The sequence below is a fragment of the Bubalus kerabau genome, chromosome 14, assembly GCF_029407905.1.
Source record: "Bubalus kerabau isolate K-KA32 ecotype Philippines breed swamp buffalo chromosome 14, PCC_UOA_SB_1v2, whole genome shotgun sequence".
In the NCBI taxonomy this organism is placed as follows: domain Eukaryota; kingdom Metazoa; phylum Chordata; class Mammalia; order Artiodactyla; family Bovidae; genus Bubalus; species Bubalus kerabau.
The window spans coordinates 78,790,661-78,862,749 of NC_073637.1; the positions used below are offsets into that span (position 1 = coordinate 78,790,661).

General features: G+C 42.6%; 1 protein-coding gene across 1 annotated transcript; it reads right to left on the minus strand.

Annotated features, from left to right (window-relative positions):
* Positions 1-4,796: 4,796 nt before the first annotated feature.
* ATP6V0D2 (ATPase H+ transporting V0 subunit d2) lies at positions 4,797-58,720 on the minus strand. Its single transcript, XM_055546735.1, has 8 exons — positions 58,427-58,720; positions 45,372-45,543; positions 19,405-19,583; positions 18,129-18,208; positions 15,777-15,854; positions 8,639-8,815; positions 7,382-7,459; positions 4,797-5,725 (listed from the first exon to the last, which is right to left on the minus strand). Exons 1-8 carry the CDS (start codon positions 58,554-58,556, stop codon positions 5,564-5,566), a joined length of 1,056 nt encoding a protein of 351 aa, XP_055402710.1. The 5' UTR covers positions 58,557-58,720; the 3' UTR covers positions 4,797-5,563.
* Positions 58,721-72,089: the final 13,369 nt, after the last annotated feature.

The following is a 72,089-nucleotide window of genomic DNA, read 5'->3' on the forward strand; positions in this document are numbered from 1 at the left end:
AACAGCTGAACTATGAACTGATAATTCCCTATGATATGGTTTATGTTTATTTATTTGCACGTGTGGTTCTTGCATAACTTTCTTCTGGTCTTTCTACTGAAAGTCTTTTGGGTTCTGAAAGATTTGTTCAATACAAACCTCTCATCACAGCACCAGGGTGAATCCTTGCACACAACCATGTGATCTGGACACCCAGAGCTAGAATTGATGGTCACCCAAGCTTCCATATTTCCACATATCTTCAGAAATAGACTGAGTTAAAATATATCTAATCATGATCACTAAGGGGCTTCCCTGATAGCTCAGACAGTACAGAATCTGTCTACAATGTAGGAGACCTGGGTTCAACTCCTGGGTTGGGAAGATTCCCTGGAGAAGGGCATGGCAAAGCATGCCACTATTCTTACCTGGAGAATCCCGTGGACAGAAGAGCCTGGTAGGCCACAGCCCATGGGGTGGCAAAGAGTCAGACATGACTGAGCAGCTAACACAACCACAACAGCCAACAATCATGATCACTAAAATCTTACCTATAGATTTCCTTTCAATTTTCACTTACATTTTGGAAAAAAAGAAGTCAGCCTCATAGAAACAGAGAGTAGAAAAGTGACTAACAGGGGCAGGGAGTGGTACAAATAGGGAGAAGTTGGTAGAAAGGCCCAAACCTTTGGTTATAAGATGAATAAGGTCTTATTAATAGAATCTAATGTGTTACTTGATGACTATAGTTGGTAACACTGTATTGCATATTTGAAATTTGCTAAAGAGTAGAACTTAAATATTCTCTCACATACAAGAATAAAGGTGTTACCATGATGGGAGGACTCCTTTCACAGTGTCTGTGCCCATGCATATCAAATCATATTGTGCACTAAAATATCTTACAATTTTGTCAATTATTCTTCAAAAACCTGAAAAAAACGAAAATATGTTAATTTTAAAAATTCCTGATGTTGCAGAAATGAACTATAATATATTAGCATTTCACTCATTTTTTAAAAAAGCAGAAAATTAAAAATAAAACACTAAATCAAACCAAAAATTTAAAAACCGTGAACATCTTATCCAACAAAATATGTATCTCATCAGCATGAAGAGCTGAATACAGAATGAACTGCTTTAATTTTTCAAAACTTACCAAAGAAGAATCTGAAAATGTTTAGTTTAAAATCTAAAATTGCTGTTTGTTCAAAAAATGACAAAGGTAATAATGACTATCACCTCTGAAGAGTGAGACTCAGGGTCAGTGAGTCTGGTGCTGCCAGACCTTACTGGAAAGCAAGATGCCGCACTGTCCCCTGGAGTTGCTCGCTCCTATCTGGCCTTGGGCGTGACATTTCTGTCTTCAAACTGCACAGAAGTAGTCCCTCGGGGTCAGAGCCAAGACTCATTTGCAGGTGATATACGTAGAAAACCATACCTACCCCAACCACCTGCAAAGACGATTGGAGAGTGGATGGCTTTGGCAGGCCTGAGAAAGGACTTCAGAGTGGCCACAGACACTGTGGGACCTATCAGTGGATGACTGCTGAGTGCCACTGTTCCATTTGTACTACTGCAAAGAAGTACCCTCGGTTTAGCAGTTCAAAGCAGCAACTCTTTATTAAGCTCAAGGATACTGCAGGTCAGTAATTTAGGACAGGACTTGTCTAGGTAGTTCTCGCCTGGGATCTCTCATGCAGTCGTAGTCAGGTGTTGGGTTGAGCTTTAGTATCTGAAGACTGGCCTGGGCTAGACATGGCAGTCTAGACGCGATACTGTTGGTTGGAGTTCAACTGGGATTGTCATATTTGAATATACCTTGCTTCTTCATGTTGTCTGAGTGTCTAACCTTGGCTTCCTCACAGTATGGGAGGCTCAGGAAAGCTGGACTACTTACATGGTAGCTCAGGACTTAAAATCCAGTAAGCAAAGGGAACTAAATAACCTTGGAAGGCATACAGCACTGCATTTCTGGATTTTTCTGGTTATGAGTAAGTCACTAAAGATAGCTTATGTACAAGGAGAAGGACAAAGAGCCCCATCTCTAGGTGGAGGAGTTTTAAAGAATGTGAAGACATATGCAACCTTGCAGTAAAACCACTGCAACCAGTCTTAATGACAGCCTGCTCTATTGATAGGGAGTCTGGTACTTTGCTTCCTGAAATGGAGATCTAATAATTTCTTATGTATTTATCCATAAAACTTGCTTCCAACTTTGTCAATAAGAGATCCACACTAACTGGAATGTTGACAACATTCTTACAGATATCAGAAGTCTGCATAGAGCTACCAATGTACTTTTATAGCTTGTCAATGATCCCAGTCTTTAAATGACATTTTGTGGATCTGAACAGAAAGATAATTTTCTGGGGACAATTTCCAGTATATTGATTGACACTTGTTTCTGTGTGCATCTTCTTCATGTATTCTCTTTCCTTTTCGAAGAGAATCCCAACTTGCCTTCCCTTGGAAAAGCAGCCAGATGTTCTCATTGAGCAGTGCTCTGATCAATCATATTTCACTTAGTGATCAAGTTGGTTGTTGAAGCTGGAAATTGCAGCAGAAAGTGACTGAGGAGAAAGTGGGAAAGTGATTGATGAGAGGCCAGACAGAGTAATGAAGATGTAAAAGAGGAAAATGAGCATAGGAAATTGCTCAGGGCAGGTGGTTTGGCCCTTACGATAGTTTCTGCAGCCTATTCTCTTATTTATAAAGCTCCTACATTTTGTAACTCTGCAGCAATCCAAACCGACATAAAAACTCCCAATATCAGGTCTTGCCGCAATGCGGGAGACGTGGGTTGGATCTCTGGGTTGGGATGATCCCTTGTATTCTTGCCTGGAGAATTCCATGGACAGCAGAGCCTGGCGGGCTACAGTCCATAGGATCACAAAGAATCGGACATGACTGAATGACTAACACTTTCACTTTCACATATAGCTTCATCTTACCTGTGAGATCTGACATTACCAGCATGTTTCAAGCGGTAGGTTAAAAGTTATTACTGATGAAACCTCTCAAATCTGATAACCAAGTCTTTCTTCACTCTACAAAGTTTTATTTATCTTTCTCAATGTCTTATTAAGTTGCGGCCATACTGCGGGGAAGGGTTAATTCAACTTGTCCAATATTCAGCAAGACAGCCTTAGGCGAAATTCACCCAGATTAAGAATGGTCCTTTTTATTTGCTCTCAGCATTCCAAAAGCATTGCAACAAATAAAAGGACTGCAATTTTTTTTTCCTGCCTCAGATATTCTCCAAATTTCCTGAGAACTGCAATTGCTGATTTTGAATCCCCAAGCACCGCAAATTCTCTTGACTGAAAAACTTTCTTAAGAGATTTAACAGGTTCCTGCCCACGGATAGACTGATAAATGACTTTGGAACCTTCGAGAAGGGGGTGGGAATGAAGGGGTGGGGGTGGCCGGAAGTCTGCCTGTGGCGCGGTTCTGGGTGTAGAATCCACTGGAGTACCGTGTGCCAAGACCAACGTCAGCCGATTATAGAGGTGGAAATCTCAGAGTGATGGAATACGGCTGGGAGGTGGGTGCTTAAGGGATGACAAGGAGCCTCAGCTTCCACCACTTAGGAAACGAAATGCATTTTTGCCTCGTGATTTTTTGTGTTGCTCTCTGTACCTGATTTGCTGGCCTCGTTTCCAAAGGGTCCCCGAGGTATGACAGAGAAATCAGATTCCAGCCACACTTAAAGGCTGTAACTTCGAAGCCAAGTTTTCCCAACAGCAGAGGGTGCACCCCCTCTCTAACAGGCCACATCCTGCAGTGTGTGCCACATGAGGTGACAGGAAATTCCTTTCTCTTCTGTCCACATGATGGTTAGACTTGGTGGCTAGGGAGGGGTTCGTGAGGGCTGACGGCTTCATTACTCGCATAGAGGTGATGAGAGAGGTAACCTCAGCCTGCAGCGCTGGGGCACGTGAAGGGCCCACACGGGTCATGGAGAGGCGGGTGGGAAGGGCTTGGTCTAAGAAAGCACCAGCCTTTCTCTAAGGGGCCGCTTTGCAGCCAGCATCTTTGCCCTCGACCCTTACGGACGCCCAGTCTTACTAGTCTCCCCCGCTGCAGACTGCAGAAATGTAGCTTATGGGCATCTCCTGGCCTCCGGGCTTGGGAGGAGAAGACGGCAGCCGCAGGTAGGGGCAGGGGCGAGCCGGGGAGAATGCTTTCCACGGCAGAGGCTGCCGTGGAGCAGCTCCTGGTTCCGGCTGCTGAATCCGCGCTGGAGCCTTTACAGCGCGGCCTCCACGTGGGCACACGGCCCGGGCCCCCTGCACAGCTGAGCAGCAAGGCACCTGCCTCCCTTCTGACTCTCTGAGCCACTGTTTTTCCTCCTGCTTAAAAAATTCCTATCACTGAAATTAGGAAGTATTTTATGAGAAGTTTAATTCCCAATCCTCCCTCCCTCCCCCCCACCACCAAATGGATTTACTTCTTGGTCTTTGTGTCTTTGTACTTAATTCAGTATAGGTATACTCTGTGTATTCCTGGACTTCCCTGGTGGCTCAGACAGTAAAGCGTCTGCCTACAGTGCGGGAGACCGCGTTGGATCCCTGAGTCGGGAAGATCCGATCCCCTAGAGAAGGAAGTGGCAACCCACTCCAGGACTCTTGCCTGGAAAATCCCATGGACGGAGGAGCCTGGTGGGCTACAGTCCGTGGGGTTGCAAAGAGTTGGGCACCACTGAGTGACTTCACTTTCTGTACTCTGTAAATATTCTTACTTGAAGAACTTTCAAATATAAATATATGTTTACCTTTTAAATATAACAAAAAACCCAGATTTTTCTATTTAGGAATTTTTTTATTTTTATTTTTAAAGAAAGCACTGGAGCAGTGTTTGTTGATTTTTCTTTCTCTGGTAAACTGGAGTTTTATAGAGAATCCATATCCTGTGAACCTATGATTTATGTTTCTGAATGAATAAAATATAACAACTTTTTCTTCTCAAAGTATTAATATGAAGAAACTGTAAGAAAGAGAGGTATACCTTTTGTTTAATGAAAGTTGTGAGAAAATAATTCATAGGTGGCAGCCTTAATAAGAAATTTAACACTGGCTGCACCTGTGGACTATGATTTGGAACTGCGTAGCTTTCCCAAGCCTACCAGATCAACGTGAATCAGAAGAAAATACAGTGTTTCCCACCGTGTGTGGTCCTTGATGTCTATGTACTACTCTGGATTTTTGTGGACATGGATAAAGAATGGACAGTTAACGAGTAAAGGAGACACTCAGCTTGTGGAGAAACATGGAAAAGCAAAACACTTTTTAATAGATTTGATTTTATAAGAAGAAAACGAGAATAGGGAAAGCACCACAGGTTAATTAAAATTAATGTCTAAGGCCCAGTGAAGAATGAGATGTAACAAGATTTAAGGCTCCTGGCAAAAGATATGCTTTGTTTCAGGGTTGCTTTGCTGTGTTTCCAGTGGGTGTATGATTCATGAAGTGCAACGTCTCTTACTTTTGTGTGATCTAGATAATACAACACAACTCTTTTATTTCCCTCATAACTTCCTCTTAACATTTATGATTTTCTACATTTGAGGCCCCTCACTGGGTTATAAGATTGGAATGTAACTGTTAATTTTAGTTCGTTGTCTCTGTGAAATGCATTCAGCTATCCACACGATATTTCTCATTTCTTGTTCCTTCAGCTTGGTGTATGCATAAAACACACCATAGTGGAATTGCCTGTTAAATGCCAGCACGTTCATCTGTACCTGAGGAAGGAAAAAAAAAAAAAAACATGCACCATCAACTTATATGGAACATACTACATTAATGAAATAATATGAAGCTACAGACCAGCTAGTGCTTGTTTAGTACTTATATGTATTTAAACAGACAATTTCCAAATTGGGTCAAAGAAAGGGAAACAGCAGGAAATTTAGCAAGTCTGAAAGGAGAGTGTCACTCTGCAGAGAAAGGCAGACAACCAGCAGTTTAAGAAGTAAGTTTGGAAAATTATAAGACAAGCTCCAAATTTCAGTAACACTGCGAGCACTGATGCACCGATTCCTAGGACTTCGTCCGTGTGTGTGTGTGTGTGTGAGTAACTTGGTAGTGATATTGATTCGGGTTCTTTCATTTAGATAAGATATTTTTCCTTGGCCACAATGGTTTACAATTTTCAAGTCATTTTTAGGCTGTTGAACTCCTTTTCAGGGCAATGTCATACAGGACTCTGGAATCTGGACCAGGTGATGCTATGAGTTTCCTTAGACATATAGTTAAACTGTTAAAAGAAAATTAAAAAAAAAATTTTTTTTTTAAACTAGGGTACAGTCTGAAATGAAACAATCCCTTTATTCTTTTCCATTTAGGAAAAAGAAGAGGTACCAAGTCCCTTACTCTGTTCTGAAAACCTCCAGCAAAGCTGTCAGGAAGGGGAGGCTCCCCACTGTCAGGAGCAGGCAGGCATTTTTCCTGCCAAGGGGGCCCCTTTAACAGCGGTTTTTGCAGAAGCGCAAGAGTGTGGGCTTTTAAAGCATCCCTAATATATGAAACAACTTGCATTGTTTTCACTTCCTTCTAGAGAGCTGTTAGAAAATGTCTAGAGTAGGGCTTACAGGAAGACTCTCATACTGCTTTCTGGAGCCAGTCTGACCCTAAAGTGTGGGTAAATTTCAGGCTTCTCTCTAAAACCAGTGGTTTTAGGGAAATGAATAAAACACATTGTAAAAAATTGTCCGGATGTGGGGGGTCCGCCATCGGGCTAGCTGCCCAAAGTCCTCTTGTTGCACGTTTTAGTAGCCCATGAACTGGCTATAAGATTAAAGTACTCTTCTGCCTTTTCAGGGAAACAGAATAATCTAGACTGGATGGATTTCCACGCAAATAATTCCTAAGTGTTGTAACTGCACAGGAGTGATAAACCCTCCTTGAAGAAGGGATGGGTTAGAGGGTGTGCCCTTAACAGAGCGTGCTCCATGATGGCTGTCAACACATGATCATGAGGGCATCCTAGCTTTGTTTCTCTGGGTAATTATGGACGAGCTACCTCACTTCCATATTCTTGCCTGGAGAATCCCCTGGAGAGAGGTGGCTGGTGGACTACAGCCCATGGGGCTGCACAGAATCGGGCACGACTGAAGTGACTTAGGCACAGCACAGCTGCCTCACTCCCGGAACTTCACTATGAGCACATCTGTCTGGATGGGACAATCCCACAAGAAGCCATCATTTGTGAACCTCAGGGCCTTGACGCTCCAAGGCAGAAATACTAACTAATACCTGTCCAAGCTACGGATGTGCCTAGTCAGTTGGCCTGGTCAACTGTAAAGAAAATCCAAGGCGTTAAAAAAATACAAAAAACTAAAACCCAGAGTATGAGAAAAAGGGTGTAAATGCTAGGAGCATTTCCGTTTCCACCATACCTCACGCTCATAAAACACATCCTCCAAAGTCTTTCCCCCGCTGCTATCACTTACGGCCTCAAACAAAGGCTTGTATACCTGAAAAACAAAGGCAAGACGTTCTTTTTTAAACAAGTTTTCATGTTTTATAAGCATAAACATCGTATCTTTCCAGCAACATAAGAACTGTGCATCTGTTTTAGAAAATCTATCCAGAAGGCCTGAATGTTTTTTGTAGGCTCTTTGGTCTCTTGAGGAAATTACAAAAAAATCCAAACAAGGAGAGGAGGGATGGAATTCCATTCTGTGGGCTTATTCAGGCCTACAAGGCGGGAGGCAAAAGCAATTCCGCTCTCTGTGCACGTGGTATGAGCTAATTTCCACATTTGTCTCTTAGGGTTGGTTAGACACATTATAGAGGCTAAATGAGTGCTCGTGGGTTAATCAGTGTGGCTTCACGGTTCTTTGAGATGACAACTGATAAAATTCATATGGAATTTTAAGTGAGGAAGGGGTGAAAACCGGGGAGAAGCTCAATTTTAAGATTGCGCTCAAGAGCCTCTTGCAGTGACACAAGAGACGTTACAAAGGTTCGTGCACTGTTGGTTGGCTTCTCTTTCCCTGGGGGCAAAAATCCAGAGGCAAAGATGAGAGGGGTGTCATTCTAGTTCTGGAAAAGCTCCCTGGAGGGTGTGTGTTACTGTCTGCAAGTCAGAAGGGAAGGTGCCAGGGGATGAGGTTATACCCTTGAGCTGAGAAGCTTCAGGCTGTCCAAGAGCAGCCGGGTGCCACAGTAAGAGAGGAGGCGGCAGCCCTCTTTCCCGAATGCTGGCCACCGAGCAAAGGGTGTGGTAAACAGTATGAGCATTTCTCCCATGTCCTTCTAGGAGACACTCTGTACCTAGCACTGTTTGTCCAGTGGGCACTTGAAAGGGCAGCTGGGGCAGGCTCTTTCACATAACTCTGACATGAGCTCACATTTCCACTGCACCAGTCCCTTGGGGAATTTGCTCTATCAAGCACTTTATAAAAAAAAAAAAGGTTCAAATGACCATCCTCTGGAGATTTAAACAAGTACTTGCTTGGCAGGAATCTTAAAAAACACACTAGTTTGGGTTAGAAAGTCGATGTATTTCTTTGGGAGAAACATCATAGCAAGAAATACTGCTTTCTAGCCTATAAACATTATAACCATGTTAGATAAAGTATAAATGTGATGTGTGGATTTCTAAAGCATGCGAGAGGAAATCATGCGAGACATTCGGGATAAGCACGCACTCCGTAACTGTCTGCTACCCTCTTCATCTGCTCAAAGTCCTCGGCCTGGGCCAGCAGGCGCAGCCCCTCGGGGTGGAGCTTGCCGCAGGTCGGGTAGAGGGTCTCCCGGTCCTCTTTGCTCAACTCGGTGCCAAAGGAGTTCAGAGTGATGATAAAAGCACGCCGGTCAGCCTCAAACTGAATTTGCAAGACATGAGAGTCAATGAAATTGAACCACCTACTAAATGCTCTAGACAAATTCATTTTCAAAACGATCTGCTTTCTTTCCAATCTATGGCTAATTATAATACAGACATGTGTTATTAATGTTCCCACAGTCTCTTCCTTTCACAGAGCAACTCTGCTGGCCAGAGAAGGAGCTCACAGCCCAGGAGGCCAGAGCATCCCACTAAACTGCAGTTCCCAGGCTCTCTGTTATCAGTTACTCAAGTGTTTCTCTCGTGTAGGTCCCTAGAGTCCCAAATGCCCCTTCCATAAAGATCAAAATAAGACCAACTTGCTGGGATCGATTCAGAGATAGGATGAGATAATGTACATAGAAGGTCCTGGCAAAGTGTTTAGAACAAAAAAGTGCATGTCATACCAGTTAACATCCCTTTCTGAATGCTGAGATCAGTTCAGTTCAGTCACTCAGTCATGTCTGACTCTTTGTGACCCCATGGACTGCAGCATGCCAGGCCTCCCTGTCCATCACCAACTCCCAGAGTTTACCCAAACCCATGTCCATTGAGTCAGTGATGCCATCCAACCATTTCATCCTCTGTCGTCCCCTTCTCCTCCTGCCCTCAATCTTTCCCAGAATCAGGGTCTTTTCCAATGAGTCAGCTCTTCACATCAGGTGGCCAAAGTATTGGAATTTCAGCTTCATTGTCAGTCCTTCCAATGAACACCCAGGGCTGAGCTCCTTTAGGATGGACTGGTTGGACCTCCTTGCAGTCCAAGGGACTCTCAAGAGTCTTCTCCAACACCACAGTCCAAAAGCATCAATTCTTCTGCGCTCAGCTTTCTTTAGAGTTCAACTCTCACATCCATACGTGACTACTGGAAAAACCGTAGCCTTGACTAGCTGGACCTTTGTTGGCAAAGTAATGTCTCTGCTTTTTAATATGCTGTCTAGGTTGGTCATAACTTAAACCAGGCTACTTACCATTTGTTTGTACTTCCCTGGTATTGGTTTTCTTCTTTCAAGTCCTAGGGTAGATATTGATAAATCTAAGCCTGTCTCTAAGGATCATGGGACTTGGGACAAGTGACTTTGCTCTCCAGACCTGTTTCCTTATTTGTAAATGGTGAGGTCTGATCACATGCTCTCTCAGGAGGGGTCAGTCTACTCCCCACCTGTCTCCTCTGTGCTGAGCCCTACTAGACACTGAGCTCCCAGCCCCACGTCCCACCTCTCTGTTTCATCTGACCACCAAATCCTTCTTGAAATCGCCCTCTATTTCTTCACACTCCTGTTGGTTCTGCTTCTACCCACGCTGACCATTCCATCTCAGTCCGTCCCCCACAGGTACCTCCTCTGCCTGCCAGGGGAATCTTCCATGATGTCCTTGGGCTAAGAAGACCTTCTTCACCTACCCAAAGCAACCTGTGCTTACCGCATTATTTTAAAATCTCTGCATGCTCCTTTCATCCCACTGCACTCTAAAATCTTTGAGGGGTCATGTCTGTCTTGTTTATTTTTTGAATATCTAGTGCCTGACACAGGAAGATCTTAAACGTTTACCAACTCCAACAGAATAGTCCACAGTTCTACCACTCTAAAATTCTCTAATATTCTCTACCATGTTGCTACCCAAGGTGTGTTTCAAGGATTCGTAGCTTTGACCTCACTGGGAAGCTTGTTAGAAGTTCAGAATCTTAGACTGTAGTCCAGACCTAGTGAATTAGAATCTGCATTTGAAATAAGATCCCAAGCTTGCTCATATGCATATCACAACTGAAATGAATTGCTCTACAGTATTATTTTTTTACTAATTAACCAATAGCAAATCCAGACTTACAACAGATCTTACTGGAACTGTTTTGTTAGAACAGGTGTTTCCTATCAGTAGAGCGAGAGTTGGTTTCTCTGATTCTTTTGATTGCTCTCATGGAAATTATGGGTGCGTCAGAGGCAAGGAGAAGCCTTATATGGAAGCGAAGGCAGCTGCCTCTGGCTACTGAATATAATCAAACTTGTCAGTAATCTTAGACCTTCCGGGATAAGAAAAGAAATGCAATAGGGAGATTTCATGGCAATAAGAAACCCTGAAAATAACCAACAGGGCAGGCGGAGCAACAGTGCAGTTCATCGTCCCAGATGCTCTTCAGTGTCCTTTCTAGCACCAAAATGTTAGAATCACAAGGAGAGAAACGGGGCGGGGTGGGGAGCACTGCAGGCACCAAGGCGGAGGAAGAAGTGGCGCGGGCAGAGCGTGACATCGTGGGGCAGTGCCCGAAGCTCCAAGTCCCGGGATGCAGCTGCAGAGGCGGCAGGGACAGGTAGCTGGGAGGGAACGGGAGAGGCTTCCCAAGCCTCGCCAGAAGAGAGGACTTTGATGGACACGGCTGCTTATCTGCACACGCCACTCACTTTCCAACTTCTGGTCCTTCCCCTTTGCCTACAGAGCATACACACCATCCCATAACTCTCCAGGTTGAAATTCTACCTGCCTTTGAGGATCTCCTGAAATACAATGTTTTTCATCTGAAGCCCTTCTCTCTTCTCTCTAATTGGATACGATTTCCTTTGGCGCCTTATTATATTTTAATTTCCCTTTTATTATAAGCGTCTATCTACTGCTTTCTTCTAGCCTAGAGGCTGTGTGCGTGTTTGTGTGTGTATTCTCTTCATGAAAAGAACTATAATTTTTGAATTGTAAAGAGGCCATCCTGTCTTTGACCGTCCCTAAGCAGACACTTTGCCGTGACACCTGATTATGGAGGCGAGTAGTTGGGGTGGTACTGCTTTCCCGTAAGCCCTGTATCGCTTGCAGAGGGCAACCATCCTGTGGCACAGCGTACCTTAAACATTCTGTCTTTCCTTTCCCTGCAGATACTCAGGCATTGTAAAACCATAACTTATTTTTTGTTGCTATTGCAAAAGATAGCTATGCACTGCTGACAGATTCAAAACCCTTATCCATTGCTTATGACAGAGTTGGCTGATTAGTTTGAAAATTCTTGCCAGTTCCTTACAGGAGGAAGGGTCTCCCTGGTGGAAGCAATGGGTCGATGGCAGAGGAAGAGAGTGAAGTGAACCAGCCCCTCCTTATCGGCATGTGTCCTGGCCCAGGGAGGTGAAACAAGCATACTCTGTGCTTAGTATTTTCACGGCTTCATTAACCGTGCAGATCATCGGAAAAGCAGGAAAGAGGCCAACAGTCCACTGCAGCACATTTGCCTGGGACGTAAGTCAATTTCTTTTTTTAAATATGAAGCCACAGTCTCGTAATTAGGTCACATTTTCACCTGCAAGCCTAGGTTTATTCCCTCTTCCACTATATTCAATCTTTTGAAGTCTCTTATCAAATAAGATCAAATGAGAAAATACATGGAAGAACTTCGAAATTCTAAGTGCTCCATGGTTGTGCAAACAAAAGGGGAAGTAATTACATGACCCGGGACATTGACATAAAACTGACACACCTCCTCTGATCATATAATTAGACATGTAATAACTGCACACCAGGTGTAACTGATATTTTTACTTAAGTGTATAAAGATAGTTAAATGGATTTTTATTTTTAACATTGCTTGAAAAAAAATCCAACAAGGTAGTATCTTGGGTATCGGGAAAGGACAAAGAGAACACAGGGCATATAGTATTTTGACCAAATCCTCCTGGCGACAAGTATTCTTCTAATACCGTGCTGTCCTTTTCACATTACCAAGGATGACAAAGACGTAATTCTTATTTGCTTCTGGTTTTTAAAGCATGTGGAGTATGATCTTGCTTAAGAATTAGCACTTGGCGTCATATAGAAGAGCTGCAGGTGAATTTGATGTGGAGGTGATCAAGCACAGTAGATAAACACATAAGAACCAGAGCCAGATAACCCGTGTTCAAATCCTGACAGCTGTTTGACGTCAGGCAACTTGCTAGCCTTCTCTGTGCCTCAGTGTCCCCTCTGAAAAAGAGGTCCTAAGCTACACATCTCAATGTGCTATTTTGAAGTCCAAGTGAATTTGTATATATAAAGCACCTAGGACAGTATCTGGTATACAATAAATGTTAGCTTTAATACTGCCGTTGTATACCTCTGTAGGGTTATTATCTTTTTTCTTTTTTATTAAATGAAAGATTATTCTATAGCACTTTACGATTTTCACATTTCATAAAATCCCATAATAACCCTTCCTTTCCCCCATCCTGCCCCTCCCCCTTCACTCTCTCCACTGGTAACCATTAATTTGTTCTCTTTATCCACCAGTCTGCTTCTTTTTTGTTTTATTCACTGGTATTATTTTTTAGATTCCACATATAAGATAACATACAGTACTTTGTCTTATTTCACTTAACATGCGACTGCTGCTAAGTTGCTTCAGTCGTGTCCGACTCTGTGCGACCCCATAGATGGCAGCCCACCAGGCTCCCCTGTCCCTGGGATTCTCCAGGCAAGAATACTGGAGTGGGTTGCCATTTCCTTCTCCATCACTTAACATAATGCCCTCCAGATCCATCCAAATTGCTGCAAATGGCAAGATTTCATCCTTTTTCATGGCTGAGTAGTATTCCATTGTATATATGTACTACATCTTCTTTACCTTATCATCTGTTGATGGACATTTAGGTTGCATCCATTCCTTGGAAATTATAAATAATGCTACTATGCACACTGGCGTGTATGTATCTTTCCAAATTAGTATCTTTGCTTTTTTCAGATGTGTATCCAGGAGTGGAACTGCTGGGTCACGTGGTAGTTCTAGTTTCTTTCTTTTTTTGTGTGAGAAACCCCACACCATTTTCCACAGCGGCTGCACCAATTTATGTTCCTAACTACAGTGGCGACGATTTCCTTTTCTCCACATCCTTGCCAACATTTGTTGTTTATATTCTTTTTGGTGATAGTCATTTTGACAGATGTGAAGGTTATTAATCTTAACATAACTCTCTCCCACATATTTGGTAGGTACAAAGTACGTGAATCGTTGCTAAGCCACAGGAATTATGCCATGTAGAACCTATACTTTGTGCCATAGATAATGTGGCTTTTTATAGAGTGGCTAGTAGTTAAATTTATGAAAAGAAAGTGAGGTGCTTCAGAGGGTCACTAGGCTGCTTGTATCATGTGCTCAGCATGTCTGGAACTCACTTTCTGACAACTGGCGTGTCTTGAAAAAATATGTTTTGATGCCCACCACCTATGTAATATAGATAGAGATAAAAAATATTTTTGGAGTCCTCCAAAGAGTTCTTACCTCAAGGACTGCTTTGACTTTAAATTTTCAACAGTATCTTTAACTGTAAAAATTTAATAATTAGATATTTGAGGGGAATTACTTTTATCAGGGGGCTTCCCAGGTGGCCGTAGTGGTAAAGAACCTGAACTGCTAATACAGGAGATGTAAGAGATGTGGTTTGATTCCTGGGTCAGGAAGATTCCCTGGAGGAGGGCACGATAACCCACTCCAGTATCCTTGCCTGGAGAATTGCATGCACAGAGGAGCCTGGTGGGCTACTGTCCATGGGGTCACAGAGTTGGACACGACTGAAGCAACTATGCGCACACACACTTTTATCAAATGCAGTATCAGAACATTAGGTTAAAATATGTGCAGATGAAGCTATTTCAGCTTCTTCTCTTCTTCTTCAATGAGTAGTTCTTATCAGGCTTTTCTTGAAATTAGAAGTCATTCAAATATGTAAATATTAATATCTACCCAGTCCTGAGTGTTCATTGCAAGGACTGATGCTGAAGCTGAAACTCCAATATTTTGGCCACCTGACGCGAAGAACTGACTCATCTGAAAAGACCCTGATGGTGGGAAAGGTTGAAGGCGGGAGGAGAAGGGGATGACAGATGATGAGATGGTTGGATGGCATCACCAACTCAATGGACATGAGTTTGAGTAAACTCCAGGAGTTGGTGATGGACAGAGATGCCTGGTGTACTGGTTACAAAGAGTCAGACACTACTGAGAGACTGAACTAAACCCATCAATGAAGCCAGTATAACTGATAATCTAATGATTAAGGATATTCTTTAGACAAAACTTCTTTCCATAGAGCAAAGCAAGAGCTTTCTAAGCCCAGTAAGTTTTTTTTTGTTTGTTTTTTGGCTGTGCCACGTGGCTTCAAGGATTCTTAATTCCCCAACCAGGGACTGAACCTGTGCTCTTGGCAGTGAAAGCAAAGAATCCTTGCACTGGACCACCGGAGAATACTTTTTTTTAAGATCCAAGTGAAATAGTAAGTCAGCAAGAGAGATCCAGGTAAAACACTCAGAGCAAACTACTCCCAGAATTCCCCTCCAATCCCTTGATCTCTGGCCTGAGTCTCCCATGCGTGAGCAGATTGACATTTGCAAGCAAGAGGGCCTCTGGGCACAGATGAAAGCTGTGATGATGAAGAGGAATTAAAGGGAGTATATAACATCAGTTAGAGAGGTGGGTGCCGAAGGTGGCATCTGCCACGCTGTGTGGAGTAAGTGGGCACTCCAACTGTGAATCACCACCCCTGGTCTTTCTGCGGTGGTGCTCAAGGGTTGCTCGTGGAGGCCTTTATTTTAGGACTTATAGGAGAAGTGCCACCCGCAGTAGGTTTTGCTGACAAGTTGTGGGGGTTCCCAACAGGCCCGATGTTGGGAGGGAACTTGGTGATTGTTATGGGTACCTATAGTGCACCAGTTGTCCAAAGCATACTAAATTTTTAACGAATTGTAATCTGCTTCCTTCATACTACATCCAAGTAAATCACGATCAAACTTCTATAAGCATTATTCTTTTTTAATTCCCAAATAGCTCTTCTCTGTAGAAAACTAGGAAAATACCACTCTTATTTGAAGACATCAAATGATACACATGATAAAATATACTGCTATTTTATTTCTAGATAAAAGAACTTCTAAGAATAAAAAAAAAATGGTAGGATTATATAAATAAAAAGCATGTAAGCCCATTATTTGGCATAAAAAAGTCAAGGTCTCTTTCTTACCTCCAGAATGGGACACATGACTTCCGCTGTGACATCACCATGATTCTTACAGAATTTATAGAATGCCTCGATGTAGGACTTAAAAAAGAAGAAAGATCACAAAACAAGAAAATGAACATATTTTCCTTTTGGAAATTTCTAGATCAGCTTTTCACGACTTATTAAACTCTTTAATGAAAATTGAATCACTTCTCCCATAGGGAGATATTTTATAATATATTTGGTGCAAACTTTGACCTTGCAGCACATTGCACAGCCTAAAAAGCAAAACTCTGTAAAAGAACAAAATTGAACTTACCATAGCTTCAAATAACTTACCAAGCACTTTTTTGCATGGCTCTTGGATTATTTCATAGTTAATTCTCACTATTCTAACAAGACTATGAAACTGTCTTATGAGCTCAGCAAATAAGTCCAGAATGGGTCCTATGAAAAGTGAAAGTCCTAGCGCTCAGGAGACACATTTGGGATGGCGCTGAGCGTGGGCAATACACAGGGAAGGCAGAGTAGGCTGTAGAGTCAGGCAGTCTGTGTTTGAGTCTCAGCTCTATTACTTACTAGCTCGCTGACTTCTACCAACTAAATTTACTTTTCCATGTTTCAGTTTTCTCATCTGGGGAGCAGGGATGGCACGTAGTTTTGCTGAGTGGATTAAGTGAACTAATGCCTAGAAATGCTTAAAACAGTGGCTTCTCTTAGTTGTATCTCAGGGATGCCTCCTCGAAGCCCATAAGTCTCTTTATAAAAAGGAAACTGCTGCAATGCTGTGCCTTGGAGAGGTTTTATATGTTTCAGCATAAGAAGCTAGATAGAGGGCATATCCATTCAGTTGCTCTGTGAGAGTGTCTAAAGATGCTGCGGTTGCGTGGGTGAAAATGGACAGCCCCTTTGACTCAGCCCCCATCACACAGGGCATCTCAGAGGGCAGCAGCACGGTCCAGAGAGACGGCCACACTGCACAAGGTGGTGCCTGTGGTGTGGTGTCCACAGGTTGGCCATCCTGGACTGCTGCACACTGTCAGTAAATTAAAACTGTGTGGGTAAGTTCACTGTGAAATTCACGGACTAACAGGGCTGAGGACAGAGATGAAAACTACATAACACAGGGGTCACTGTGTGCACCGCTGCTTTGGAAATGGATTGGCGTTGTTCACCTCACTCGTCTATCTACCTATCCATCCATCCATCCATCCATCCATCCAGTTGACACCTTTTATGTGCCAGGTGTCATGTAAGAGCTAAGGATACAGAGAAGAATGGGATCATCTCAAGAATCTTGCTGGATGGGAGAACTTGCTGCTGCTGCTGCTGCTAAGTCGAGTCAGTCGTGTCTGACTCTGTGCAACCCCATAGATGGCAGCCCACCAGGCTCTCCCGTCCCTGGGATTCTCCAGGCAAGAACACTGGAGTGGGTTGCCATTTCCTTCTCCAATGCATGAAAGTGAAAAGTGAAAGTGAAGTCGATCAGTCATGTCCGACTCTTAGCAACCCCATGGACTGCAGCCTACCAGGTTCCTCCACCCATGGGATTTTCATGAACTTGACGTACGTGTATTTAACTAGAAGACAGGTCAGGACTAAAAAGAGATTTGTTCCCATTACAACTTCCCTGGTGGCTCAGATGGTTAAGCGTCTGTCTACAATGTGGGAGACCTGGGTTTGATCCCTGGGTCAGGAAGTTCCCTGGAGAAGAAAATGGCAATCCACTCCAGTACTATTGCCTGGAAAATCCCATGGACAGAGGAGCCTGGTAGGCTACAGTCCATGGGGTCGCAAAGAGTCGGACACGACTGAGCAATCTTCACCGTAATGCCTAATCTCATAATTCAGAAGTTGGCTAGCAAGAGCTAGAGCTAGCGCTAAGTCACTTTCAGTCATGTCTGACTCTTTGCAACCCCATGGACTGCAGCCTGCCAGGCTCCTCTGTTTATGGGATTCTCCAGGCAAGAATACCGGAGTGGGTTGCCATTTCCTTCTCCAGGGGATCTTCCCGACCCAGGGATTGAACACACGTCTCTTATGTCTACTGCGTTGGCAGGCAGGTTCTTTATCACTAGCACCACCTGGGAAGCCCAATACCAAACAGCTGAGCTGATTGTTGGTCAATATAGTGAAAGTATTAGTCACCCAGTCATGTCCTACTCTTTGCAACCCAGGCAAGAATAATGGAGTGGGTTGCCATTTACTTCTCCATGGGATCTTCCTGACCCAGGGATGGAACCTGGGTCTCCTGCTTTGCAGGCAAATTCTCTACCAGCTGAGCTGCTAGCAAGTAAGTAACATCTAATGAAGAACTCCGGTTACACTGTATTATGTAACAAAGAAGAACATCATATTTGGGGAAACAGTTACCTTGTATAGTTTATTACGCAGGATTTCAATATTCAGTTCATCTAGAGCATTTTCAGAAGTACAGTCTTGAAAGAACGGAGCTGAAAGCAGAAATTATCATACAAAATAAATCAAAATAGGATTTTAAATTGTAGAAAATGTTTTGTGAATGTACCACCCTCTGCTCACCCCTGACGAGGACACTGTAGAGTGATGGGCGATTGACAGCCTCAGTGAAGCTGGCAATGACGGTGATGGGGAGGGATTACCGAGGAAGCATGTGCTCCGTGCGAGCCGTCGGTAAACACTGGATACACTTGAACACATTCAGTCCTCACAACCTTGAACTACTCACTTAATGGTTTCCGTTTTTGAAGTCCCTCCCCGCATCAGCCATATTCACCATTTGCAACCTTACTATGTGACAAGTATGGAGCTGTATTAAAACTGTCCTGGTGTTTAAAACTCTTTGATAGGAAGAGAGTATTGTTTTCAGAATGAGGAAACTGGAGTGAAATGAGTTGTCCCAAGTCCCTTGGTTGGGGGCGACAGGGCCTGGTTTCATGCCTGTGGACCTGGGTTTTCAGACTCACTGTCTTTCTGCCGTGCTATGCTCCTGGAGCAACCGACACTTAATAATGATGCGATTACTTTTCTTTTTAAAGTTTGTTTTAAATGGCAACTATTATGATGAATGATCAACAGTGAAGTGCCGTTGTCTAGGTTTCCTGACAATGGAGATCTAAAATGATTCCTTCAGCATTTTAAATGCTGCAACTATTATCAGTGCCAAACTACGATGACATTAACATTTATTTTATCACTGCTTCAGGTCGTTTGACAGACACTCCTGAGCATCTCAGAAAAAAATGGCATTCCCAAACTTCTTAAAACAAAGTGTTTCCCAGACACAGCCTTATACAGACAGAAATTTAAAATGAAAAGGTAAGGAACTAATCACCTAAAACCCAGCTAGAAAATGTTTTGAAAAATTACAAGCTTTATTATTTATTTGCTGTGATCAGGAGTGAAGCCCATGGGTTTGGAGGTTGGAAGATGAGGCCTGGCCCGTCTCGGCTACCAGTGGTCTGCGTGGGATCTGGGGCGGTATCACATCACTTGTCTTGATCTGAAAAAGGAGGGAGGTGGACCAGAGGATTCTGCAATGTCCCCTCCCCTTGGAGGAATCTGTACAGTGTGACACTGTGTTCATGGAGACCACTGTGACGTGCAACTGCACTTTCTAATAGTGTGGTAACACACACAAGCAGCTGCACAATTACTTATGCACTCATACCTAGGGGTGTCTCGACCAGAATGGCATTGAAGAGGTCAGAAGGTGTCTCTGCAATATTGACTGCCTCCATCTCGGTGAAGTGGCCCAGGGGGTGGCACTTGACCAGAACGTCCTTCACAGGCTTGTTCTGCAGCGCGCCATTCATCAGGAGAATCACATTGTCGATCATGTAACTGCACCTGGAAGGAAGGGAGGAAGGAGGACTCGATCGTTAGGAAAATGACTGCATAAGGATAAGAAGCATCCCCCGGGTTAAATGAAAGCAACACACACACCGTTCGGGCACATACTTGTTCACGAAGGAAATGACATCTCCTTTTATTTTAAGCTCTGGTGTATGAGACATGTGGCTGGGGTAAAATACATGACTCCCAGAGGGAACTGTAGTTTGAAAAACCATATTCATATTCACCACATAGAAGATGACCCTACACGCTAATTGTTGTATGTGGGGCATGGGGCTGGGGGCAGAGAGCGTGGAGGTGTAAAATTGTTTGATTTCTCATGATGGACTATGGACTGACAAAGTTGAGAAACACAGAACTGAAGGGTTTCTTTCTACTTTAAAAACTGACTTTTGAAATCTGTGATGAAGCCCCATCACTGAGGATTCAAAGTTTTAAGTATTTAAAATATGACCCAGCAATCCCACTGCTGGGCATACACACTGAGGAAACCAGAACTGAAAGAGACACGTGTACCCCAATGTTCATCGCAGCACTGTTTATAATAGCCAGGACATGGAAGCAACCTAGATGTCCATCAGCAGATGAATAGATAAGAAAGCTGTGGTACATATACACAATGGAGTATTACTCAGCCATTAAAAAGAATACATTTGAATCAGTTCTAATGAGGTGGATGAAACTGAAGCCTATTATACAGAGTGAAGTAAGCCAGAAAGAAAAATACCAATACAGTATACTAATGCATATATATGGAATTTAGAAAGATGGTAACAAAAACCCTGTATACGAGACAGCAAAAGAGACACTGATGTATAGAACAGTCTTTTGGACTCTGTGGGAAAGGGAGAGGGTAGGATGATTTGGGAGAATGGCATTGAAACATGTATAATATCATATATGAAATGAGTCGCCAGTCCAGGTTCGATGCACGATACTGGATGCTTGGGGCTGGTGCACTGGGACGACCCAGAGGGATGGTACAGGGAGGGAGGAGGGAGGAGGGTTCAGGATGGGGAACACGTGTATACCTGTGGTGGATTCATGTTGATATATGGCTAAACCAATACAATATTGTAAAGTTAAAAAATAAAATTAAATTAAATAAAAAGGAATAAAATTAAAATATTCATTTTAAAATTAAAATGCTTTATTTACTAAAAATTATACTGTTCCAGTCTTTTTCTCTTATGAGATAGTGAGCTTTCTAGCCTCTTCCCCTTCCCAGAACCCCAAGTGTCCATAGATTCACACTTTATGTGATTTCTTCTTTCAATACAAAGCCCTATATTCCAAGGATGTTTCAAACAATGAGGTGGAGAAGTAAGAGAGACACAGTCGCCTCCTTTGTTGAAACGTAGCTAAGGGAGGTACTGGACAAGGATCCACTGGGGTGCCCTGAAGTGCAGCACACAGGCTGCATAGAGATTTCGGGGTGGTGCGTGGCTTCAGAGCCAGGCATTTAAACCCGTCTAGGATCAGGCTGATGAGATGGCTGGATGGCATCACTGACTCCATGGACATGAGTTTGGGTAGACTCCGGGAGTTGGTGATGGACAGGGAGGCCTGGCGTGCTGCAGTCCATGGGGTTACAGAGAGTCGGACACGAACTGAACTGGGATCAGACTTCCTAGGGAGTGACTTCAGGCTGCAACTTGCAGAATGAGTAAGAGCTGTCTAAGCAAAAGAGGCTGGGAATGGGGCGAAAGAGTGCTTCCAGGCAGAAGGGAGAACACATGGAAAGCCCCAGAGGCAGAGAGCCAGGAACAAGGACATCCTTTTGCCTGAGGCTGAGTGCTGGAGGTGGGGCCCAGACTGAACAGGCGGGGTCCTGAAGGACAAGATGAGGAAATTAGATCGAAGGCCCTGGGAGACGCTGAGTGCCTTTTAAGGACAGGGGAGAATTATGATCTACATAGACAGAATAGGCATTAAAACAGAAGAGGGAAGCACACTTTAGTAAAATGCTTTTCAAAAGTTATACTGCATTTTTATTTAATTATGATAATCACACTGTGATGATAATAGGTACTATTATTAATGAAATTTTACAGACGAGCAACTAGAGGCCCAGACAGGTAAAAAATCTCAACCCTGATGACACAGCTAACAGATGAGACAGCCGTGCGTCAAACTCCGCCTGCTCCTGGAAACTTTCTCTGAATGCTCAGGTTATGTTGTATTTGGCTGTCAAGGATGACGCATCGGTTTCTGGTTTTAACAGTTAGAAGCTGGAGCCATTTGTTGAGATGCGAGCGTTGGAGAAGAGCAGGTTATAATAGGAGCAGGTTTTGGGCAGAGTGAGCTCAGATGCCCAGGAGGAGGTTCCAGGCAGGCTCCAGACATCTGAGTCCTGAAGGTAGCGGTGGGGCAGAGACGGTCAGGGGACCGGGTGCAGCATGGGGCGGGCGGGGGCGGTTTAAAGGTAGAAGCAGGTGTTTGGGAGTGCTTGAGGTCACACCTTCAAGTGCACCTTAAGAGTTCCGCCCTGAGAACTCTGGGGAACCCCAACATTCAAAGCCCTGGATGGAACCTTAGCAGGCATGACCAGACGGGAGAAAGAAAGCCACAGGAGGGAGTTCTAGGACATTTCAGAAAGAAGTCAAAGGCCACAGGAAAATCAAGGTGAAGTGAAGTTGCTCAGTCGTGTCTGACTCTTTGCGACCCCATGGACTATAGCTCATCAGGCTCCTCTGTCCATGGGATATTCCAAGCAAGAGTACCGGAGTGGGTTGCCAGTTCTTTCTCCAGGAGATCTTCCCAACTCAGGGATTGAACCCAGGTTTCCCACATTGTAGGCAGACGCTTTACCCTCTGAACCACCAGGGAAAATCAAGGTGGACGCTAAAGCCAAGTGTTTTCAGGATGCAGCCACTAAGAGGCCCTCTAACGCCAGAGCGAACACATGTTCAGGAGGATTTGCTTGTGGAAGGGAAAGGGCAGAAGGCAGAAACCTGGCCACTGTGTGTCTAAAACGAGTGGGAAGTAAAGAGGTTTTGTTCGTTTTGTTTGTTAAAAGAGTTCACACTACAGGGCAGCGGAAGGTAACTATATGGAGACCTAGGGGCTGAAGAAACTTTGGACTTCCAGTTTTGGTGTTTTTTTCCTAAAGATGGGAGTGAAGAGAATGTGATTAAGAGCAGAAGGGAAAGAGGCAGCGAGAGGCTGAGGTGGAAGAGACGGAAGGGACAGCTAAGCAATGAGACACAGTCCTCAGGTTTGACAGCGATGGGACTCAACCACTGCACAGTTTAAGCTTGAAAATAGAACACCTTTCAGGACTTCCCCTGGTGGTCCAGTGGTTAGGAATCTGCCTTGCAATGCACAGGACGCGAGCTTCATCCCTGGTCAGAGAACCCAGATCCCACATGCGACAGGGCAACCAAGCTCCCGTGCCTCAACTAGAGTCCGTGTGCTGGAAACTAGAGTCCACGCACAGTGGGGTCCCGCCACAGCCAGAGAGGCCCATGCACCTCAACAGAAGATCCCGCAGGTCGCAACTAAGACCAGACGCAGCCAAAACGGGATAAATAAATGTGAAAAAAACGAAACCCACCTTTCACAGGATGAAAATAAGCCTGTCCGCTCAGAAGCACACTCACTGGAGTCTGGCTGCCTGGGTCATGGACTTCCTGGGCAAGAACGCATTTCCAGCAGGAAAATAGTCTCCTACATGGCACCTGAGCTTCTAAAAGTTATCCCAAGAAAAATTTTACCTAAAGAAGTTTAGAAGAAGGCACATATCCCTTCATGAAATTGTGTAACTAAAAAGTTTCTTCACCCCCCCCAAACAGCAGTGCCAAATTCAGACAGTATAGAATTGGAGAATCCTTTTTATCTCCTGAAAAGGATATTAAAATGAAAGTGCTTATTTAACTGTCCCTTTATGGCTCAGAAGCTATTACCTGAGAGGGGAATTGCCAGCACTTAATAATCTTAGCAGACTCCAGATATTTAATTGCTCCCCACAGCACCCCTGTGATGCAGGGAGCTGCCAACATTCCCGATTTGCGGAGGACTATTAGACCGATGCTGACGGGGGTGTACAGTCAGTGAGAAGTCAGCCCACAGGTCACAAAACTCAAGCCCATGCCTGTACAGTGCATGTGGGCGTGTGCATACGTGTGTGTGTGTGTGCACATGTGTGTGTGTATGCACACATGTGTGTATTGGGTGCTTTTTTTTAAAGTTAACAGAGAGGCTAGGCCCTACATTGCAAAGAGAAAGGCATACGGAGATTGAATTGCTTTATTTCAACTCATTTAAGTGGCCTTGTTTTCAAGACAGGATAATAATGGCAGTTCTCATAGTTTTGTTCGGAAAATGAAGTGAGAACTCAAGATTGGACCACAGCAGGGGAGAGGCGTCTCCTTCCTCACCTCCAGCACGCAGGCACTGGCTGCATAATGAGTCGCGGTTTGGGGTGGACGGGGATGATATGCCCAGAAGATAGCTTGTTCTCTCCAGACTATGATCCTGATAACCTTCGGGGCCATGCCTCCAGTGGTTAGGAATGAAATCTCTAATGGGTCACTTGAGTCACGTTTGAGTTTAAAGTCACCTGGGTGCTCACCTAGTTCAAACTCCTCATGTTTCAAATACTTGTGCTTATAAGTAGTAATAGAGCTGAGACCCGTGTCCCCTCAATTGGGTCAATGTTTCTCCCGCTCATGGTCTAGATAAACATTCTCATTGAGCCCCTTCCAAATGTTTTCTTCTTTTAACTCTGACATTGGCACCTGTGAAAATCACGAAGTGAAGTGAAGTCAAATTCGCTCAGTCGTGTCTGACTCCTCGTGACCCCATGGATTATACAATCCATGTAATTCTCCAGGCCTGAATACTGGAGTGGGTAGCCTTTCCCTTCTCCAGGGGATCTTCCCAACCCAGGATCAAACCCAGGTCTCCCGCATTGCTGGCAGATTCTTTACCAGCTGAGCCACAAGGGAAGCACGTGAATGAACCTAAAATTATGAGAGTAAATGACACGATTTCAAAAAATTTAGGTTTTAGAAAGACTAATTTTTAAGAATACCAACCTTTCTTGAGGTTGTCAACATGTGTCAGGCATTACATCCAATACACACATGGTTGTACTCAAGACTCCCCACCAGTCAGTGCTTAAGGACCCCTTCACACAGAGCAGTCAGGCTGTGGGGGTTCCATGCCTTGTCCAAGGTCACACTACTGGAGAGGGGCAGGGTTGGGACCCCCCTACAAGAGCCCAGCTCCATGCTGGATTCAGACAAAGCAGCTTCGCCCAGAAGATAGCTTAATCTTTCTGCCCCTCAACTTACTTAAGGATCTCGAAGCTAACTAAATTAACTTTCCTGTGATACAACTATCAAATTCTGGGCTAATATAACAGTTGCTAAATGGTCAGACACTGGAGAGAGCCATAATTTGGTGTTAGTGGAACTGTTCTATGAATAAAAATTTTAAGTACTTAAGTGTTATTGGCAGCAGCTGAGAAATGACCATCATTCCCTAAGCACTCTGGCGCGAGATAGTTAGGTAAAGAGAGAGAGCTCTTTTAAGAATATAGTTAGGAGAGGTTCAGAAGAAAGTGGTCATGTCCTTTCTGAAGACACATCTACTAAGAGGGCAGGCACAGGGAAAAGCCAGAGGATTTTACAAATCCTTTAGGCTTCTCCGGTCAGATTTTGGTCTGAGCATATCATGCACCATTTGACCCCCCTGCCCAAAGCACATTAATATTCAAGGTATATGAAAAGGAAAACATTCATCAATAGAGTGAAATAAGGGAGAAAAGAGATTTCCATAAATTTCTAGAAGCTCTCAAACAAGTAGAATTTTGTTGATGGCTTTAGAGCAACAGAAGTCTCTGATCAGAAGGTACACGTGATAGAGCAGCTGCAGAGTTGGGAAACTGCCATGAAAGGTGTCAGGCCTGGACTGGTTCAGGGACAGCAACAATTGGTTCAAGGCTGTAAGGCAAGGGGTCAGGGCAATTGACTACAATAATTTTCCAGGGGCGTGACCTCCCAGGTGGGGTAGGGCAGCAAGTCTTAAGAGTGTTGCCATGGAACCACATGAAACAATTGCTGAAAACGAGGCGCTAGCTCATTTCCTTTAAGTTGATACATAAAAACTTTTATTGCAAGCTTAAATACTGCAAAGATATTTCTGGTATATCATAGATGTCAGTATTTAAAATGAAACTGTTAAATCAGTCAAATTAAATTATTCAGTGAAGTATCTGTATACTCACTCACCTGCTATAGGCTGATTTTTGTCCTCCTAAAATTCATGTTGAATGAAATTCCAGCAGAACTATTCAAATCCTTAAAGGATGATGCCATCAAGGTTTTGCTTTCATTATGTCAGCAAATCTGGAAGACCCGGCAGTGGCCATGGACTGGAAAAGGTCAATCCTTATCCCAATTCCCAGGAAGGGTAGTACCTACGAATGTGCTAACCATCAGACAATTGCACTCATCTTCCAGGCTAGTAAGGTCATGCTTAAAATCTTGCATGCTAGGCTTCAGCATTATTTGAACCAAGAACTTCCAGATATTCAGGCTGGGTTTAGAAAAGGAAGAGGAACTAGAGATCAAACTGCCAACATTTGCTGGATCACAGAGAAAGCAAGGGAATTTCAGAAAAACACCTATCTCTGTATCATAGACTACACTAAAGCCTTTGACTGTGTGGATCATGACAAACTTGGAAAGCTCTCAGCAAGATGAGAACACCTGTATGCGGGTCAAGAAGCAACAGTTAGAACCCTGTATGGAACAACCAATTGGTTCAGGACTGAGAAAAGAGTATGACAGGGCTGTCTGCTATCACCCTGTTTGTTTAACCTATATGCTGAGCACATCATGAGAAATGCTGGGCTGGATGAGTTACAAGCTGGAATCAAGATAGGTGGGGGAAATATCAACAATCTCAGATATACAGATGATACCACTCTAATGGCAGAAAGTGAAGAGGAACTAAAGAGCCTCTTGATGAGGGTGAAGGAGGAGAGTGGAAGAGCTGGCTTAAGACTAAATATTAAAAAAACTAACATCATGGCATCTGACCCCATTTCAGCATGGCAAATAGAGGGGGAAAAGGTGGAAGTAGTGACTGATTTCCTCTTGGGCTCCAAAATCACTGTGGACAGTGACTGCAGCCGTGAAATCAGATGATTGCTTCTTGGCAGAAAAGCGATGACAAGCCTAGACAGTATGTTGAAAAGCAGAGACATCACTCTGCCGGCAAAGGTCCATATAGTCAAGGCTCTGGTCTTCCCAGTGGTCAGGTACGGTTGTGAGAGCTGGACTACAGCTAAAGAAGGCAGAGCACCAAAGAACTGATGCCTTTGAACTGTGGTGCTGGAGAAGACTCCTGAGAGTCCCTTGGACTGCAAGGAGATCCAACCAGTCAACCTCAAGGAAGGTCAACCCTGAATATTCACTGGAAAGATTGACACTGAAGCTGAAGCTTCGCAAGTTTGGTCATCTGATGCAAACAGATGACTCATTGGAAAAGTCCTTGATGCTGGGAAAGATTGAGGGCAGAAGAAGAGGTCATCAGAGGATGAGATGGCTGGACTGCATCACTGATGCAATAAGCATGAACTTGGGCAAACTGGGAGATGGTGAGGGACAGGGAGGCCAGGTATGCTGCAGTCCATGGGGTTGCAAAGAGTCAGACATGACTGGGTGACTAAACAACAAAAAATTCATGTTGAAGCCCCAGCCCCAGTGTGATGGTATGTGGACTTGGGGCCACTGAGGCTGTTAATGAGGTTCAAGTGAGGTCCCGACAGTGCAGCCTGCATGATTGGGTTAGTGCTCTTCTAAGGACGGACACCCGGCATCTTGCTCTCTCTCCTGCTGTGTGAGGACACAGTGAGGAAGAGAGCCTTCACCAGGGGACCAAATTGGATGGCACCTTAATTTTGGACTTCCATGCTTCCACAACTGTAAGAAATTAAAGTCCAATTATTCAAGTCACCAAGTCTGTGCCATTTTGTTATAGAAACTCAAGCTCACTAAGACACCACCATTGGTCAATCACAAATACATAAACAGAAAGAAATTATGTTGTTCTTTTTTTTTTCCTGGAAGTGTTATTTCTACTACAATTCGCTGATGAAATTTTTACACTAATATAGCATTTATGTCTTTATCTTGTAAGTCTTTTATGTCTCTCTATAACTCTCTATACATATAATTAAACACTAAGTTTTCATTTCCTGTGATCATAGGCTTCAGATGTTAGAAGAGATTTTATGAGTTATTATTACTGTTAGTACCATGTGGATACAACAATATGGAATAAATTTTTAAAGCTTTTTATCTTGAAATAATTATAGATTCTCTAGGAAGTTGCAAAAATCGTACAGAGAAGTCCTACGTCCTCTTCACCCAGGTTCCACCAGAGGTTACATCTTCATGGCTGTAATGTTAGCATTAGACAATTGACATTGATCCTCTGCATGTGTATAGTTTTGTGTTATTTTATCCCATGCGTAGATTGGTGCGGGCACCACCACAATCACGGTACGGAACTCCCTTGTCATCTAAAGGCCTCCAGCGTGCCACCCCTTCATTGTCCACCCTTTTCCTGTCAACCATCTCCCGCGCTGTAAAAGTCTAGCCACTCAGTTATGACTCTTTGTGACCCCGTGGACTGTAGCCTGCCAGGCTCCTCTGTCCATGGGGATTCTCCAGGTCAATAAGACTGCAGTGGGTTGCCATGCCCTCCTCCGGGGGATCTTCTCAACCCAGGGTTTGAACCCAAGTCTGTTGCATTGCAGGTGGATTCCTTACCATCTGAGCTACCTGGGAAGCCCATCTCTGAACCTCTGGCAAGTACTAATTTGTTCTGTCTATAGCTTTGCCATTTTTGTGAATAATATTTAACAAGAATTATATATATTATGTGACATTTTGAGATTGGATATTTTAATTCAGCTTAATTCCCTTGAGATACATGTAATACATACAAGTTGTTGCCTGTAAATAATGTAAATATGGACACTTGTGTGTCAGTGTTTATGTAGAAATAAATTTCAGTTTATCTGGAATAATGCTTAGAAGTGCAATTTGAGTTGTATGGTAGCATATGTTTAGTTTCTTTAGAAACTGCATAAATCTTCTCTCTTAAAAATTCTCCTTACCTTCCCTACTTCTAGTAGAACTGTCTTAACTATTTCCTCCATATACAGTAAAGACCACATCAGAAAAATATTAATTTTTGCTTCAACTGTCAACTATAATATAGAAAATCAAGAGGAGGAAGTCTGTTGTATTTACTCACGTTTTCCTCCTATTTTATTGTTCTTTTCCGGTTGTTTCCAGATTCCTTCTTTTATCATTTCCTTTCTGTTTCAATAATTTTGTTTAGCCATTCTTTAAGGGTAGGTCTATGGGCCACAAATTCTTAGTTTTCATTCTTCTGAGGCTGTTTTGAGTCACCCTTCATTCTTGAAAGATGCCTTCACTGTATACAGAATTCTGGGTTAAGATTTCTTTCCCTTTAGCATTAAACAATGTTACAACCCTTCCTTCTGAACACCACGGTTTATAATGAGAAACTCACCATTGTTCACATTGCTTTTCCCCCACGAGGATCACAGCTTTCAGGCATTTTTGTGTTTGTCTTTTGGAAGTTTGACTATGATGTATCTTGGCTTGGGTTTCATTGGGTTCCTCTTATTTGGGGCTCGTTTAGTTCTTGAATCAGTAGGTTTGTGTCTTTTGCCAAATTCTGACGGCTTCAGTCATTGTTTCCTTGAACAGTTTTTCACCCTTTCCTCTCTCCTCTCCTTTGGGACTCACTGCTGCTTTGCCTTGAGTCCCTGGTGTGATGGACGGTGGAGCCGGGGGAGTCTTAATATTAAGGGGTGTGGAGGGAAAAGTTGGAAGCTTGAAATCCAGAAGCTTAGAGAAGGGCTCTGCCCCCACACCCCCCAGTCGCCCCTGCAGACGAGTCCTGCACCTCCTGCACCTCCACCTGCAAAGCAGAAGCTGGAGGACCAACTGCCATCGCGTTCTATCAAAGGAGACTCCTGGCAGCATAGTTCACGACCACCTGTGCCAGCACGGGTACCCGGCTGAGGCGGTGTTTACCAGACTCCTCCACTGAAAAGGCCCTGCCTCCTCTTTCCATACTGTCCTCTTTGGAAGTCAAGCATAAGAGAGATGGGAAATATGGCACCCCGCCCCCTCCTTGAGGATGGAGCATCTACACAAATCATTCTGCAAGGGAGACGTGTCTCTTCTCCCTCATTTATTGTTAGCCAATCATTTATTTAGACCAGGATGGTCTTAAAAAATATTTATTTTATATTTTGGATGATAATTCAGTACAACTTCCTTTATTTCGCTGCTCAGATTGCTCCAGCTTTGGCCCCTGGAGCTCCTGCAGTCCGTTCCTGTGAGCTCGTTTCACACGCCCCAAATCACTGCGGGTTCTTTTGTTTCATTTTTCACATCCTCATATTCTGGTGTTACAAGATAGTTCAAGTTCATCTTGTATATTTCTCGCTCCAGTCCTAGAATAGCTGTTTCTGCAAGGAATGTCGGTTCCCTTTATGGGGGAATGGTTTTAGAAACCAAGATCTAACAAAAAAGCTGAAAATATACCCATTAGAGTTAGCAACTAGAGTGGTTTTGAGGGCATGGTGGGGTCGGAACTAAGACTGAGGTGGGTTGAGAAAATAAGTGAGAAGATAGGAGTAGAGACCACCCTTTTTTAAGAAGCTTGGCATCAAGGGGTGGGAAAGGGCAGAATATCATTGTTTTCACATGATTGCTGTGCAAATTAAATCAAATCACACATATGAAAATAGTTTGTAAATCATCAATTATAACAGTAAAAGGAGGCCAAGCTTCGAAACAGATAAGCCTAATTCTAAGGCCAGTTCTGTTACTTAAAAACCAGTTTAAAAAGAGCTCCATTTCCTCAGTCTCAAATGGAAACATTTATTCAACTTGAATTGCTGGCACCAGGATTAGTCACACATATGAAAACTCTCCTCTAGTAAAAGAGAGTCACATACCCTTAGAGGAAGCTAATTCCCTGTAAACTGGACCTTAGAGGAAGAAGAGGGAAAAATTAGAAGCTGTATATATAATATTTAGTGTAAAAATTTTGCAATGTTTATACTCTTTCATCAAGCCTGAGATTTCTATATCTCTATACTTTCACACTTGCTGCTGCTGCTGCTGAGTCACTTCAGTCGTGTCTGACTCTGTGTAACCCCATAGATGGCAACCACCAGGCTCCTCCGTCCATGGGATTTTCCAGGCAAGAGTACTGGAGTGGGGTGCCATTGCCTTCTCCGACTTTCACACTTGGTTCTAGTTAATAGAATCCTTTCCAAATTTACCTATTGCTCTAAGAAGACAAGGGATTAACCCCTGGTATGGCATGGAGATATGAGGCTGAGGACCTCAGTCATCTGGGAGACAGACCATCCACAGGGCATAAACCACGACACCTGTTGGGATATTGGCCCTCAGGTCTGATTTATACCTTTTACAAAATCTGTTACCAATCTGTTCTGCATCTTATAGCCCTAGAATTATGCTTGTGTGGTCATCATTTCATATGAAGTCTCCATTAAGATATCTAAACTTCAAAATGTTTAATGTTTTCTCTTTGGAAATGTAATCACTAATTTCACTAATTTCAGAACATGCTGGTTAACTCATCATAAATGATAGCTGCTTTTATGTATAAAAAAGCCTGAGCCCCTTAGTGTAGATGCAAGCTCTTCATGACTCAGACTGAACTCCCCCTCCAGGTGCGGCTGGATAGGAAATAACTTGGTGAACTTGGAGATGGGCAATAGATTCATCATCTCAAAGCACTGTGACTAAGGTCTGGCTTCATCACGGGAGGCACACCCTGATATCAAGACTGGTTCCATCTGCCTAAGCGGCTGGGTCAGCATCCTTTCATCTGCAACACGTCACACGGTGCTCTCAGCATCAACGTTCTGTTCTGGGTGAGCAGGAGTGTGATATGTTTCCGGGTCATGCTTGTACATATGGAAAACACAGGAAGAGGGACATAAAATGCACAATTCATGGAAGGTGTGGGGGGAGGACGTGTGAAATACATTCAGTTCAGTTCAGTCACTCAGTCGTGTCCGACTCTTTGCGACCCCATGAATCGCAGCACGCCAGGCCTCCCTGTCCATCACCAATTTTTGGAATTCACTCAGACTCACACCCATCGAGTCAGTGATGCCATCCAGCCATCTCATCCTCTGTCGTCCCCTTCTCCTCCTGCCCCCAATCCCTCCCAGCATCAGAGTCTTTTCCATTGAGTCAACTCTTTGCATGAGGTGGCCAAAGTACTGGAGTTTCAGCTTTAGCATCATTCCTTCCAAAGAAATCTCAGGGCTGATCTCCTTCAGAATGGACTGGTTGGATCTCCTTGCAGTCCAAGGGACTCTCAAGAGTCTTCTCCAACACCACAGTTCAAAAGCATCAATTCTTCGGTGCTCAGCCTTCTTCACAGTCCAACTCTCACATCCATACATGACCACAGGAAAAACCATAGCCTTGACTAGATGGACTTTTATTGGCAAAGTAATGTCTCTGCTTTTGAATATGCTATTTAGGTTGGTCATAACTTTCCTTCCAAGGAGTAAGCGTCTTTTAATTTCATGGCTGCAGTCACCATCTGCAGTGATTTTGGAGCCCCCCAAAATAAAGTCTGACACTGTTTCCACTGCTTCCCCATTTATTTCCCATGAAGTGATGGGACCAGATACCATGATCTTCGTTTTCTGAATGTTGAGCTTTAAGCCAACTTTTTCACTCTCCTCTTTCACTTTCATCAAGAGGCTTTTTAGTTCCTCTTCACTTTCTGCTGTAAGGGTGGTGTCATCTGCATATCTGAGGTTATTGATATTTCTCCTGGCAATCTTGATTCCAGCTTGTGCTTCTTCCAGCTCAGCATTTCTCATGATGTACTCTGCATAAAAGTTAAATAAACAGGGTGACAATATACAGCCTTGACATACTCCTTTTCCTATTTGGAACCAGTCTGTTGTTCCATGTCCAGTTCTAACTGTTGTTTCCTGACCTGCATACAGATTTCTCAAGAGGCAGGTCAGGTGGTCTGGTATTCCCATCTCTTTCAGAATTTTCTACATTTTATTGTGATCCACACAGTCAAAGGCTTTGGCATAGTCAATAAAGCAGAAATAGATGCTTTTCTGGAACTCTTTTGCTTTTTCCATGATCCAGCGGATGTTGGCAATTTGATCTCTGGTTCCTCTGCCTTTTCTAAAACCACCTTGAACATCAGGAAGTTCACAGTTCACATATTGCTGAAGCCTGGCTTGGAGAATTTTGAGCATTACTTTACTAGCATGTGAGATGAGTGCAATTGTGCGGTAGTTTGAGCATTCTTTGGCATTGCCTTTCTTTGGGATCGGAATGAAATCTGACCTTTTCCAGTCCTGTGGCCACTGCTGAGTTTTCCAAATTTGCTGGCATATTGAGCGCAGCACTTTCACAGCATCATCTTTCAGGATTTGAAATAGCTCAACCGGAATGCCATCACCTCCACTAGCTTTGTTTGTAGTGATGCTTTCTAAGGCCCACTTGACTTCACATTCCAGGATGTCTGGCTCTAGGTGAGTGATCACACCATCGTGATTATCTGAGTCATGAAGATCTTTTTTGTACAGTTCTTCTGTGTATTCTTGCCACCTCTTCTTGATATCTTCTGCTTCTGTTAGATCTATACCATTTCTGTCCTTTATCAAGCCCATCTTTGCATGAAATGTTCCCTTGGTATCTCTAATTTTCTTGAAGAGATCTCTAGTCTTTCCCATTCTGTTGTTTTTCTCTATTTCTTTGCATTGATCGCTGCACTTATTTCATTCCTCAGCAACAGCTTATCCGCCTTAAGAAGCCCGCCAGTTCTTTGCTGTGACACAGACAATGGGGCTGGGCTTCTCAGGTGGAAGAATCTGCCTGCCAGTGCAGGAGACGTAAGAGATGCGAGTTGGATCCCCTGGAGGAGGACATGGTGACCCACTCCACTATTCTTGCCTGGAGAATCCTGTGGTCAGGAGCCTGGCGGACTACAGTCCATGGGGTCACAAAGGGTTGGACACGACTGAAGCGAGTGAGCACGAAAGCAGACGATAGGGCCTCGCAGGAAGTGTTTTCCAGTGTGTCAGTTTTCAAATGAAAGCCTTTTCTTGACTGCACTGATAAACATTTCTGTGTTACCCCAGATGTACTCAGTCCAATGCTAATCCTATATATTCAGGTGGGGCAGCCCTGCGTTTAGTCTGATTTGCTAAACAGGCGGCTGAGATTTAGAATCTCCCCATTAATATTCTGTTCCTTCTTGAAACTGCACATTTGGGGTCACATTTCTTACTCCCCTGAAGTTTCCTACTTTTTAAATAGAGGAAGTGAAAATTAAAGCAATTTTTAAAAGCAATTCATTTTGCTGTCATGTGCATTTTTTTTTCCTTCTAGGAAAATAAAATATTGAAAAACTATTCTGAAGTCAGCATTGCTGGAACAGCACATTTCGAACAAGAATGTTGGTCACTATGCATTTCTCAAACCCGCGGTAGCTCTGGAATCTTTAGCACTCTTCCCTAGTACTTAAGATTCTCGACAGTCTTGGTCTAACCCATTTGTTTGGATTAAAAATTCTTCAAACTCATTTGTCCTTTTCTGTATCAGTGTCTTTGCTCCTACTCCTCTTTAGATGGAAAAAGTATCCGTCCCCCACCAGTTGCTAAATGCTGAAATCCTTCCCATCTTTTAAGGCCAATATTCAAATATTTATTTTAAGCTTTTAAAATATCTCTAGCTAGACGTGATATCTTTCTTCTGTCTCTGAAGCTCTGTATTTATATTTATCTTGGTGTGAAGTTAATTTTCAGTATGCATTGGCAGTAGCCATGGCGAACATGGGGAGGAGTTAGCTCATTCATTCACAAATATTTATTATATATCTAAGGAGCTGAGACCTGGATTCAGCATTAATTCTGTCACTATTCAACTGTGTAATTGGGTAAGTGAGTTCACATGTTCATTTCAAATGTAATTATTTACAGATAATTCCTACTTGTCTTTATTCCTTACAGTACCCTTAGAGACTGTTTATTTTTTGCGGCCTCCAAGAGGCCTGAACCATACTTGCCCAGGACAACAGCACAGTGATGATTTTTTTCAATTGATGAGAACATTTCTTCCTATGTTCAGACAAGTATGTTAACTCTGATAGTCCCTGGGTCAGAAGGATGAAGGAGATACCTGGTACTTTTTCTAGGGATTATAGCTGCTTATTCCTTGCTTTTCCTATACTTTTCTATTGAGAAGAATAACATTAGCAAAATGGCTTCAATGCTGCCTCTTCCGTAGCAGTGTATGTAATTACAGAAATTGATAGGAATACTCCAATGGGGTGATGACTCTTCTTGTCCACTGGACAGTTAAATGTGCTGTGAGTGTATGTTATAGGCCGTTCTCCATCTGGTCAAGAATAGTGACTGGTGAATTCCATGTTTATTATATTCAAAACACCAGTCACAACAGGTGTTGGAGAATCTTATTTCTTCCAATGAGGAAAGAAAAAAAAAGAAACAGCTGAGAAGATAGGGAAAGGAATAAAACATTTCTGCTGATAACTGTCAAAATCTAGAACCTGCACAGTTATGGACAAAGCAATTTCACTTCTGGAAATCCCTCATAAAGAAATGCCGGCAAGAGATAGCAAACATAATAGGTACAATGATTTCTATTGTAGTATTACTTGAAATAGCAAAGAAATAAAATAAACTATATGGACAAAAGAGGGAACAGAATACAACGTATGCTTTAAGATAAGGTAGATCTATGTGCGTTTATGGGCTTTCCAGGTGGCTCAGGGGTAAGGAATATGCCTGCAAATGCAGGAGACACGGGCTCGATCTCTGGGTCAAGAAGATCCCCTGGAGAAGGAAATGGCAACCCACTAAAGTATTCTTGACTGGTAAGTCCCACGGACAGAGGAGCCTGGTGGGTTACAGTCCGTGGGGTCACGAAAGAGTCAGATATGACTTAGCCCCTAAACAACAACATTATGCACTTCTGTAGAAAATTCTTAATATCAATAGATAACACTAAAAAAAAAAAGACAAATTGTAAACAATACATCATATAATTTATCTGTTCTAAAAAAATTAAAACCAGCTATGTATATTTTACATGTTGGTTTAGATATAAATACATGCATACATATAAACTTTTTTCATGTTGAAAAAAATTTGAAAAGGCATACATAAAATTTATGAGTGCTTCCTTCTGGGTTTGGGAAATAGGTACTGAAATAAAGACTTAACTTATGAAACCTGTTCTGTGTTGCTGAAAAGCCACCTCATAGGATTGTGGTGAGAATTAAATTTCAGGCATGAATAGTGACTGAAGGGCTTCCCAGGGGTTCAGTGGTAAAGAATCCGCCTGCCAATGCAGGAAACTTGGGTTCGACTCTTGGGTGGGGAAGATGCCCTGGAGAAGGAAGTGGCAGCACGTTCCAGTCTCCTCGCCGGAAAATCGCATGGACAGGAGCCTGGCAGCCTGTTCCATGGGCTTTCAGAGTCAGATGTGACTCAGCAGCTAGACAGCAACAAAGTGACTGTAAAACTGGGTTTGCAGAAAGCACTAAATACATTTTTTAATAACAACTATTTAAAAAAAAAATACAGGTGCTTCATTTTAAATTTTAAAAATAAAACAAACAAGATAAAATACAACTAGGGCAGTGGTTATATGAATTAGTAGGTTATGGGACAGTCTCAAGTCTTACTAAACAATTGCCGGGGAAGGAGCAGAGATTCGGAGAAAGGATTATGGGATCAATCGCGCCCCCTGGTGGTTGACTGCCGCCTAGCCAGAATGTGGATAAAACAAAGGAAACAATGCATCTACCTTGATTTCTCACTCTGGGAAGAACTGTTGTAGCATCCTAAGGTCTTTTACGCCCATGACCTTAGCGTCCTTGATCCTCAGACGCTACTTTTGCTTTTATCAGTTAAGTGGCATGGGCAATCCAGCAGCAGTACTGGTTAAGCCTATGTTTCTGCTCTCTCCGCTAGATTTTTCCCTCCTGGCCATGTATAAACACAGTCCCATCCTTCCAACCTCAGTCTCAGCATTACCTCCTTTATGCAGTCTTTTCTCACTTTCACAGGTGATAAGACCCTAATGAGTAAATTAGCTGTATTGAGCAAAAGTATGTAGATATACTGTGTGTGTGGATTTATTTATATATTATATACGTGTATATTTTTCAGTAAGCTTCCCGGATGGTGCTAGTGGTAAAGAATCCACCTGTCAATGCAGCAGACACAAGAGGCACGGGTTCCATCCTTGGGTTGGGGAGATCCCCTGGAGGAGGCCACAGCAACCCACTCCAGTATTCTTGCCTGGAGAATCCCATGGACAGAGGAGCCTGGAGGGCTTCAGTCCATGGGGTCGCAAGACTTAGCTACTAAACCATCACCATGCTTGGTTTAATTCTCTGCTGTTGGTCTCTTGAAATTGCTATTTTTTAACAAGGGCCATGTATTTTCATTTCACTGGGCCTCATGCAACACAGAACTTTCAATTAACACTTATGACTCTATATTATATGTGTGTTTTCAGTTAAACTTGCAACTCTACTGTATATAATTATTATTCTCGATGAGGAAAAGGCTTTGACTGACCAAGGAACTTTTTCAGGGCCCCACAGCTGGTGTATTGTAGACTCAGAGCCTGCCTACTGGCTGTAAGAATTTCTCATGTACATCAGCATCCCCGGAAGGCCTACCGAAAGTGTAGATTCCTAAACTGTAGTCCAGGACTTACTAAAATCTGATTTTTAGAGGCCTGGTCTTGGAATCTGCACCTTAAGTAACTCTTCCACTGGCTTAGGAACCAAGTCCGTATTCAATTCCTCTCTTAGAACCTAGCATAGGCCTTCACTCATAGCAGTCACTTAATAAAGGTCATGCTGATTAATTAGGCTTCCGTTGTGACACAGCTGGTAAAGAATCCGCCTGCAGTGTGGGAGACCTGGGTTCAGCCCCTGGCTCGGGAAGATCCCCTGGAGAAGGGAAAGGCTACCCACTCCAGGATTCTGGCCTGGAGGATTCTCAAAGAGCCGGACACCACGGAGTGACTTTTATTCACTCACTTATGCTGATTAAGTGTCATTCAGTTACCGAAACACCAAGTATTGCTTTTGTAGAACAGCACCAGTGTTTTCAATTCCAGCACTTGGAGAATTTTACACAAAGACGGTCTCATCAGCAGCTGGATTAGGGACATTTTTGCTTCCCATTGACCATTCACATAGAATCTCTGGATATAAAACCTTTAAGATGGTGCAATCTGTAAGGTTTCAGAAGATCTTTTCTGGACAAAGAATCAAAATCGCAAATACACAGTGTTGTCAACTGGATATTATTCAACCTGATATTTTTTATTGGGAATTTGATTCTTGAAATCAGAATTTAACAAATTAAATACTTTGCAGACTTGGAGGTCAGGAAGAAACAAAACACATCTAGAATGTTCATGACCAGATGGAAGCCTATATAGTCATTTAAAAATACTAGAAAAAAACTTTTAACATGAAAAAAATCCAAAATTAAATTATTTTACAGAGTGATCTTAATTCTTTTAAAATGTATGAGTATAAAAATATGTCAAATCATGGTGAGACTAAGGATAATTTATTAATTTAATGCAACTTAAATAGGCTTCTTATTCTTTTTGATTAGAAATAAAACAAAACTCTTTATCTTATTTGCAAATGCTTTCCTCCCTTAGCTTAGGATTCCAGGAATCATTGATTGCTTTCTCTCACTCGTTGCATCATAAGTCAAGATGCTAAATTCTATCAGGTCTACCTATCAAATGCATCTAACCACTGTCTTCTCCTTCCTATCTCTACTTCAATATTTTCAGTGTAAACGTTTAAAATAGCTTCCTCTACAGTTTCTCTGCTTCACGTCTCATTTCTTCAATGCATCTTTCACAATACCAGCAGAAGCATCTTCCTAAAATATGTAGCAGATCATTCCCCCTCACTTTTCAAGACAATAAGAGCTGAAAAGTAAAAACAAACAAGAAAAAGTAGCATCTTTGAAATGCTATTTGGAAAACTCAATGTCACATCGGAGAAGGAAATGGCAACTTTTGCCTGGAAAATCCCATGGACGGAGGAGCCTGGTAGGCTATAATCCATGGGGTCGCAAAGAGCCGCACATGACTGAGAGACTTCACTTTCTTTCTTTCTACAGTTACTTTTGGAGAGGGAAATGGAAACCCACTCCAGTGTTCTTGCCTGGAGAATCCCATGGACGGGGGGGCCTGGTGGGCTGCCGTCTGTGGGGTTTAAAAGAGATGGACACGACTAAGCAACTAACACACACATACACAATGTCACATCTTAGGGTCTCTGTTACTTACTAACAATAAGGACGTGGGTGTTTGAAGCATGGAGCAGTAGCACCTTTCCTGAAAAGCTTCCCTCGACTGGCTGTTGCTGATGGAGACAGGTGAAGCCTTGCGTCAGGCCAGCCTCTCATCTCATTCCCCAGTCACGCGCCTGCTCCTGCCTGGGCTCCAGCCACGCCTGAGATGACCCATCACCCCCAGGTAGACAATCTTCTCGTGTCTCACTTACGCAGTGTATTCTTTCAATCTGATGCCCACTTGAAATACTGGTTCAAATTCTACCTTCTCTGCAAAATCTTTCAAAATCAGGATTAGTCATTTCACCCTCCAGCTCCCTCCAGTTGAATGTTCAAGTCTATTACAGCTGTTGTGTAATTCTGTCAGCTTTTCACCCTTTGTGGACACATCTACCTGCTCCATTGGAATGTGAGTTCTCACTGACTCAGAGTTATGTTATTTATGTTTTGCCTAACAAGTGATGGGGTGACCAAGTTTGTGATCCAGTTTGTGGAGGACTCTGGTAAAGAATCTTCCTGCAATGCAGGAGACCCCAGTTCAATTCCTGGGTCTGGAAGATCCACTGGAGAAGGTATAGGCTACCTACTCCAGTATTCTTGCCTGGAGTATTCCATGGACTCTATGGTTCATGGGGTCGCAAAGAGTCAGACACGACTGAGCAACTTTCACTTCCTCATTTTAGCAGCAAAAGACCTGATTCAGAGAAACTTTTTAGGGCAAACCAAGCTGTACAGCCCTGTAATGTACAACACGATGCAAAACCTGTAGAGGGTTATAAAGTGTCACTGAGATACTCAAGAACTTTTGATTAGCTTTTATAAATGAATCTCTAAAGCTTTCTTCACTGTGTGGATCTTAGCCTATGATTCTTGGTTGATGTTACTGTGAAGTATTGAAGAGTATATTTCCTTGGTTATCCTACATTGAGAAAATTTATTTTTAAAGATTAATAAAATTTAAAGCTTAAAAAGTTAAATTAGTATTTTGAATATTAAAATATTTTAATCAGAGAGCTAATCTCAAAAGATAGAAGTTGAAATGCTGCTGGAAAGTGCTGAGTAGGAGGGAAGAAAAACAAAAGAATCCAAGCCTATATTATATAGTCTCTTCATTAAAATGCTATAGGATTCACTCCTTTGTTTCACAGCAGTGTGTATAATTATAGTACACAAAACCTCCAGATCTTCGTGCGATTAGGCACTTAAAAATATCCATCCAGATTTTCAAAGCAAGTTTCACATATATAGTAATTATATCACACGAATGTACAGTTCTTGTACATTCATATTATATTTATCATACCACTTTAAATATAGACTGTTTCTATTAGGGTTGGCTTAATCATTTTCATAATGATACCCCGGGAATTTCCTAGTAGGGCGGGAAGTAAGCCTACTTGATGGCAGTTCAAGGTGCTAGATAGACACTTGACTTTGCAATATGTTCTAAAAGAGAAGTAAGAAAAACAGTTTCAGAACTACTGGACACCTGTCCTGCACACATACACCTTTTGTTTTGGTAATGTATCTCCAGGCACTAAAAGAAATCAGTCCTGGGTGTTCATTGGAAGGACTGATGTTGAAGCTGAAACTCCAGTATTTTGGCCACCTGATGCAAAGAGCTGACTCATTGGAAAAGACCCTGATGCTGGGAAAGATTGAAGGTGGGAGGAGAAGGGGACGACAGAGGATGAGATGGTTGGATGGCATCACAGACTCAATGGGCATGGGCTTGGGTGGACTCCGGGAGTTGGTGATGGACAGGGAGGCCTGGCGGGCTGCACTTCATGGGGTCGCAAAGAGTCAGACATGACTGAGCACCTGAACTGAACTCCAGGCACTGCTGGATGCTGGCACGTCACATGAATGGTGGGACAAATCATGGACTGCGATTCACAAGGCCCAGGCTTCGCTGTGATTCTAGTCATTGTAATTAACTGTGGCTAAAGACTCACGGGAATAATTGTGAAAGTGACTTCCAGTCACAAGGTTGGGGCACCATAATGGGACATTTTCAATTAGGGGTGCCCATCTGATTAACCCGGGTGCCTTCCAAAATACAGGTGGGCCCCCCTCCCAGGTCAGCTAGATCAGAATCTCCTGAGATAGGGATCAGGAATATACTTCTATTCTAAAGGCCCACAGATACTTCTGACTTACTTGCCTTTTGACAAACTATGGAGTGAGTGCAAGACCGTCAGCTTTCTAGAATGATGGACCCACACCAAATGCTTTCCAAATCTCTTAATAATGCTCTCACTTTGAAATACACATTGATTCATTGAGCCTCCGTTTCTCTAATTTGAAAACTGGAGATATAAACACTTCTTTGCATGGTTCTGGTGCAAAGATGTAGGTAAAACATCCAGGTCTGATGCCTGATAAGAAACCTACACATCTGGGGTCTGATAAGTAACTTAAATACCTGCAGATCATAAGACAGAAGGGAGCATTGGAGACGGTGGCTAATTGGGGAATGCAAGCCTTTATGAAACATATTTTTTAATATTACTGTAAAGACTACCCTGGCCACATAAAACACATCTATAGGAATGACATCTGGTTTTTAGCCCTGACATACTGTTCAATAAATAACCAATCCTCAAGTACCATACATGAATTAAATATAAGATATAAAATCCTGAATTGTCTGAAAGTATGTTTCTATATGCAGGTGTAGGATGTATATATAATATATACAGGATTATATATTGATTCAACAAATATTCAGTGTTCATTATTTGCTAATGAGTCCAGATAGAGATACTTAAAAGAACTAGTTCAAAGAGTTTACCGTCAAGAGAGAGAAAGGAAGAAGATGAATTAAAACACGCCCATTACTAACAATACGAATACTACCAAAACTAGGCTTCCGTGTCCATTTTTGCATTAACATTCTACCCATAGAATGTTATCTGTGACTATCTATACATACTTATACACAGTTTTTAAATATCACTAATGACTAGAAATATTTTGAATTTTAAGTAATTATTTTTAGAAAGTGTATTTTAACTACATCGATATGATAGTTTGTTGTGAAATAAGAAGTCTTGCTTAATTAATCTAAGGTTCCTTCCAGGTTTAAGATTCTATAGTTAGAAAATAATCAATCACAGAATCATCACATAAGAAGAACCACTGACCAAATGACTCAGAGTCATTCTTAGAGCATTTCTTAACATATTTGGGGAAAATTTCCATCATGTGAGATCGTCTCTCAACCTAAAAAGTACAAAATCTGGCAGCTTTCAGATTTAATTAAAATTGGACTTGCCCTCTGTCTTCATCACAGGTCAGCTTTTCCGCACTCATCTAAAGTCTGAGCAAAATAATTCTGCAAAGCCTACTGCTAACATTTATTTCAAATCACTTTTTAGTGGTTTGGGCAAGTTCCTGCTTTTAAGTTTTCATTTTCTCTTCCTTAAAACAGTGATGACCAGAACTGAGTAAGACTTGTCTCTGAAGACTCCATAATCTGACTGGAATTTTCTTCCCTAGCCTCCCTTCCCCATTCCGCTCCTCTTTCTGCACAGCCTGCTCCAGCCAAAACCGACCGGTTATTACTCACTCAGCGTCCTTCCCATCGGCATGCTTCAAACCCAGCCTTCTCCGAAATCTCCAATTTCTACTCCATTTCCAGCCTTGGAATAATGTCGGCCCTTCTGGGAAACCTTTCCAGAATTTTTCTCAAAGAAAATGCTTGGGCTTTGGACTGAGTCAGACCCAGGTTCATATCTGATCTTCATTCTCACTAGTTGTTTATTGGTGGATTCTTTTAAAACGTCAGCATCTATATCTTGTCTATAAACAAAATCCCAGACTACAGCGCTGTTAGGAGGCTAGATTGCACAAACAAGGAACACAGGCGCTAACAACACGTCTCAGGTTCATCAATGATTACTTCCTGCCTTGAACTACGATCATTCTTTCTAACTACTTACTGGATTGTTATTTGGGAAAGACAATTTGAGCTGGATCCCTACTCTCATTCTTTACACCAAAATACATTTTACATGAATCAAAATTTTAAATGTAAACAGCAACAAAAGAATGGAAGAAAAGACAGGTGAATTTACTGATGCTTTGGAGTGAAGGCTTTTCTAAGCAGGACACAATAATCAAAAGACTGTACAATAAAAAGACTGATGATAATGAAATAAAAAATGTCAATATTCCTACAGCAAAAAAAATTAAAATAAAAGTTAAGTTATATCAAATGGAAGAAGGGCTAACTTTCTTAATTTATAAACAGTCCTTGTATATTAACAAAAAATGCTGCATACTCTAATAGGAGAAACAGATAAAGAATTAGGTCAAGTAGCCAATATACATGATAAGTGTGAAGATGTCCCTTTTTGCTAATAAAGAAATATGGAAAGTGAAAGTCAGTTGTGTCCGACTCTTTGCCACCCAATGGATTGTAACCTGCCAGGCTCCTCTGTCCAAAGAATTCTCCAGGCAAGAATACTGGAGCGGGTAGCTATTCCCTTCATTCCCCCTCTCCAGTGGATCTTCCCAACCCAGGGATTGAACCCAGGTTTCCCACATTGCAGGTGGAGTCCTTAGCGCCTGAGCTACCAGGGAAACCCAAGAATACTGGAGTGGGTAGCCTATCCCTTCTCTAGGGGATCTTCCTGACCCAGGAATTGAACCGGGGTCTCCTGCATTATAGGCAGATTTTTTTTTACCAGCTGAGCTACCAGGGAAGCCCATAAAGAAATATAAATTAAAGCAAAGAGATAGTTTTTAACCTATTGTTAGGGTAAAAATTAAAAATAATATCTGATGTTGGTGATGCTGTAGGGGCATAGGCCTTCTCATGTACTGTTTTGAGGGTACAGATTGGCGATACTTCTGTTGCATTCACTTAGCAAATTTTCTAAAATAAACAAAGGGACATTCCTTTGACTCACTCTTTGCACTGCTAGAAATTTAGCTTAGAAATAAATTCAAGACCTACACTATAATGAGTTAGGGCTAGTTGCAAAACTTTTGTAATAGAAAAAAAAAGTTATTTGTTAATCAGTTCAGTTCAGTCGCTCAGTTGTGTCCGACTCTCTGCGACCCCATGGACTCCAGCACGCCAGGCCTCCCTGTCCATCACCAACTCCTGGAGTCTACTCAAACTCATAATAATGCCTGATAAATTGAGTTACAATGTATACCAAACATGGACTTCCACACAGTTATTAAAAATGTATGACATAGATGAGGATATTTCTAACAAATATTAAGTGGGGGAAAACTGATGTCATCTGTATGAATTGAAATGTGGGAGTAGGGTGGGTTGAGTATGTATCAATATATATACACAGTGCAATTTTTTTTTAGAAAAATAATAAGTAACTGAGAAGTGCTTACTTTTAGGAAGAACTGTGTGGGGAGGAAGGGGATAGGTGGAATAGAGGGATATTTTTATTATAAGCCTTTCTCAACCAGTCTATGGCCTGGATGTAGGAATCATAGCTGTATATTAATCTAAATTATATGTACATGATAGACAGCTCATCCTTTGTGGGCGTTTGTTCTCAGCTTACCAGCTAAGACAACTGAAGGGGCCCAAAGTTTTGAGCACTGGATATAGTTTATTAACTAGATTAAAAAATACAATTTACTATTGTGTAGAAATTCAAACACTTTGTAGAAAGAAGGGCCTTCACACCGAAAGACTGGAACCACTGGTGACGGAGAGGGATAAAAATAAGACACGTCTAACTATTATGGGAGCTCCTTATTCTGTTGAAGGGGTAGGTGTGACTTTAAGAAAGATCTGTGATATTTCAACCCCACCTTGACAAGCTATCTGAAAATGTGGCGTAGTACCTACCTTCAGTTCCAACAGCTGGAATGTTTCAAACATCAGCAGCACATATCACTGCTTAGAGTGAATGACCTAATCATGTTTATAAGTAAATGAAATAAATAAATGAAATCTATTTTCTAACAGTGAAAATGTGGCTCTATGCTCTTCCCTGGTCGCTCAGACAATAAAGAATCTGCCAGCAATATGGGAGACCCGGGTTTGATCCCTGGGTCGGGAAGATTCCCTGGAGAAGGGAATGGCCATCCACTCCAGTATTCTTGCCTGGAGAATCCCATGGCGGAGGAGCCTGGTGGGCTACAGTCCACGGGGTTGCAAAGAGTCCGGGGATGGAGTGACTAACACTAAGATAAGACACGCTCTTATCAGTTCTCAGATCTGAATGCATTCAAACTTACAAACAACAGAAGTGGTCTTGAACTTCAGGCCAGCCTAACCCCACCTGGAACTCTTAGGGGTCGTTTGCATAGTCACCCTGGGGAGGAGCAGGGCCCCTGCTGCCACTTACGTCATGTATGTGAAAAAGGTGCTTAGCGGCTCCAGGGAGTGATTCCGGAAATACTCAAACTCTCTGCACAGCTTTTTCCTCATCTCCATGTCAATAACGGAAACAGTAAGAGGAGTGGCTTGATTAGCCAAGAAGTTGCCATAATCTGTGGTCTGGAGATGAATTTTCAGATCTGAAATAAAACAAAGCACCAGATCAGTTTAAATTTGGAACATGCATGAAAAAGACAACACTGACTGAATTTGCAGTAACTTTATGATAAATGCATATTTATTTACTGTTTATTATTTATTTGATTGCACTGGGTCTTGGTTGCTGCCTGTGGGCTCTCTAGTTGCGATGACCTTTCCTGCTGCAGAGCACAGGCTCTGGAGTGTGGGCTTCAGTAGCTCCAGCCCGTGGGCTCAGGAGGGGTGACTCGCAGGGCCCGGGGCACTCAGGCTTCAGTAGCTCCAGCCCGTGGGCTCAGGAGGGGTGACTCGCAGGGCCCGGGGCACTCAGGCTTCATTAGTTGTGACTCAGGGGCTCAGCTGCTCTGCAGCATGTGGAATGTTCCCGGATCAGGGATGGAACTCCGGTTTCCTGCACTGGCAGGTAAATTCTTATCCACTCTTCCACCAGGGAAGTCTGATAAATGCATATTTAATTATTACTACCTTATTCAGTTCAGTTCAGTTACTCAGTAGTGTCTGACTCTTTGTGACCCCATGAATTGCAGCATGCCAGGCCTCCCTGTCCATCACCAACTCCCGGAGTTTACTCAGACTCACGTCCATCGAGTCAGTGATGCCATCCAGCCATCTCATCCTCTGTTGTCCCCTTCTCCTCCTGCCCCCAATCCCTCCCAGCATCAGAGTCTTTTCCAATGAGTCAACTCTTCGCATGAGGTGGCCAAAGTACTGGAGTTTCAGCTTTAGCATCATTCCTTCCAAAGAAATCCCAGGGTTGATCTCCTTCAGAATGGACTGGTTGGATCTCCTTGTAGTCCAAGGGACTGTCAAGAGTCTTCTCCAACACCACAGTTCCCTTAATAGGTCTACATATGATTTAGGCTTGAATGTTAATCTCTAAAGCAATAAAAGATTCAATGTTAATGCAGATAATTGAAAACAACTTTTAATTACATAAGAACTGTAGAATCACTGAACACAGTTGAAAAGAACATTAGAAACCACCTAGTCCAGAGATTGCAAATTTGTTTTAACTGAGCCACTATTTGGAAATAGTGCTAGGAAAACTGTTTGAGGATACTAAGCCTCCATTCCTGCTTGATGGCAAAGAAAAGTTTATTACTAATATTTACCCTACAGATGAAGAAATTGAGTCTCAATAGGTCTAAATGGGTTTTAACATTTAAAAAACAAAGATCATGGCATCCGGTCCCATCACTTCATTAAGATCATGTTGTGAAATTGATTCAAAGCCAGTATCATACCTTAAAAAAAAATCTGTATTTTATTACCAATCAATTAAATCAGATCACCAATTATTCTGTTACTTAATTCTGTCTGGTGGAATTATTTAACCTCACTCATCTGAATTTCAAAATACCTGGATAATATTTCTGGCACACCTCCTGTTCCGGGATATTGCAAAGTCTTAATATGTTAACTCCAAAGGTTCAGTTCCAGTTTCTTAGTAATACCTTTTATCTTTTGTGGTACCTTAGTAATATCTTTTATCCTTGTGTGGTACCCAACACATAAGTGTCTCAAATATCTGAACATCAGAAATGTCTTTGGCACCATCTAGCTCATGACTGGAGGCAATAGAGCATCCTAGACTTTATTGTAATTTTCACTGAAACATTTATTGAGTATCTATTATGTGTTGTTACCACAGGAGACAAAACATATTCCTCATCTTCAAGGATACTCCTAATCTGGTGGAAGTAGAGGCACGAAAAAACAGATGATGCAACCAGCTGAGTTCAGGGATAAAGATAAGAACCTTGATTTATGAGAACATAGGAAACGACTCAACAGATATAAGTTTGGGTAAACTCCGGGAGTTGGTGATGGACAGGGAGGCCTGGCGTGCTGCAATCCATGGGGTTGCAAAGAGTCGGACACGACTGAGCCACTGAACTGAACTGAACTGAACTGAGAAAATGAAAGCAAGACTCAGAAGGATGAAAGCAAAACAAGCCTAGGAGAGTTTCTGGAAGAAGGTTAAGCCAGAGATGAGCCTTCAAGTGCTACACAGGAGTGCAAGGAAGGCATTCCATGAATTCGTACAGGTGGGGAGAGGCAAGAAATTCAAAGCCGTTCAGTGCTGTTGAAGAGCTGAGTGGGAGAGAAGGAGGGGTAAGAAATGAAGCCAGAGAAATACGCAGGGGCTGTCCCCAGGAAGACTTGGTGTGACATCCTTGATCCTGAGGATAACAGGGAGCCCCTGCGGGTGATGAGCTAATCGCTCTGGTAGCTGATGCGGGAGGGGGCATTTGCACTCAAGTGGTTCTTGAGTCTCAGCAGACAGGCATTCTTCAGGGTCTGGAGTAGATCATGCATCAGAAATGCTCTTCATCTGACTGACCGCAGAATTTATTTGCTCAATTACCTATTTAATTAGCTTAACTAAAAAAAAAAAAAACATACTCTTTCGCCATGTCTTGTTTGGCTTTTATTTTGACAGTTCAGATTTTTATACAGTTTGACAGTCTGCAGTCTCAGCATGGAGAAATATTTGCCAACAGGAATGACACAAATGGTATTTCTTCCAAAACCATGATATAGGGCTCACGTGACATGTTTCTCTTTCAGCTGCCAGTGAGATGCTGAAATTAAATGTCTCAAGTGTTTCAGACCCTGCTTAAGCAATCTTATAAAACTGTGGTTGGTGGACAGTTAAGATAGAAGGAGCCTTGCCTCCCCACCGCAAGGTGATCCAAGGGACCCTGGAAATCAGATCCGAAGAAAATCTTAGCTTGAAATATCTGCTCTGAGTTAATATCATTATCTTTCAATGATAACGATCATGCTGATAGTTTTGGGGTCACATGTTTTTCCTCGAATTTGCCCAAGTGCTTATGTAAACGTGTGTGCCTATGTGCTCAGTCGTGTCCAACACTTTGCGATCCCACGGACTGCAGTCCAATAGGCTCCTCTGTCCATGGGACTTTCCCAGGCAAGAATTCTAGACTGGGTTGCCATTTCCTGCTCCAGGGGATCTTGCCAACCCAGGGGTAGAACTTGCGTCTCCTGCGTCTCCTACATGGGCAGGGTGATTCTCGCTGAGCCACCTGGGAAGCCATGCTTATCTTAATAGGTATGTGATAAATAGAGCTTTGTGGTCAGATACATTTGGAATAAATAAGCTTCCTAACTGCAGGAACTGAAAGCCTTTAATACATTAATTTGAATGATTTCTTTGGAAAGAGTTTGGTACAGAACTTCCCAAGCCACTGGAAAACAATGCAGCCTCCCACAGAGCACACTTTGGAAAATTACTCTTTTTTTATCCAGAGTCGTGTTGCAAGTGGCACTTTTTCTTTTTTATTCAAATGAGGAACTGTGAGATCACTGCCAACTAAATCCATTTTATAGGTCCCAAACACAATAGCACAATGGGAACAGATTCAGCTATTATAACAAATACCTGAGTATATCACACAGAGTATAAAAGCATATATGCGTATGTGCCTGCATGCGTGTACAAAGAGTCATAATGTAAAAATGCTTCTTCTGTGGGTTGCAGTCACTGGGTTCAGGGAATTAGCTGAGATCTCTTGACTCGTGAGGCAGGAAAACTCTCTGGTTGCTATCTTTTCTCTGTTGGTTTGTTGGGTAGTTCATTTTTCTTTCCTGTGCAGCTGCCTGTTGGAACTCTTTAAAAATGAATGTCCAGACTGTTCACACTCCAGGTAGGTTTATGCCAAGGCAGCACCTGTACTTGTGAAGGGTGCTATCTTTGAGCAGCCCCCTACCTCTTACCCACACTCTGCTTGATGCTGAACTTATGGAAATTACCTGACCTTTCTGAACCCAGTTTTCTCACCTTCAAAATGGGTTAGAATGTATGCTTTTTGGGTTACTGTGCAGCTTTAAAAAAGATAATGTAGATGAAGACCTTTTTTGCCCCCTTACTTGTACCTATCTCCTTCCAAAATAATTTGATTCGATTGGCTAAGACTTTGATTTTTATTCCCTAAATCAGAATTTCCTTAAATAATATATTACCATCATACTTTACAGTTACTTAAATTTGAATAAATCTATCAGTATTTTTAAAGCCAGATGCTTCTTCCTCCATTTTTGCTACGGTACTGCCATTCTCATGGTGATGAAACTTTGAAGAGTTTTCTTCAAGTCCTCTTTGAAGATTTATTAACTCCAAATCCCCTGCATCGTTTCTGGATATCTTCCCAGATTTCCTCTCCTTATACCCCAGTTTAGAGTGACGATGTCACAAACCTAGATCACTGTGGCAATCTCTTAGTAGATTCTCCCAGGTTTGTTTCCTCTCTGTACTCCATGCCTCAAACTTTCACCTTTCCTAAGAAATGCTTGGATCTTAGAATGATCCTCTAAGTAGCGTGGAGCTACTGAATTTTAGGCAGATTAAAAGCAACTTGCAAATTATTTGTATTTTACCACTGACAGATGATTTTAACATACAATATAAGCCTTAACAATAATCCCCGTTTCATAGATGAAGAAGCCGAGGCTCAGAGAAATAACCTGTACATCTTTCCATGCATACAGGTATTTGACTGAAGATTCGGACAAGACTCTCTCCTCACTCAGTATTCTGAAGTTCCATAATTAGACCTTCGGTGGCCCTCGAAAATTTTCCCAGCACAAACTCCTGCATTATTGTAATACTCTAGTACTGCAGGCAACCGCTTTAACCCTCTCCAGTATGCCTTTATGTTTTTCTACTTATAGTCCATTAATTCTCCCCAAGAGCCTAGAACGGCTTACCAGCTCAACTCCCCTGACCCCACCTCCAGTTCCCCATTTCACTGGCATTTTTCCAACCCACTGTCCTTCAAGATTCAGTTTACTTTCGAATATATTCTCTAGCTATAAACTCTTCTTAAATTTTAATAGTTTTTATTTATTTATAGAATGATTGTTTCCAAAACAAACCAGTGCTCTTTGAAGGAAAGCAGAATCAACAACATAAGAGTCATACACCAAACACTATTAACCACAACCAGGAAACGGGAAGGATTATTTTAGGGATTTAAAAGTCTAGCAGAAGAGGGTAAATTAATTCTTGTTGTATATACACGGCAATTCAGGCTGTGTTCTTATGACTTCCAGGGAATTCTCATGATTTACAGTTTACAAAACATTTTCAGAAATGTCTGATTCCCTTAGAAACTGGGAGTTAGGCCAGGGAGATACCATCTATCAGAAAGGAAAGCACCATGGCTAAAAGTTAAGCAGCTGGCTTATACCCCAGGCCCAGGAAGCAGGGTCAGGACTTAAACACGCAGACATGTCTATTGCGTATTTTCAAATTCTTACCACGTGCAAAGCACAGCCTTAGGCTAGGGAAGCTAGGAGACAAAAAAGGATATGGTGTAGTTTCTATCCTTTAAAAAAAGTCTTTTTTTTTTTTAAGTTCAGTTTTACTGAGGTATGCTGCTGCTGCTGCTGCTAAGTCACGTCATCGTGTCCAACTCTTAGCGACCCCATGGATTGCAGCCTACCAGGCTCCTCGGTCCATGGGATTTTCCAGGCAAGAGCTAACCAACAAATAAAATTCTAAGGCATTTTAAGTATACCTCGTGGTGATCTGATACACTCTAACACTGTGAAAGGATTCTCCCACCTCGTTAACTAACACCTCTATAAGCAGACCTATTTATAGTTTCTGCCCTTGAGAAGCTTACAATTTAGGAGGGGAGAGATTCATTCATTCATTCAGGAGTTAAGCCCTTAACTGTGATAACTCAGGGGACTAGATAGATAAACAAGACAAAGTCCTGCCCCAGAATGACATACTTATGCAAATATCACAGATGCTGTACAGAATTAGGTACATTACAGGGCACAATAAAGCACAAAATTGAGACTTGTCAATTCTATCCCAATAGGAATGAGTAGAAAAGGGTTTATAGAGAAAATGACTTTGAGTGGAGACTTTAAAGAGGAATGGGCATTCTCCAGGCAAGCAAGATGCAGAATGGAATTTGTGGCTGAAGGAAAAACTGTAGAGAAAGGCAGAAGAGCTCTGAGGAAACGCTTACCAGGTAGAGATGGGATGGTAACTGGCCAGTTAGCTCAGCTGGTTAGCTGCTGCTGCTCACCCACTTCAGTCATGTCTGACTATGTGCGACCCTATGGACTGTAGCCCGCCAGACTCCTTTGTCCACGGGATTCTCCAGGCCAGAATATTGGAGTGGGTTGTCATGCTCTCCTCCAGGGCATCTTCCCGACTCAGGGATCAAACTCAGGTCTCCTGCATTGCAGGCAGATTCTTTACTGTCTGAGCCACCAGGGAAGCCCCACTGGTTAGAGTGCGGTGCTAACAACGCCAGGGTCTCTGGTTTAATCCTCACAGGCCAAGCTGTCTAGCTTTTAAACTGAGTTAAATTTATCCTTCCTGATGAAAGTATTTTTGAACACTGACAATATTGTATATACATTTTTTATACAAAGCAGAGAAAATAAGTACTATAATTAGGGCTTTCTGGGTAGCTCAAATAGTAAAGAATCTGCCTGCAATGCAGGAGACCTGGGTTCCATCACTGGGTCAGGACGATCCCTTGAGGAGGGCATGGCAACCCACTCCAGTATCCTTGTCTGGAGAAACCATGGACAGAGGAGCCTGGTGGGCCCCAGTCCATGGGGTCCCAAAGAGTTGGACACACTTGAGTGACTAACATTTCATTTTCACATAATTAGAGGTACAAATAATGTGTAAAGGAGAATGGTGAAATCCCTTTGAAATAAGAGTCTTCCTTCTATAAGAGTTTTTTAAAATTTAGACTACCTTTTAATAGATAGTAAGTATTTTCACTTTCATGCTTTGGAGAAGGAAATGGCAACCCACTCCAGTGTTCTTGCCTGGAGAATCCCAGGGACAGAGGAGCCTGGTGGGCTGCCGTCTATGGGGTCGCACAGAGTCGGACACGACTGAAGTGACTTAGCATAGCATAGCATAAGCTCTCCTACTTGTCAACTACGTATCCACACCCCTGCCACTCATTACTAGTCCCAGTAACTACTATTTTTAATTCCACATGAAACCTTTCACAGTTTATTATGCCTTTTCTTTTTTTTTCTGTAGTTACAGGATATTACATTATATAACTGTTCCATAATTTATTTACCCAGCTCCCTTGCAGTGGACATTTGATTTGTTTTTCATTTTCTGCAGTCCCAACAACACTACACGAAGTCCCCGGCCAAGCGTGCATGCATTTAGAATTGTGAGGCCCAACCTCTCTCATTATGGGGTTCTTACTCTTTCAATGTTTTTATTCTTTAGAGTGGGAGCCCTTTTAGGGCAGGGTATTATCTTTTTCATCTTTCCTTCCCTGGCTGTAACTAGAACGTGCTGAGTACACGCATTAATTCCCACATGAAGGCACAGTTGGAAAGGAATGGAGGTCATATCCCTTGAAAAGGAAGCATTAATGATTGTTCGTAAGCTGTAATCAGCTCCTCTCATCCGCTTCCCAGAAACGACAGCAGAGACAACAAGGGAAAGGCTGCGTCCAGACCTCTCACCATACCCGAGAGCTGGGGTCACGTTCAGCATGTGTTTCAGAGAAAGCTTGCTGTTGTTTAGTTGCAGCCCCGGGGACTGCAGCCCCCAGGGTCCTCCGTCCATGGAAGTCTCCAGGCAGGAATACTGCAGTGGGCGGCCACTTCCTTCTCCAGGGGATCTTCACCATCCAGGGATCCAACCTGCGTCTCCAGCATTGCAGGTGGATTCTTTACCTCTGAGCCACCAGGGAAGGCTATTTCTTACTAAATTTTTGAGCTCTGAAGTGTTTATCTTACCACTTTGTCTTTTTTTGAACATGAAAGAATACTTACAACAGTCTGGTTTGTAATTTTAAAATCTAATGAAAATAACAGTGTTGCCATGAAAAGACATGAAGGAGCCTCAAATGTGTGTTATTAAGTGAAAGAAACTGGTCTGGAAAGGTTACATACTTAATGATCCCAACTGTGTGACATTCTGGAAAAGGCCAAACTAGGGAAAGAGCACAATGACCAGTGGTTCCCGCAGCGGATCACGGATATGGAGAATAGTCAGAGCACAGAATAATTTCAGGGCAGTGAAAATACTCTATATAATGTAACAGTGGTGGATACGTGTTGTACATTTGTCCATTCCCATAGAATATGAAAGAGTGTGAAAAATCTGGCTTAAAACTCAATAGTCAAAAAACTAAGATCATGGCATCTGTCCCGTCACTTCATGGCAAATAGATGGGGAAACAATGGAAACAGTGACAGACTTTATTTTCTTGGGCTCCAAAATCACTGCAGATGGTGACTGCAGCCCTGAAATTAGAAGACACTTGCTCCTTGGGAGAAAAGCTATGATTAACCTAGACAGTATATAAAAAGCAGAGACATTACTTTGTCAACAAATGTCCATATAATCAAAGCTATGGTTTTACCGATAGTCATGTATGGATGTGAGAATTGGACCACAAAGAAGGCTGAGCACTGAAAAATTGATGCATCTGAAGTGTGGTGTTGGAGAAGACTCTTGAGAGTCCCTGGGACTATAAAGACATCAAACCAGTCCATCCTAAAGAAAATTAGTCCTGAATATTCATTGGAAGGACTGAGGCTGAAGCTGAAGCTCCAATATTTTGGCCACCTGATTGGCAGCGCTGACTCATTAGAAAAGACCCTGATGCTTGGAAAGATTGAAGGCGGGAGGAGAAGGGGATGACAGAGGGCAAGATGGTTGGATGGCATCACCGACTCCATGGACATGAGTTTGAGTGAGCTCTGGGAGATGGTGAAGGACAGGGAGGCCTGGCGTGCTGCAGTCCGTGGGGTTGCAAAGAGTGGACACGACTGAGCGACTGAACAGCAACATAGAATGGATGCGTGGCCGCAGTGCAAACTCTGGACTCTGCGTGATTCTGATGTATCGAGCATAGGTTCACAGATTACAAAAAAAGCACCTCTCTAGTGGAGGACGCTGATAACGGGGAGGCTATGCATGTGTGGGAGCAGGGGTTATATACAAAATCTCTGTACTTTCTCCTAAATTTTGCTGTGAACCTATAGCTGCTTTAAAAAAAAATTAATTAAAAATTAGCAATGTTAATTCTTCTGAAGACGATTTTATGCCCCTTTCACATTATTATTTTGGTTCAAGTTAATTGTAACTAACTTTTTTAAAAAGTCACTTTTTAGGAATTTTCTGTGTGCAGTACCAGTGATACAGGCTATGTGAACTGGCTTCCTCTCCTATTCCCGGGAAGGACTGAGTCATGGAGGGGCCTAAAACAGAGGGTCCTAGAGACTGGTTCAGCTGACTGTTAGTCAGGGTCAGATCTCGGAGCAGGTGAGTATTTCTGACCACACTCACTTGCACAATCATAAATGCCAGGATTTTTCAAAGCTTTTGTGGACCACCTTCATATTTCTCTCTTCCAAAATGACCTGAAACCTTCTGTGTTCCTGGTAAGTGGTTCCAAAACAATTCGTTGGTGTCAGGATACTTTTCTTTTAAAGACTAGAGAAATTTAAAAGACTAAAGGTAAATTGAATCTTTGCCAAATTAGCTTTCCTTTACCGAAAGTGCCTGCTTTGACACACAGTACTATCCCGACACTGCTTTCCCTGCCCTTCTTGACCCGTCATGTGTATGGTGTATATTACGTGCAAAAGTAAACAGAAATCTAAAGTCCTTAACTTCTGTCCCAAGGAGTGTCCATGATTTCTCTCCACGTGTTTTAAACCAGCTGGGAAGGTGGCTGGGTTTCTCTCAGTAAACTCACAGATGTAATAGCTGAGCTGCTTTTCACAAGTGCCTTATTTCCCAACATCCTATAAGGTAAACAGGCAAGGCAGACCTTATTATTTTCTATATCAAAATGGAGCTGAGAGCAACATCGACCTATTCATGGATCTTCCATTCATGCTCAGGAGGCAGACATTTTAGTGGAAAAAGTATAATAGCTGCAGACGCCTGCATACCTCACCCCTGGTGATGTGGTTAGATTGGTCACAGCCACACCAAGCCTCAGAGTTCTCAACTGAAGACATGAAACCTTTATTTAGATTGATTTTCTCAGCAGTCATTATAAGCTGCAGTTTGAGGGCATATTTGACATTCACAAGAGTCTCCAAAAAGATTGGAAACAGATTCAAACACAGTTGTGAAATGAATGGCTGAGAAAGAAATATAACTGGGAGAAAGGAAAGGTAGAAACCATGAGATATCATGAAAATAACGAACGATGTACGTAGGAAGGTTTCTTATTCAGGGCTCAGGATGACTTCAGTTGGTCCATGACTCCTTGATATTACATGGAAAATTCCGTATGTGTGCACCTGTGTGTATTTTTCTAAGAAATTCACTCTTCAGGCCTTCAAGAGTCTGAAACCTTTCCTTCTCCCCCAAATTGAAGCTAAGGGTGGTTTCTCTCTGAATTCTTTAGTGAGCAGGCTTAAACTTTGCTTTGTATCACATAAATGAAGACATTTATGTATGGTTTGTGTTTAAATTTGCATTCCTCAACTCATTTAAAAGCCTGCTGCAAACTACTGAATTCATTCAAATGGTTTCTCTTGGAAGCATTCATTCTGCCTTGTGCTCATTAATTTTTTCTACCTCAATTTATGCTTATTTTCTATATGTGATTAACATTCTCCAGGCACCAAACTCCAAACTAGATATGCTGAAATGATTTAGGATTTGCAATTAAATTGCAATTATTTGTAGCCAACAGAATTAGTTATCATCTACAAGATTTGTCTAGCCATTTCCATCTCTAATGAAAAGAGAGGAGCTCCCTTAACTTAGGCAGTTCTGCCTTAATCCTGTTTGGCTTTACCCTCAGCCCTACCTGAGAAGCCTACAAAGTCACCTTGTTTTTTGTCTTGTTTTCACTTTCTAATACTCTTCCTGGCAATTTATTACTTTCTTGTTTTTTTCTAGAATGATCTGGACATTTTAAAGCACCCTATTATTGACATGATAATGATTTTATAAACATGTTTCAAAGTTATAAATGTAGCCGTATTTAATAATAAAGTGAAAGTGAAGTCGCTCAGTCACGTCCAACTCTTTGTGACCCCATCCATGGACTATTGCCCATCAGGCTCCTCCATCCATGGAATTTTCCAGGCAAGAGCACTGGAGTGGGTTGCCATTTCCTTCTCCAGGGGATCTTCCTGACCCAGGGATTGAACTCAGGTCTCCCACATTGCAGGCAGACGCTTTACTGTCTGAGCCACCAGGGAAGCCCCTTTAATAATAAAAATACTATATTATAGATGTGAGATCTTTGGTAAGGCTTTGAAAACATCGTAGCTTAATTTCCAGAGAGGAAGGGGAAATCAGGAGGTACTGGTCAAAGGGTATGCAGTGTTCGTTACACAAGACAAGTAAGTCCTAGAGATCTGCTGTAGAGCACAGAGCCGTAGTCCTCACACACACATGCACACACACAAACAAGAATAGAGGGCAGGAGAAGACTTTTAGAGGTGTCAGATGGGTTTATGGCACAGACTGTGGTGATTTCCCAGGTGTACACTTAACCCTAAACTCATCAAGTTGTATACATTAAATATGTACAGCTTTTGTATGTCAATCATATCTCAGTAAAATGGTTAAAAAAAAAAAAAAAGATAATTGGCTTTGTAGAGTCCTAAAGGAAATCAACCTTGAACGTTCACTGGAAGGACTGATGCTGAAGCTGAAGCTCCGACACTTTGGCCACCTCATGCAAAGAGCTGATTGATTGGAAGAAAAAGACCCTGATGCTGGGAAAGATTGAAGGCAGGAGAAGGGGATGACAGATGGTTGGATGGCATCACTGACTCAATGGACATGAGTTCGAGCAAACTCTGGGAAGTGGTGAAGAACAGGGAAGCCTGGAGTGCTGCAGTCCATGGGGTCGCAGAGTCGGACACATCTTAGCGACTAGAGAACAATAAGAGTGCTTCATAGCTCTTCACACATTCTCTTGTGCATTGACTTATTTATTTCTCCAAAACACTCTGCAGAGCAGGCAGCATCACCACCCAGTTTTACAAAGAAGGAATCAGGCTCAGAGGTTTTGAGCCTCAGGTCTGACCCTCTGTAGAGGTCAAAGTCAGGGCTTTTGAATCCAGGGTGGCCTCACCACAGGCCTGTCTCTTGATTTTTTTTCTTAAGCTCCAATGAAGACAAATCTCAAATACACATGCCCTCATATTAATAGACACAGAGAAAGTGGATAGAATAAAATTCTCTATCCCAAGGTTTGGGGGTGGGGGAAGGAGGGAGGAATTAAGGCTGTAGATCCCTGGACAGTTTGGTGACACCCTTCTCCAAATATTTATAAATACATAGAATGAAAATATATAGAATTACAAAGAAAACAAAATATATCAAAATATAGTTACTAAGATATTGTAAAATGTGTGACAACATGCTTCTTTATTAAGACAGTAAATATCAAGGCTGAGTCCAGTATCTAGCATACTTTGAAACAGTGAAAGCATAAAAGGTATTTCAAGGCATCTGCAAGAACAGTAAAAGGATATGAAAACACTGGATTACTATTCAAAGTGCTAACCAGCTGTGATTTGTTGCCTATCTTCATAATGAAAGGAAATGCTAAATTTCACTTAGAGACTATCGAAAACAGAGATGCAGTTTTTTCCTCCCTAGTCAAAATTCAGGCGCCCTGATGTCTGCATCTTGGGCTGAAGACACCGCCCTGGACTCTAGGCCAGGGGGACACAGCCCCTGGCCCGCGCTTCCTTCCAGCGGGCGGCGTCAGCCCCTTTTTTCCCCACTCCAGTATTCTTGCCTGGAGAATCCCATGGACAGAGGAGCCTGGAGGGCTATAGTCCATAGGGTGGCAGAGAGTCGGACACGACTGAGCGACTTAGCACAAGAGCGGCGCTTACCTTCCAGGTTCTCACACTGGACCAGGTTGACGTAGTCCCGCCGTGTCAGGAGGCCGGCCTTGCAGCCGCGCACCAGGCCCTCCAGGTAGCCATGGTCGGCGTTGAAGTTCAGCTCTGCGCTCTCGAGCATCGCGGGAAAGACGGCCTGAGGCTGCAGGGACGCTCGGGTCCGGAGGGGCGCTCGGGTCCGGAAGGGCGCGCAGGTCTGCAGGGGTGCTCCAGTCTGGAGGGGCGCTTGGGTCTGCAGGGGCACGCGGTTCTCCCGAGTGGTCAGGCGGCGATCTCTCAGCTGATAGTCACGCTGCGGTGACCGGTTTTCTCCGCTTTCAAAGGCTTTCCATACAGCCGGCCCAGCCCTGTTTTTCCATCCACAGTGGATCAGCCAGATAACCCGAGGGGGACCCGGGAGCAAAGCCCTGCAGGGGTAGGGGGGTCGTGGGAGGGACGGAGGGTCAGAGGCCGGGTCCCCACCCCGCTCTGCTATTGCAGCCTTGCTACACCTGAATGTTGTGCAAACAGTCCTCCCCCATCCGAGCTTCTGTGCTTTCAGTTGTAAATTACATTCCTCTTAAACGTATTGAGGGCTACTAAGAAGAAAGGGGTTTCACACACACACACACACACACACACACACCCCCCACACACACCTTATGTGAATAGATCCAATGTGAGGAGGCGGTTTGGAGAACCCCGAGAAGCTCATTTGGCAGCACGGTGTTTGTAAAACAAAACTCTAGTAATGCCTTGGGCTTAGCCGCTCAAGTCGTGTCCGACTCTGCGACCCCATGGTCTGTAGCCCGCCAGGCTCCTCTGTCCTTGGGATTCTCCAGGCAAGAACAGTGGAGTGGGTTGCCATGCCCTCGCAGGGGCTCTTCCCGACCCAGGATTCGAACCCAGGTGTCCCGCATTGCGGGCTGGTTCTTTACCGTCTGAGCCCCCCGCAGGGAAGCCCCAATAATGGCTTAGCCGCCTCCAAGTCTCCTAGCTGCTTCCCTCTCGGCCAGGTCCTGGGGCAGAGACCAGAAGGCAGCCCAGGGAGCAGGCACACAGCGCTGTGATTCTATAATAATAAGCCACTGTCTTTGCAAACTCTGAGTCTTTAGGAGGTGCTCTTCATTCTTTTTCCCTTTTAGATCTCAGGATTTACTCAGGAGAATCTGGACTCACTCTATTCCTGAGGTCCGGCTTTCCTGCTCTTTAAGGTAGCCCCTCCAGGCTCCTCTGTCCAGGGAATTTTCCAGGCAAGAATGCTGGGCTGGGTTGCCATTTCCCACTCCAGGGGATGTATCCCTACTCCTGGGGCTTCCCTGGCACCTCAGTCAGTAAAGAATCCGCCTGCAATGCAGGAGACCTGGGTTCAATCCCTGCGTGGGGAAGCTCCCCTGGAGAAGAGAATGGCTACCCACTCCAGGATTCTTGCCTGGAGAAGCCCATGGACAGAGGAGCCTGGTGGGCTACAATCCATGGGGTCACAAGAATTGGACCCGACTTAGCAACTTCACCACCACCGCCTTTCCAGGGGATCTTACCCACCCAGGGCTCCAACCCAGTCTCTCACATCTCCCACATTGGCAGGCGGATTCCTTACCACTGCACCACCTGGGAAGCCATAGTGTTGGTGTGGTGGTGCTGGTTTAGTGGCTAAGTCCTTTTGGATTCTTTGTGACCCCAGGGATCAAACGCACAGAAGCCATAGTATTATTACCAAATCACAAATAAGAGACCGACTGTCAGAAGTTGGGAGGCAGCTCAGAATGCACAGCGTAATTAAGCCAGGGTGTAACTGTTTTTTCCTGCTCCCAAAAGGAACGCTGGTTCTCCTTATACCCAGCTCAAACATTGTGCCAAGTATCCTGAACATGATTTTACACATGTTATATTTCACTGTCATATACATTATGTCAAATTCTTAACTGAAGTTAAAGTGTCAGAAAATCTCCAGTTATTTCTAAGTCTTTCTCAGTATTTCTAAGACTGCATGCCATGGAGCAGGGCAGCTGTCTTGGGTTCCCTTCCCCTGACGCCCTCCGGCCTCTTCCCAACCAAAGTCTTTGCTTTGTCAGTACGTGTGTCTCCTTGGACAGTGTATTTCCCAGTGTCACACAAAAGCCCACTCTTGGGCTCTGAGAGGGGTCCCCCTTCCGGTAACAGTTACATTGTGAATTGGAAAAATTTTGAAGAAATAGTCTTTCAGTATTCAAAACCCATTGACTACTTTTTTTCAGCAAAGAAGCAAGTCACGTTACGTATGTCTTCATTGTTTCATTTTTGTCCTACTCATTAATGTAAATAAAAACACCAGCCAACCACCACTGAAACTACACTCGTTTGTCAGTTGCAACCAAATGTTGGCAACAGAAACTAGAGCTGAACAAAAATCAATGAAAGCATACTGTGAAAATCAATAGGCTAAATGGAATTTATATGAAAAAATATTATTGCTATTTGTAACTTGGGTGATACACATCCATTATATCATAAAATTTAGGATAAATATATGTACCTATTTTGGAGGGAGAGCCAGTTTTTAAGCATGTACAGCACAACACAAAATCTTCATAGTTTTGCTGCTAACTAGCCCTTAATGGGAGAAGGCAATGGCACCCCACTCCAGTACTCTTGCCTGGAAAATCCCATGGACGGAGGAGCCTGGTAGGCTGCAATCCATGGGGTCGCACAGAGTCGGACACGACTGAGCGACTTCACTTTCACTTTTCACTTTCATGCATTGGAGAAGGAAATGGGAACCCACTCCAGTGTTCTTGCCTGGAGAATCCCAGGGATGGGGAAGCCTGGTGGGCTGCTGTCTATGGGGTCGCACAGAGTCAGACACGACTGAAGTGACTTAGCAGCAGCCCTTAGTGTCTTGCTCCCAAAAGGAATGCTGGTTCGGACACGACTGAGCGACTGAACTGAACTGAACTGAGCCCTTAATGTCAACGCGCTCAAAAAAGAATGGATTTTGTGTGTGTGAAAACTTGTTTCTCATATTTTATATTCATAAGCAGATGAGTTCCAAAGTTTCTTTAAAATTATATACATCTACTTTGGCTACTTTTATGAAATTGGCAGATAAGGTAAGCAAAGTATTTCCCTTTTTCTTGAATGAGCAAACATGTCTTATTCTTGCTAAAGATGCTTGTAAAAAAAATGAGATCAAACTCACGGGATATGAGAGGAAACCCAGAACAGTGACAATAATCTAGAGCTTCTTCTTAAATGGGTCCTTCTGGAGGAAACATAATAAAAATGTTCACTTCAGTGTTTAAACTACCAATGATGTTCAGGAGAGCGGGCTTCGGCGTGTGACAGAGCCTGAGTTTCAGTGATTTCTCTTCTCCAAGTGCCAGGGCTTTCATGTGTAAAATGAGGATAATAGCACCTCGGTTTGTTGTAAATATTAAATGAGATTCAATCCTAAATATACTTAGCAAGTGTGGGTATATGTGCTAAGAAGCAACTGCAGCAGCTTCTCCTCTTCCTCGCGTTACTGTAAAACACTGTAATTTCAGTTCACCAACTAGACTGCATTCCTGGAAGCCAGGATCAGTATTTTATCCATCTTTCTGTCTCTCAAGTGCCTAGTCGCATGCCTTGAGGAAAGCAGATACTCGATAGCTGTCCACTGGATAAAATTATGCTTAACAGAATCTTTAGCTCCATGTGTCTCTAGGAAACCTTATACTTGGCAATTGTATTTGAAGAATGAAGGTATTTTGTGGTTTTCTAGCATGCTATACATCTGTGTATATGTGTATGTATGCCTATCTATATAGAGTATATAGGACGTCTTACAACTTTCTGATAATTTTAAGAGCTCCCAAGAGTCATTAGTTTTGCAGCCATTAGAAGGTCAACTTATTCTATAAAGAACGGAGTTATTTTTTAGAGAGATGCAATGTCTATTCTCCAAAGCATAAAATGGTTGTCTTTTTTTTAGATGTAGCAGGCTCTCAAGAGGACAGGGAGGAAGCAAAGAAGATCTAGACGCCTTCCCACAGGCCTGGATGTTGCCATTCAGTTGACCAAAGCAAGCCAGGGCTAAACTCTGAGGTGGCTGTGGACTGCCACACCCGCCCCCAAACAGTCCCTCAGAGTGTCTTCAAAGGCCGCGTTGTGTAGGATTCACCCTGGGGTGGGCCCAGGGTGCCATCCTTAATGACAAAGTCAAAGGCCAAGTCAAAGGCCTTTCTTAAAGCTATCAGCACTTAAAACAAACAGTCTCTGTTGCAACTGTTCACCTCTGCCTTTGCAGCACTCCTAGATCACATAAACAAATGAACTTGACTGTTTTCCAGTAAAATTTCACCAAACACATGTGGTGAGCCAGATTTGGCCTCTGAATCACAGTTGCTGGGTCTGCTCTATAGCATCACCCATCTCCTCCCTTCCCTGACTGACTGTCAAGGAAACCCAAGATATCCTATGTCTTGTCCATAAATATGTCAGTATCTCTAAAAGACAAAAATCCATTAGTGATAATATAATATTATGTGAGTGTTTGTGTTAGTCACTCAGCTGTGTCCAACTTTTTGTGACACCATGAACTGTATGTAGCCCATCAAGCTCCTCTGTCCATGGAATTTTTCAGACAAGAAGACTGGAGTGGGTAACCATTTGCTTCTCCTTGGGACCTTCCCAAACAAGGGATCAAACCTGGGTCTCCTGCATTGCAGTCAGATTCTTTACCATCTGAGCCACCAGGGAAGTCCACTGATTTATACACTATATTATATCTTAATGACCTGGATAACTACAATGGTGTGGTTACTCGCCTAGAACTTAACATCCTGGAGTGTGAAGTCAAGTGGGGCTTAGGAAGAATTACTATAAAAAAAGCTAGTGGAAGTAATGGAATTTCAGCTGAGCTATTTCAAATCCTAAAAGATGATGCCATTAAAATGCTACACTCAATTTGCCAGCAAATTTGGAAAACTCTGCAGTGGCCACAGGACTGGAAAAGGTCAGTTTTCATTCCAGTCCCAAAGAAAGGCACTTCCAAAGAATGTTTAAACTATTGCATAACAGCACTCATTTCACATGCTAGCAAGGTAATGCTCAAAATCCTTCAAGCTAGACTTCAATAGTATGTGAACCAAGAACTTCCAGATGTACAACTTGGATTTAGAAAAGGCAGAGGAATCAGAGATCAAATGGCCAACATCAGTTGGATCATAAAAAGCAAAGAAATTCCAGAGAAACATCTACTTCTGCTTCATGGACTATGCTAAGGCCTCTGACCTGTGTGGATCACAACAAACTGTTGAAAATTCTTAACGAGATGGGAATACCAGACCACCTTACCTGTTTCTTGTATGCAGGTCAAGAAGCAACAGTTAGAACCGGACATGGAAACATGGACTGGTTCAAATTGGGAAAGAAGTACGTCAAGACCGTATATTGTCACCCTGCTTATTTAATTTCTATACAGAGTACATCATGAGAAATGCAAGGCTGGATGAAGCACAAGCTGAAATCAAGATTGCCGGGAGAAATATCAATAACCTCAGATACACAGATGATACCACTCTAACTGCAGAAAGTGAAGAGGAACTAAAGAGCCTGTAAATGAAGGTGAAAGAGGAGAGTGAAAAAGCTGGCTTAAAACTCAACATTCAAAAAGCTAAGATTATGGCATCTGGTCCCATCACTTCATGGCAAATAGATGGGGCAACAATGGAAACAGTGACAAACTTTATTTTCCTGGGCTCCAAAGTCACTGTGGAAGGTGACTGCAGCCATGAAATTAAAAAATCCTTGCCCTTGAAAGAAAAGCTATGACCAACTTAGACAGCGTACTAAGAAGCAGATACAACTCTCAGCCGACAAAATTTTGTATAATTGAAGCCATGATTTTTCCAGTAGTCATGTATGGATGTGAGAGTTGGACCATAAAGAAGGCTGAGTGCCAAAGAATTGATGTTTTTGAATTGTGTTACTGGAGAACGCTCTTGAGAGTCCTTTGGACAGCAAGGAGATCCAACCAGTCAATCCTAAAGGAAACCAGTCCTGAATATTCATTGGAAGGATTAATGGTGAAGCTGAAGCTCCAGTTCTTTGGCCACCTGATGTGAAGAACTGACTCATTTGAAAAGACCCTGATGGTGGGAAAGATTGAGGGCAAGAGGAGAAGGGGACAACAGAGGATGAGATGGTTGGATGGCATCACTGACTCAATGTACCTCTGTTTAAGCAAACTCTGGGAGATGGTAAAGAACAAGGAAGCCTGGAGCGCTGCAGTCCATGGGGGTGCAAACAGTTGGACATGGCTTAGTGATTGAACAACAAATATTATATAATATAATCATATAATATAATCATAATTATATTATACTTGAAGTTATTCCTTAGTATTAAATATCCAGTCAACGTCCAAATTTTCTCAAGGTAATGTTTTTTTTACACTTGGTTTGCTTTAATGAGGAGACATTACAGTTGGATTTTATGTATCTTAATTTCCTTTTAGGTACACCTTCTCTCTGTTAGCTTTGCATTTTGTTTAAAAAACCTGGTCACAGAATCTAGAGAGTTTCCCACAGTTTAGAATTTGCTGATTACATCCTGATGTGTCATTGAACTTGTTGCTCTATCTCCTGATATTCCTATAAATTGGTAGTTAAATCTGGTGGCTTGATCACTTTCATGTTAAAGTTTTTATAAGAGCACTTCATAGTGGTATTGACTACTTCTATCAGGATGCATGTAACATTTTTTTTAAAATTTCACCTGCCATTTATGATTACTACTTAGATCCACTGTTTCATTGTCACAAAATGATTATATTTTAGACCATCATTCCTTTTTCATTTATTAGCTGGAGAACTTACATAGAAAGAGACTTTTCAACATCAACTGTTGGTTACCTTACCTTACATTTCATTCAAGAAAGATAGTATAGAGGACTTCACTGGTGGGTCAAGAATCTGCCTTCCAGTGGAAGGGATGTGGGCTCTATCCCTGGTTGGAGAACTCAGCCCCACATGTGAATGAGAGCTAAGCCCGTGTGGTCCAATGAGAGAAACCTGCCTGCTGCAGCTTACCAAGCCCACACACTCCAGAGCCTGTGCTCCGATAAGCCTGTGAGCAGCAACTAGGGAAAGCCAGTGTGTTACAGCGAAGATCCAGCACCGCCCCGCTCCCCCCCAAAAAAAGGCTGGGTAAATGCTTAACTCATTCCATTTATCAGCTTTCCAAATAATGTGTTGGTTCCCTAGAATCCTCCAAAAGTGACCAATAAAGGTTTTTCTTTTTATTTAATTTATTTATTTTAATCAGAGGCTAATTACTTTACAATATTGTAGTGGTTTTTGCCATACATTGACATGAATCCACCAAGGGTGTACATGTGTTCCCCATCCTGAACCCCCTTGCCACCTCCCTCCCCATCCCATCCCTCTGGGTCATCCCAGTGCACCAGCCCCAAGCACCCTGTCTCATGCATTGAACCTAGACTGGTAGTCTATTTCATATATGGTAATATACATGTTTAAATGCTATTCTCTTAAATCATCCTACTCTCTCCCTCTCCCACAGAGTCCAAAAGTCTGTTCTTTACATCTGTTTCTCTTTTGCTGTTTCACATACAGGGTTATCATTACCATCTTTCTAAATTCCATATATATGCATTAGTATACTGTATTGGTGTTTTTCTTTCTGGCTTACTTCACTCTGTAAAATAGGCTCCAGTTTCATCCACCTCATTAGAACTGATTCAAATGTATTCTTTTTAATGGCTGAGTAATACTCCATTGTATACATGTACCACAGCTTTCTTATCCATTCCTCTGCTGATGGGCATCTAGGTTGCTTCCATGTCCTGGCTATTATAAACAGTGCTGCGATGAACATTGGGGTACATGTGTCTCTTTCCCTTCTGGTTTCCTCAGTGTGTATGCCCAGCAGTGGGATTGCTGGATCATAAGGCAGTTCTATTTCCAGTTTTTTAAGGAATCTCCACACTGTTCTCTATAGTGGCTGTACTAGTTTGCATTCCCACCAACAGGGTAAGAAGGTTCCCTTTTCTCCACACCCTCTCCAGCATTTATTACTTGTAGACTTTTGGATAGCAGTCATTCTGAGTGGCGTGAAATTGTACCTCATTGTGGTTTTGATTTGCATTTCTCTGATAATGAGTTATGTTGAGCATCTTTCCATGTGTTTGTTAGCCATCTGTTTGTCTTCTTTGGAGAAATTTCTGTTTAGTTCTTTGGCCCATTTTTTAATTGGGTCATTTATTTTTCTGGAATTGAGCTGCATGAGCTATTTGTATGTTTTTGAGATTAATTCTTTGTCAGTTGCTTTGTTTGTTATTATTTTCTCCCATTCTGAAGGCTGTCTCTTCACCTTGCTTATAGTTTCCTTCGTTGTGCAAAAGCTTTTACGTTTAATGAGGTCCCATTTGTTTATTTTTGCTTTTATTTCCATTACTTTGGGAGATGGTCATAGAAGATCCTGCTGTGATTTATGTCAGAGAGTGTTTTGCCTATGTTTTCAAATCTCTAGGAGTTTTATAGTTTCTGGTTTTACATTTAGATCTTTAATCCATTTTGAGTTTATTTTTGTGCATGGTGTTACAAAGTGTTCTAATTTCATTCTTTTACAGGTGGTTGACCAGTTTTCCCAGCACCACTTGTCAAAGAGATTGTGTTTTCTCCTTTGTATATTCTTGACTCCTTTGTTAAAGATAAGGTGTCCATAGGTGTGTGGATTTATCTCTGGGAATTTTCTTTTTGATAAAAATATTATTATTAACACATAGATTTAAGCATAGTCATCTTCTTCTTTTTAAATATTTACTTATTTATTTGGCTGTACCAGTGCCTGGTTGCAGCACGTGGGATCTAGTTCCCTGACCCGGGATCGAACCCAGGCTCTCTGCATTGACAGCCCAGAGTCTTTGCCACTGGACCACCAGGGAAGTCCCCATCATGTTCTTTTTTTTAACCCTGGTAGTCTTTGACAACTTCCTTGCTTTCTGTAATGATAGGCTGGTCCATGCTCCTTTTGATGCATTTTCACCCAGACCTAGAATCAGCTGTTTCTCCAAGGAGCTCTGGTTTAACACTGCAGTTCAGAAAAGAGTGTTCAGAAAAAAAGCACATTCTCTGCAGTGGGGTGGACAGTGTGCTCAGGGGTGTGAGAGCCCCACACTGCCCACTGGAAGCTAAGGTTAATCCAGGCAGGTGGGGGGTTTCTAAGAGCACATGGGCCCAGTAGAGAAAGTGCTTGTGTTGATGGGTTTGCGGTTACCTCTGCTTAACTGTTTCCTCCAGTACTCAACTCTCCAATTAGAACATGTGAACATAAACGCAGACTTCCCATATCAGTCCAAAAAACCCCATCATGATGAAAAACTGAGTTTTGAAGCCACATGAGCTTCCGTGTATGTTCTTCAAGAATCCCAGCTGGGTTAAAGGGGGTTACAGTGAGAAACCCCAGAGAGCATGTGACTGAATTCAGTACAAGGACTCCACAGGCAAAGCAGAATGCTCCCTTGACACTGATTCAGAACGGCTGTCACGGTGCTCAGCCCGGCTGTGCTCCTGGTTTTACTCTTAGAAGCAGGAGCGTTTGCCATCAGCATCATTGCCTTTCTGGGCCACGTCGGTCAGGAGAATCTCTTGTTTAAGGTTAAAAGTGGGCCTATTTTTGCTTTGTTGGCTTTGGCTAATTTAAAGTTTTAAGGATGTTTTAATATTTTTCTTCTTGCCAAAGAGAAGACTAAAAGTACTTCACGTGTTGGCTGGTGATGAAATCTGTTTTGTCAGGGGTTTGTAAGGTGCTATTTGCCCTAATGATTTATCTTTTATACTTTATCAAAATGATATTCTTTATACCTTAATTAAGGCTGGACCTGATATAATATGTGTCTTCCTTCATTATATCTTACTGTTCTTCAGTGACCCTATTCAATGTCTTAGTACTAAATCTGTTCTAGGGAAAAAATTTTAATCTGATTAGAAAAGTACAAAAATGAATCATCACTCATAATATTTAGATAAAATACTTATATAACTTTAAAGCAAAGGTAAAAGCCCCCAAATCCTGTTTACTTAGAAAGATTAAGAGCATTAATGTACTTTAGATTCTATCTTTGAAAGATACAGATTCTGTCTTTGGGCTTGCAGAGAAATGAACATCTACCGAGAAGGGTGATTGTTTCCTTTGTATTTTGTTTAGTCTTCATTGGGTTTTGCTCTGATCACCAGAGCAATGCATGCTTTTTGCAAAACTTTTCACTATTACAGAAATATATGAGATGAAAGTCCTTCTAATACCACTCCGAAGAGATAACCACTGACAATAGTGTGGGGAAACATTGAAAGGAGTTACTTAAACTCTAAGATACCTGCTGCTCATGGTGCCAGGATTAACTTTTCAAAGGATCATTCTGACTTTGAACTACAAGGGGTCATCATAGCATTATAGCAAGCATCTTTTCATTTGATTTACCAGTCAAAAACCAATTCAACTGAGTATCTCTGAGAGTGTAATTAGCTTTATTCGACAACTCATGAACCAGGAAGCATTCCATCTGGTACTAGAAGGGCACTCCAGAGGTCAGGAGCAGCGCAAGGCAGAAGGCTTTTATAGAAAGCGGGGTGGGGTGAGGAAGTCATTACTGAAAAAAAAAAAAAGGATTATCTGGGGCCAGGATAACTTCTTTTTGGAAGGAAGAGACCCAAGGGTTTTATCACGTGATTCCCTCTTCTTCCTCTGGTGTGGTGTCAGGGAGAAGGCCCACGTGCTGCCTCAGTGCAGTCAGTTCAGTCACTCAGTCGTGTCCGATTCTTTGCGACCCCCTGGACTGCAGCATGCCAGGCCTCCTTGTCCATCACCAACTCCTGGAGCTTACTCAAACTCATGTCCATTGAGTCGGTGATGCCATCTCATCCTCTGTTGCCCTCTTCTCCTCCCGACTTCAGTCTTTCCCAGAATCAGGATTTTTTCAAATGAGTCAGTTCTTTGCATCAGGTGGCCAAAGTATTAGAGTTTCAACTTCAACATCAGTTCTTCCAATGAATATTCAGGACTGATTTCCTTTAGGATGGACTGGTTGGATCTCCTTGCAGAGAGTCCAAGGGACTCTCAAGAGTCTTCTCCAACACCACAGTCCAAAAGCATCAATTCTTTGGTGCTAAGCTTTCTTTATAGTCCAGCTCTCACATCCATATATGACTACTGGAAAAACCATAGCTTTCACTAGACTTTGTTGGGAAAGTAATGTCTCTGCTTTTTAGTATGCTGTCTAGGTTGGTCATAGCTTTTCTTCCAAGGAGCAAGCGTCTTTTAATTTCATAACTGCAGTCACCATCTACAGTGCTTTTGGAACCCAAAAAGATAAAGTCTGTCACTGTTTCCATTGTTTCCCCATGTATTTGCCATGAGGTGATGGAACTGGATGCCATGATCTTAGTTTTTTTAATGTTAAGTTTAAGCCAGCTTTTTCACTCTCCTCTTTCACTTTCACTTTGATCAAGAGACTCGTTAGTTCTTCTTCACTTTTTGCCATAAGGGTGGTGTCATCTACATATCTGAGGTTATTGATATTTCTCCCGGCAATCTTGATTCCAGCTTGTGCTTCATCCAGGCCAGCATTTCTCATGATACGTAACGTATATGCATATAAGTTGCATATAAGTTAAATAAGCAGGATGACAACATACAGTCTTGATGTGCTCCTTTCCTGATTTGGAAGCAGTCTGTTGTTCCACGCCCAGTTCTAACTATTGCTTCTTGACCTACATACAGATTTCTCAAGAGGAAGATAAGGTGGTCTGGTATTCCCATCTCTTTAAGAATTCTCCACAGTTTGTTGTGATCCACACAAAGGCTTTGGCATAGTCAATAAAGCAGAAGTAGGCATTTTTTTTGTTGTTGTTTTGTTTTTTAACTCTCTGGCTTTTTCGATGATCCAGCGGATGTTGGCAATTTGATCTCTCATTCCTCTGCCTTTTCTAAAACCAGCTTGAACATCTGGAAGTTCATGGTTCACATACTGTTGAAGCCTGGCTTGGAGAATTTTGAGCACTACTTTGCTAGCGTGTGAGATGAGTGCAATTGTGCTATAGTTTGAGCATTCTTTGGCATTGCCTTTCTTTGGGATTGGAATGAAAACTGACCTTTTCCAGTCCTGTGGTGCTGCTGAGTTTTCCAAATTTGCTAGCATATTGAGTGCAGCACTTTCACAGCATCATCTTTTAGGATTTGAAATAGCTCAACTGGATTTCCATCACCTCCACTAGCTTTGTTCGTAGTGATGCTTTCTAAGGCCCACTTGACTTCACATTCCAGGATGTCTGGCTCTAGGTGAGTGATCACGCCATCGTGATTATCTTGGTCCTGAAGATCTTTTTTGTACAGTTCTTCTGTGTATTCTTGCCACCTCTTCTTAATATTTTCTGCTTCTGTTAAGTCCATTCCATTTCTGTCCTTTATTGTGCTCATTTTTGCATGAAGTGTTCCCTTGGTATCTCTAATTTTCTCGAAGAGATCTCTAGTCTTTGCCATTCTATTGTTTTCCCCTATTTCTTTGCACTGATCACGGAGGAAGGCTTTCTTATCTCTCCTTGCTATTCTTTGAAACTCTGCATTCAAATGGGTATATCTTTCCTTTTCTCCTTTGCCTTTGGCTTCTCTTCTTTACTCAGCTATTTGTAAGGCCTCCTCAGACAACTATTTTGTCTTTTTGCATTTCTTTTTCTTGGGGATGGTCATGATCACTTCCTCCTGTACAATGTCACAAACCTCCATTCATAGTTCTTCAGGCACTTTATCAGATCTAATCCCTTGAATCTATTTCTCACGTCCACTGTACAATCATAAAGGATTTGATTTAGGTCATACCTGAATGGTCTAGTGGTTTTCCCTACTTTCTTCAATTTCAGTCTGAATTTGGCAATAAGGAGTTTGATCTGAGCCACAGTCAGCTCCCGGTCTTGTTTTTGCTGACTGTATAGAGCTCCTCCATCTTTGGCTGCAAATGATATAATCAATCTTCTTTCAGTATTGACAATCTGGTGATGTCCACGTGTAGAGTCTTCTCTTGTGTTGTTGGAAGAGGGTGTTCGCTATGACCAGTGTGTTCTCTTGGCAAAACTCTTTTTGCCTTTGCCCTGCTTCATTCCGTATTCCAAGGCCAAACTTGCCTGTTACTCCAGGTATTGCTTGCCTTCCTACTTTTGCATTCTAGTCCCCTATAATGTAAAGGACATCTTTTTTGGGTGTTAGTTCTACAAGGTCTTGTGGGTCTTCATAAAACTGTTCAACTTCAGCTTCTTCAGCATTACTGGTTGGGGCATAGACTTGGATTACCATGATATTGAATGATTTGCCTTGGAAACGAACAGAGATCATTCTGTTGTTTTTGAGATTGCATCCAAGTACTGCATTTCAGACTCTTTTGTTGACCATGATGGCTACTCCATTTCTTCTGAGGGATTCCTGCCCGCAGTAGTAGATATGATGGTCATCTGAGTTAAATTCACCCATTCCAGTCCATTTTAGTTCACTGATTCCTAGAATGTCGATGTTCAATCTTGCCTTCTCTTGTTTGACCACTTCCAATTTGCCTTGATTCATGGACCTAACATTTCAGGTTCTTATGCAATATTGTTCTTTACAGCATCAGACCTTTCTTCTACCACCAGTCACATCCACAACT

What these genes read in the sequence shown, in the direction of transcription:
- ATP6V0D2 (XM_055546735.1), bottom strand. Translation starts at nt 58,556, where the DNA reads ATGCTCGAGAGCGCAGAGCTGAACTTCAACGCCGACCATGGCTACCTG. An exon ending in TGCGTAATAAACTATACAAG is followed by an intron (nt 15,855 to 18,128) that starts GTAACTGTTTCC and finishes TTCTTTTTTAAG; the next exon opens with TCCTACATCGAGGCATTCTA. An exon ending in TCATGTGTCCCATTCTGGAG is followed by an intron (nt 8,816 to 15,776) that starts GTAAGAAAGAGA and finishes TTGCAAATTCAG; the next exon opens with TTTGAGGCTGACCGGCGTGC.